Source organism: Nansenia antarctica (genome assembly GCF_963989245.1).
Source record: "Nansenia antarctica genome assembly, chromosome: 14".
Classification (NCBI taxonomy): domain Eukaryota; kingdom Metazoa; phylum Chordata; class Actinopteri; order Argentiniformes; family Microstomatidae; genus Nansenia; species Nansenia antarctica.
Window position 1 is genome coordinate 16,158,680 of NC_137684.1, and position 62,500 is coordinate 16,221,179.

The window sequence follows — 62,500 nt, forward strand, 5'->3', positions numbered from 1 at the left end:
CTACTGTGATCTAATGTTTCAAATGTGTTTTTGATGTGTTTATTATCATCTTCACAGGCTCTGTGCCCCGCCTCTCTGTGCCCCGCCTCTCTCTCCTGGAATGCAGAAGTGTGATTCAAAACATTAGCATACACTAAACTGTGATGCCAGTGCCTGATGAAGTTGTCATGATTATGATCATTGTTATTATTGTTATTATTGTTATTGCTCAATGTTCAAGCATTTTCATGTGATAAAAGTAAGAGATCTCCTTCTGTGGCCCACGAGCTTCAGGGGTGCACTTTCATATCCTGGCCACAAGAGGGAGGCAGAGCTAAAGTAGGGTTCTGTCTCTAATAGGGAAGCATACCGTGAGCAGTGTTGCCAGATTGGGCATATTCCCGCCCAATTTGGCTACGTTTGATCACACTGGAAGGGAAAAAAAGCATTTGCTGGTTAACAATCAAGTAAATCTTCAGACTGAGAAATGTGTGTCAGAGTTTTTCTTTTTTGTTTGCATGCCTGTTTTAAGCCAACAGGTCATTGAATAGTCTGCATGTGTTGATCTAAATGCAAAGTTATATTATTGTTTTCTTGTCGCAAGGACGCGGGTAGAATGTTGGGCCCTATGAATATAGTATTGGGCCCCACCAAAACTAGACCTTATGATAGCATTAGAAGCTCTTCCCACACATAAATTAGCTGTTTATATGGCATTTCTTTTAAGTGGTCTTAAATGAAGACCCCAATGAAGACCCCATTATAACTTGTTATCCACTCTTGCAAAGAGTGAAGCTTGTGTGGTCTACATTAGGGTTGGATGGTTTTATGGGTAAACCGAAAACCGTGATTTTTACCAAAACCGTGATGAAACTGGACTTTTTTTTTCTTCTTCTTTTTTTTTTTACATTTAATCACAACCTCATAAATTGTTATATTTAATAAACGCCATAAAAGTGTGTGGTTGAAGATACTATGAAAGTGATTTTTGTAAACAATGTAATTTGTCAATAAATTGTCACATGACAGGTTCTCAGAACGGAGAATAAGGACAGTGTTGCCAGATTGGCGTATTCCCGCCCAATTGGGGCGTTGAGTGCGTTTCACGAGCCATTCTAAAGACTGAAAAGGTGAACAAGCTTGTTTATCTGGAGATAAATCACAGAACCTGTCAATATTATTACTACTTCTGGACCCGCAGCCAAAGCCAATCACAGAAGGCAGGTAGGCTACCTGTATGCGCAATGGATGGTATACAGCAGTGGCGGCTGGTGATAAACATGTTGGGTGGGGCACAGGTTATGGGGGCATGCTCCACGGGGAAGAATATCAACTGCTTTACCATAAAACACATTGTGCTTTAATAATATAATGCAAAAAAATATATAAAAAATCAGTGCATTAAGGCCAGGGCTGGACTTAGGGGGGTGGGGGCCCCTGGGCTTGAGTCATTGTTTGGGCTCCTACCTACACCAAAAATGATAAGCTACAACTACACCAACCAGAACCTATGACCAGAAACACACGTATCCCAATGGAGTATGTTATTGGCATAAAGCACATGAAGAAAAAGCAAGGCCGTTCTGTGAGGACAACAGAAAAAACTTAGGAGTAGGCTATACTTGAATAGCAAGTGGTCCCTCAGCAGAGAGAGAGAGAAAGAGAGAGAGAGAGAGAGAGAGAGAGAGAGAGAGAGAGAGAGAGAGAGAGAGAGAGAGAGAGAGAGAGAGAGAGAGAGAGAGAGAGAGAGAGAGAGAGAGAGAGAGAGAGAGAGAGAGAGAGAGAGAATGCCATGTCAAACCTTAATGGGTTCTTTTTTTTAGGGAAAGAAAGACTATTCATTTATTCATTTTTTCATATTCATAATATTTTTCCTTTAACATGAATCAATTAATTAAATTAAAGTAAAGTATACTGCCTTGAGCTGCTGGTCATTTTTTCTTTAACATGAACGAAAATTAAATTAAAGTGTACCTTTCTATTATCATACAATATTTCCTTGAACATGTAAACTCTATAATCATACAGTTGTCTTTCTATTAGTTGTCTCTGTCATACTGAACTGTTTGTTATCATCCTGAACTATCTCTGTTGCTCACCTCACCTCAGTTCTGTCTCTATGGCTCTCCTCTCCTGTTGTCTGTCTCTCTGTTGCTGTCCCCCATGTTCGCCTCAGTGCTGCTAGCGACACCCGACCCAGTGCTAACTGCTTCGTGGCTCTCACTCTCAACAACTTTGGTCGTCGCGGCTTTTAACTTAGCTATATAGGGCTCTCAAGTCTCACGCATTGGCCGTGAGACACACGCATTTCAACCCGTTCACACGCCGCATTTCAACCCGTGTGTCTCACGCCCAATCAGTGGCGTAGCGGACGGGCCCGCAAGCGAGGCACCGCGGGGGGGCCCCAGCCACTAGGGGGGCCCCTAACATTGTATCCAAACTTTTTTTTATTTTTTTTTTTAATATAAAACAAAGAAAATAAGTGGCCCTTCATTGTGTCAACCTTAATTTTAATATAGGCCTATATTTAAAAAGATATACATAGTTAGCCGTATCCAATAGCAACATGACTTTGACGTCACACGTAGGCAGCGAGACACAAGGAAAATGAGCAAGCGAAAATACCTCAGCGTTGCGCAAAAACAGGAACTTTCCTATAAAAAGGAACAAAATTCAGCGAAACTTAGAAAAATGTCATATTTTCTTTTACCCAATGCAGCTTCTGAGACGCGGGTAGGGATGCGATTAGCACTGGGTCAGGGACAAACGTCGTTGATGCACCTGTTGCTAGCAGCACCACTGTGGAGGCCAGTGTTACTGCAGCTGGCATGGTGCAGGCTGACCCGGCTTCGGTGCACCTTGCTGCCTGATTGTCTGTCCCTGTGTCATTCACTCTCAACATAGATACAAGTACAATAAGCATTCTTTAGGTGGTGGTAGATTCTCTATTCGGACATTATAGCCGCTATATGTGGGACTGTCGGTCCGATATTGTAAAAAAAAAACAAATTTAAAAATATGTTTACGGAAGTACATGTCTCAAGTATTATCTCGGCGGTTAGTCGAGTGAAAGAAAAACAACATAGGCCTACAGATGATAATTCACACAATATAATACCACGAAAGCGTACAGCACTAAACAATAACATTTATTAGGGCAGCATCATACTCAAACTCAGGCAGAAGGGCAGGGTCCGCCCAGGTTCACAGTCACAGACTGTCAGTGCATCATACAGGTACATCATTCAGCATGGTTATAGCTGTTTCTTTTTCTATTCTACTATTCTATTCTACTCCTGCTGTCTGCGTCTCCCTGGGTATTCCTAGACCAGATGGCAAACAGTAAAGAAATGCCACAATATACCAGGACTTAAGAAACGAGATGTCCAACAAAGGATTTGACAAACCCTGGCCAATTTTGCGCAACAAGTAGACTCTGATGCAGCGGAGACAGGGTTGCCAGATGGGCTGGGTTTTGGTGGATTTAGAAGTTTTTAGATTGGTTAGGTTGGAAATTCTCAATCCCATCTGGCAACCCTTAGCAGAGAGTCTACAGATTGTATGTTTACAGATATCGCGCTGCTGTGCACACCACACTTTGTTAAAAGAAATAAAGCTTGTACTTTTCTACTTATAATACATTCTACTGATGTAGTCTACCATTTGGTTTTAGTTATAGGCTATTGCTCTCACTTGTTTGTACCTTTTGCTAAGTCAAGCATTTAGAATGTAGAGTGCATATTGTGAAATTTCGCAACGTCAATAACGCATCGGCCTCTAAAAAACGCACGTTTCTTTTTTTTTCTTTTTTTTTACTCCATTGCGAAAGGGCCCCCGCCGCCACCTTGCGGGGGGGCCTCGGGATTTTGCGGTACGCCACTGCGCCCAATGCGTGAGAGTCGAGAGCCCACTAATGTGCGTCCGCTTCATTTTTGCAGCTTTCTCTTACGAATTTAGCCTAGGCTATGAGTAGCCTACGTCCTGCGTGACTCAGTAACGTAAACTGGTGAGATGAGATGCGCGAGATTTCTATAATTCTTTTGGTATCCAATGTTAGGTGGCCGCTGTGGCCCCCTAGTGGTAGTGGCCCTAGGCTGCAGCCTAGGTAAGCCTATGCGTTAATCCGCGCATGCTCCCGACCAGGAAATAGGAGACAGCCAATTGGAGCGCTGCTACAGCTCACGTGTTAGCGAAAACTATTAGCACTGCCATAGGATCCCATTCGGCCGGCGTCCCGACTCCCTACCCTTGTATATATATATATATATATATATATATATATATATATATATATATATATATGTATTTTCACAGTGAATTTCACACAGATACACTTTTTATTGTATTGGAGGATTTTTAATGAATGCTGATAGGCGCCGACAGAATATCAGCCGCATTTTATGAGTAAACAATGTTTATTTTTAAAAACTTTTACAAGTAGGAACTAAGAAGTGGGGGCGCGTTGGAAGGTGGGGGCGGCGCCCTCTATTGGCCAGCCGCCACTGGTATACAGTTTGCATATTGACTTATATTTATGAAACTCTAATTGTGTTGCGACTGTGCTTCCAGTGTTTTCGATATTAATGTATTCAGGGTTTGACGTTAAGGTTTTTTTCTTCTCAAATCTACTTGCCCCATCTACATTTTTACTTGCCCTGCCTACCGTTGCTGGCTGTGCAGCGCATAGATTTCTCTCATAACATACTTCTAACTAAGATCCGTTGCCTGTAAATCAGAACACACGTTTCTTAAACAGTGTTTATTAGCTATATTACATCAATCATTATATTTAATAGTAGATGAGAATTGGTTCCAACTATTAACTTATTTGTAGTATGGACGGGTAAAAGCAATGTGGCAGAAATGTAACCTGTCAATCAGTAGTCATTTCAGATCAGTGAAATGATAAGTGCTATTTCAGAGTATTCAGACAGGGCCAATTACACCCTCCGTGCCCTCTCTGTACAGGTGAGCCACATGTTTAATGCCGGGTCACAGTTCACATTAGGGGTGGGTAACTCACGATACAATAACCGTATGATATTTTGCGCCCGATACCGATGGTATCACGATATAGCCATGCGATATTCGATACATTGTAAGACAAGTCATCAACAATACATCACGATATCTGTGTTAACTGAAGAAAACAAAACATTATAAAGGCAAAAAGCAGGAATTATGTTTTTTATTCATTCACTTTGTTGTTGCTGGTTGTGAACAATGAAACAAACAATAAATTAGGCCTAGCCTACATCTTTCTTACTCGTCTCTAACATACACAAACACTGACTGCCACTTGTCCATGTGTGACGGCCATCATACAAAATAAAGTGCCAAAAGGCCGAACTGCCCAGAAAGTTGGAGTTCAAATGTTTAAGGAAGGACTATTATAGATATCTATTGTATCTATCTGAAGACTGATGTACATGTCCTATTTAGAAAAGAGGCTACAGAGCAGCCAGCAGTATCACTTTTATTCAGAAATATTTTGGGGGGGACTTTTATTCAGAAATATTTGGGGGGGACTTTTATTCAGAAATATTTTTTTCCTGACTTTTATTCTGAAATATTTTTTTGCTGACTTTTATTCTGAAATATTTGGGGGGGGGGACTTTTATTCAGAAATCATTTGGGGGGGACTTTTATTCAAAAATAAAAGAAATCATACTTTTATTCAGAAATGGTATTCTGAAATATTTTTAAATAAATTAAATTAAGTGAATATTCATTTATTAAAATATGAACATATAACAATAACTGGGGCTAGTATGACCTATGCATTTTAATCGGTCAGCAATTTCTTGCCAAACCATTTCCCTCGCCTTGTTAATTGCGGCATCTTATTTTTCGTCTTCATAAAGATCAATAAGTAGGACTGCTGCGCAATAAGTAGGACCTCTGCGCAGGGTAGTATCTTCATTTCAACAGTTCGACTCTTCGGGGCTCTTCATGTCTGCGTTAGTGGCATACCACAAAATCCCGAGGCCCACCCGCAAGGTGGCGGCGGGGGCCCTTTCGCAACAGAGGTTAACTCAAACGGATGTAGCGGTACATTTATTGTTTTTTGCACAGATTTGAGTGTGCAGATGTTGCTTTTTTGCACTCTATTTGATACTCTTCAGCTGCAGCACCCCAGCTAAGTCTGATCACGGATGAGCGGTGGTATTTTCACTATACTGGGAATGGTGAAATGCATTCTTAGACAAGGCTCCGTCGTCATGATTACAAATATGCCACTTGAAATGCATGAAATCCAAGTTTATTTGTGTCTTACACACATGTTCACCTAGTATTTGACTGCTTGTAACCCAATCACGACTGATCCTAGTATTGTAGCTTCAGACCGACAAGTTGGTTGTAGTGCTTGCCCACGATATGTTATTGCTCATATATTTATTTTAATCATGTTATTTTACCAACTGTTAAGACAACAATATAGTAAGCTAGTTACTTGAGCTAGCTAAAGATATTGGCCCCCCAAATCATTTTACAACGTGCTGTAATTATGTTACGATATTTCTGTCGAACTTCGTAAGTGAAGGTAAGCAACGTATGGTGCGTTGGTAAAATCGCTCTGAGAGCGCCGGAGCGCACACTGGGTGCAACGTCATAAAGGGACCAGGTAATTTGATTGGACAAGAGGCATTCCATGAGTGCTGATCAGATTTCCAGGGCGAATTTACGAACGCAGCTAGCGAACAGAAGACGCAAAAAATCGTCAGATCAGATATATAAACGGGTTATTTTGGTAAACTGGACACATTTTGGGAATATATGTGGTTACTTTCTCGCAACTTCATAAAATGACATGTTAACACATGTAAAGCCAAAATTACATATTTTAGCTAATGGAGGTTTAAAATGGAGGTTTAAATTCGCCTCTCCCGGCTAAATGCATTCTGGGAGGCAGTATGCATACTGTGTAAATGGTCGGCTGGTTTTCGCATAGTTATTATGAATTTAGTAGGCAGTATGCAGTATATACTCATTGAGTATGCTAGTATGCAGTATGCTAGTATACCATTCCGAACACAGCCCGTGAGTTACAGCCAATAACCATCACACAGGCTAGACAGGCAGTGTCACTGTTGCCAGATTGGGCGTATTCCCGCCCCAATTGTGCTACTTATGATCACACTGGGTGGCTTTTAGACTGTGGTTAGGCTGGAGAACAATCCCACCTGGCAACACTGGTCAGTGTACGGTGCACCAGAACACACATGACTCATCACAAATTCCCGTCAAGTCAGTTGTCTCAATACTTTTGGTGATACTCCAGAGCACGTCATCAGGGCACGTTGGAAGGAGACCAGCCCTTTCATAGTTCTGACCAACATCATGTCCAGGGCGCGAATTTGCGAAACCTAGGATGGTAGGGGGTGGCAGGGCAATACCGCTACCTGATTGGTTGGCGAAGCACTCCCTCATTGCCCCCTCATTGGCTGGCAATACCGCTACCTGATTGGTTGGCGAAGCACTCCCTCATTGCCCCCTCATTGGCTGGCGAGTCTACCATCTAAAGCCAGACTCCTTGCTATAAGCTATAGCTTGGGCTAACGTAAACGGCTAACGTAAACGCTAGCATGCGGCGTGTGAACGGGTTGAAATGCACGCCCAGAGAAGTTAGAAGTCATAAGGAAACATGTTTATTGACTGGGCAACACAGTGTAAAAATACACAGCTTCATAAAATAAACCAGAAACACTCATTCTGCAGTCTGCACGTTTTATTCTGATATTAACCACCCACAAACCATATTACTGCATAAGCAACCACACAGGGGAAATACAGTATCAAAGGAGCAGTACATTTCAGGAACATTTCAGAACTTTAGGAGTTGTTTAAACTTGAACTCTCTTAGATTATATTCAAGCCGATCTTCACACAACGTAGAAAAAGAACAGACAAATGTAAAAGTCTGTTTTTGTCTTTAATTAAACATAATACATCGATTGCAATTCAATTGTTTCTTTTATTCCTTTTACAATGTGAACCACATGTATCATACCAACACCTAAATGTTAAGTATATAGATTAGCCATTTATTACTTCTTTTTTTAAACAAATAATTATATAGGTATCAGGAAACAGTATAATAGTGTTGGCTCTAGAGAGATGGAACACCAGGAGGAGGAGAAGAAGCAGATGAATGTGTGTATAACAGGGGCCTATTCACAGGGTTCAACTCACCCCCCCCCCCACACACACACACACACCCCACACCCCACACACACACACACACAACTTGGTTGATTCTGACTTTTTAGAGGGGGACCCTCATTGATACTTAAATTCTAGTGGCAGGGCCCTGATCTGTTATGGGGGCATCTAACACCCCCCCCCCCCACACACACACTCGAACCCTGCCTATTCAGTGGAGCGATAGAACTGTAGTGTACGGAGAGAACACGCTTCCCTATTCTGCACGACCGACAGAGCACAGTGTCTGTTCTAGACAGCACATTTCTATCTGAACGTAACTTTGTTTGGCGTCCCCACTGAATAGGTCCAAGTTGTTCCAAGAACTGATCTAAGGGTGCGTTGCATTGTGACCTCCAACAGGTTTAGGTTAGTATTGGGTTGGGGGGTTAAAGGTAAAGTTCGCCGAAACCAGACCAGTACTTAGGAACAACCTCTAGGCCAGCCAGTCGAAGCTTTCCACATCAACACATTTCAGTAATGCACACCCCTTTATGAAAGGCTATAGAGTCTAGGTCCCAATGTCCAACACTCGCACACTACCGAGTACGAAGCGAGCTGGCCATGCCCACTTAATAACAGCACGCCAAGTGTGGACAGTGGGATGTAGGCTCTGGAAGAACAATTATGGGTGGAATCCTAACACGGCACACGCAGATGTAGAATTCCACCCTCTGTGAACAATTCCCTCCTAGGACAAGAGGCATTCCGCAGTGTTTCCTCTATATGCATTTATTCGTGGCGGGCCGCCACCAAAGAATTTCCTCCGCCACCATTCAGACAGTCCACTTTGATTCAGGCTGCGCAGAAAGGCAGCGAGTTATTATGACCGGAGAACAGAAAAAAAGCAGATTGAAGCTAGATTTAGGCCGCTTCCAGACCAACATTTCGTTACGATTTAGGGGTAGTTATTTACAATATGTTACAATGTTGCAATAACACTATGTGCAATATGACAACCCTAGTCGTCTTATCTGTACAGTATAGTATATAGTGTACATAGCCTTTATTTATGTAAACCAGCTCCTTTCCCTTGTTTTTAAAAAAAAAAATCTTTCCTAGCACCAGGGGAGCCACCCCTCCCAAATTTCGTTGTTTGGTACCTGTACTATAGCAATGACAATAAAGACCATTCATTCATTCATTCATCTTTAAATACCACATTCGCTCTTGGAAAATGTCACTAGTTTCTGTAATAGCTTATTAATAAAGATTCGAAAAATTATGCTGACCATCGTATTATCTTAGTTTAATGTCATTTCAATGCATCATAGAACTTTTATTTACAACAAGCATAAAACAAAAATCGCTATTGTGCACCGTCTTTGCCCGTGAATAACACCGTCTATGAAGGTGGTACAAACATAACTCCTTTGCTAACTTCACCATCGGTATACGGTCATTTTGAGCCCTTAACCACCGCGCTGACACCCCGAGAAGTTATGATTTTAACCGTAAACTCAATGAACCGGGAGTTCACCCGCTGCTGCCTGCAGCACCGCGCCTGCTGGTTGAAACTCCCTTTGACAGCGGGGGGAGAGAAACGTTTTACCAGGGAATTCGCTCCGCGCTGTGTCGACCGTGATAGCAGTGTCGTATCGACACCATTCAAATGGTTTTGGATTCCCTGTCCTCTCCCCTATCCGGACACGTTTGAATGGTTATCCTAACCCACGGTAAACGAAAGTTATTAACCCGTAAGCACCGCTTGCTGCTGGATGAAACTACTGTTGACAACGGGGGGTGGGAATAGTACCATCGGTATACGGTAATTGTGAGCCCTGAACCACCGTGGTGCCACCCCGAGAAGTGAACCGGGAGTAAACTCAATGAACCAGGAGTTCAACATGCGTCAAGTGCTTATATTCACTACGAGCAGTGTCGACATCGATCAGGCAGTAGCCATCTCATATGCTCAACATAACAATGATACTACAGTTCATAAAGCAGACAAGTGAAGGCAGTGGTTTTAAGGGTTCAAAAAACATGACTTTATTATGTGTACATAGCTTCCTCTCTCTCTCTCTCTCTTTTTCTCTCCCAAAAATCACGGTTAATAATATACCACATGCCGAGGGAAAAGTATACGATAGCTTCAAGTTCCTCCATGTTGCTATTGTTGTGGCTGTGTTGTGTCTCGTGAAAATATACGTCACCACCATGGCGCGCTTCTATGACGCGTAACTCCGCCTACTATCTCCTGCTCCTCCTACTCGTTCCTGGTCTGTTGTGTATAGTGGAAAAACGCCAATACCAGGAACTGTTCAAAAGCGTGCCGAAGCGAACTGTGCCAAGCCGTGCCGGGCCGGTCAGTGGAAAAGCGCCATTAGTCTCCAACTGGTTGGCCACCCCTGGGGCCTCATTTATAAAAACGTACTTGAACGTCATCTTTGACTTACACGTAAGCACATTTTTCTAAACGGACATAAGCATTATTTATAAAACGAGCTGCGCGTGTTTAACATTGCGTACGTGCTTCCTTCTATAAATACCAAATATACTTTAAATTGACCGCAGGTGAATAGCGGCTCAAAGAAAAGCTGCTGAATTAAGCCAAGTGCTAAAATATAGGGTAGGCTTTCGTCTGGAAGCGGGAGAGGGCAGAGAAGGGTGATTTAATGTTTGATTACTAACCAGGCAAATGCTTGTACTCAAGTTGTAAAAGAAAATCATTTCTTAACTCATTTTCTCGGCTGATAACAACATTGTTAATTTTATTACGAGCCACATTCACTTCGCATGAATTACAGTATAGGCAGTGCGGCTCACATGCCTGTAATAACTCCGCATAACCAGTAGGTAATATCCGACGTAGAGCTACGGTCGTTTCCAGAGCAGTGGTATGGTTACTCTCCTGTGTGTGTTCTCTGATGCATCTTCAGGCTTCCTCCTTCACTAAAACTCTTCCCACACTGGGAGCAGTGGTATGGTTTCTCTCCGGTGTGTAGTCTCTGATGAATCGTTAGAGTTCCTGCTTGGTTGAAACTCTTCCCACATTGGGAGCAGTGGTATGGTTTCTCTCCGGTGTGTATTCTCTGATGCCTCTTCAGGTCTCCTGCTTCACTAAAACTCTTCCCACACTGGGAGCAGTGGTATGGTTTCTCTCCGGTGTGTATTCTCTGATGCTTCTTCAGGTCTCCTGCTCCACTAAAACTCTTATCACATTGGGAGCAGTGGTATGGTTTCTCTCCCGTGTGTATTCTCTGATGCTTCTTCAGGTCTCCTGCTCCACTAAAACTCTTCCCACACTGGGAGCAGTGGTATGGTTTCTCTCCGGTGTGTATTCTCTGATGCTTCTTCAGGGCTCCTGCTTCACTAAAACTCTTCCCACACTGGGAGCAGTGGTATGGTTTCTCTCCGGTGTGTAGTCTCTGATGAATCGTTAGAGTTCCTGCTTGGTTGAAACTCTTCCCACATTGGGAGCAGTGGTATGGTTTCTCTCCGGTGTGTATTCTCTGATGCCTCTTCAGGTCTCCTGCTTCACTAAAACTCTTCCCACACTGGGAGCAGTGGTATGGTTTCTCTCCTCTGTGTATTCTCTGATGCTTCTTCAGGGCTCCTGCTTCACTAAAACTCTTCCCACACTGGGAGCATTGGTATGGTTTCTCTCCTGTGTGTGTTCTCTGATGAATCGTTAGCTGTCCTGCTTGATTGAAAGTCTTCCCACACTGGGAGCAGTGGTATGGTTTCTCTCCGGTGTGTATTCTCTGATGAATCTTTAGATGTCCTGCTTGATTGAAACTCTTATCACATTGGGAGCAGTGGTATGGTTTCTCTCCGGTGTGTATTCTCTGATGAATCTTTAGATGTCCTGCTTGATTGAAACTCTTCCCACACTGGGAGCATTGGTATGGTTTCTCTCCTGTGTGTATTCTCTGATGCTTCTTCAGGGCTCCTGCTTCACTAAAACTCTTCCCACACAGTAGGCAGCGGTAGGTCTTCTCTCCGGTGTAAGTCTGTGGGTGTGTTATAAGGTGATTCTTCCGCCTTGAGCTCCTGTGTTGTTGATGGTTTCCTGGTGTGGTGGAGCTGGGCTCGCTGTCTGAACCTGGGTTGGAGCTCTGCTGGTCTGTAAGAATAGGAACATATACAGGGTTACATAGGCAAGTTTATTTGTATAGCACATTTGATACAACAAGGGCAATTCAAAGTGCTTTACATACAGCATTAGGATATTAAGAAAAATAAATATCAACATTTAACAAGATAATAGGCAATAAATACAAATATATGAATTAAAGTGTTCTCTATCTAAGTATGTCTCTCAGAGAGATAAACCTCTGCACCTCCTACAAGCATCGTACCACCATACAGGATTACGGTCAGATTATCACGGGGAGTGGCTCCACATATGATGCAGAAGAGGTTGATTATCATTATTAAAAAATAATAGTAATAAATATGCTAATATTTGAAAATGTATATACATTATATACTGTATCATAAATACACTTTATACACATTATATACTGTATCATAAATACATTTGTATTTGTTCCATGAAAATCCGTTGAGGATTACAGACATAATCAAATGTAGGCTACTGCAAGTACTTTGCTGCGATAGCTATCGCGAGACCTACTGTACAGTTTATCATTCATAACTGTCTGTACATAGACATATAATATCCTATCACTACTGTGTATGTAACTGGGGTAAAACCTGTTATAGAAATAGCTTTATACGAGGTAGATTTAGAACATGTCAGGATACTGGGTGGTAGAACGCACTTATCTCGGAAAAGTCATGAAAGGAGGGTCCTGAAATTTGATCGACTTCAAAGGTAGAATTTATTTTTACTCACTAGGTCAAATGACCGTTCTAGTGTTAATGACCCCACCCATGGCTGTTCTAGTGTTAATGACCCCACCCATGGCTGTTCTAGTGTTAATGACCCCACCCATGGCTGTTCTAGTGTTAATGACCCCACCCATGGCTGTTCTAGTGTAAATGACCCAACCCATGGCTGTTCTGGTGTTAATGACCCCACCCATGGCTGTTCTAGTGTTAATGACCCCGCCCATGGCTGTTCGGGTGTTAATAATCTCGTTCAAAGCTCTGAATAATTGTGTGACAGTAGAGTGCAGTAGAGTGCAGTAGAGAGCAGTAGAGGGCAGTAGAGGGCAGTAGAGGGCAGTAGAGGGCAGTAAAGAGCCGTAGAGAGCAGTAGAGAGCAGTAGAGAGCAGTAGAGGGCAGTAGAGGGCAGTAGAGGGCAGTAGAGGGCAGTAGAGGGCAGTAGAGAGCAGTAGAGAGCAGTAGAGAGCAGTATGAATGAATGGTCTTTATTGTCATTGCTACAGTACAGGTACCAAACAACGGGGAGGAGAGAGCAGTAGAGGGCAGTAGAGAGCAGTAGAGGAGAGAGCAGTAGAGGGCAGTAGAGGGCAGTAGAGGGCAGTAGAGGGCAGTAGAGAGCAGTAGAGAGATGTAGAGAGTGGTAGAGGAGAGGAGAGGGCAGTAGAGAGCAGTAGAGGGCAGTAGAGTGCAGTAGAGAGCAGTAGAGGGCAGTAGAGTGCAGTAGAGGAGAGGAGAGGGCAGTAGAGGGCAGTAGAGAGCAGTAGGGGGCAGTAGAGGGCAGTAGAGAGCAGTAGAGGGCAGTAGAGGGCAGTAGAGAGCAGTAGAGGGCAGTAGAGAGCAGTAGAGGGCAGTAGAGGGCAGTAGAGAGCAGTAGAGGGCAGTAGAGGGCAGTAGAGAGCAGTAGAGTGCCGTAAAGGGCAGTAGAGGGCAGTAGAGGGCAGTAGAGTGCAGTAGAGTGCAGTAGAGTGCAGTAGAGTGCAGTAGAGTGCAGTTGCTATTCCTAAAATTGATTTTCTATCATATTTCTCTCGTCTGTTTGTATTATGTTTTATTCCCCAATTTTAAACTGATTCACTTACTTTAGACAAATGTAGTAAGTCACTTGTTTACATGTGGCTGTCCTGTAGTCCAGGACTGGGTTAGATTGGGGAACTAGCCCTGATATATCAACCCCACACAGCGGGAGAGAGCAGCACTGTCAGACGATGCAGGTACTGACTGACTCACACTGCACTGGCAGCATTGGTTTTACAACAGTGCAATGACCCTCACCAATAACAAAGACTTACCATCCATCTCACTGTCTTTCATCTCCACTCTTCCTCTGTCCTCTTGATTCACCATCACTCCCTCCTCCCGCCTTTGGTCTCCTCCATCCTCTTCTTTCACCATCACACCATTCTCCTCTCCATCCTCTTCCTCCAGCTTCACTGCCACCATCTCTGGACCCCACTGTGGGCTTTTCAGGGCTGGAGAACCACAGCCAGATCTGGGGGACTCGGTGCATTCTGGTTCATACATGGTTACCATGGTTACATGAGCTGAAGAGGACCTGCGGCTGGAAACACTGGAGGCAGAAACAACGCAGGTCGATTAGACATGACAGACAAACAGTTCACTGAACTCCCATCTAGACTGACAGGACAAGTCCTGCAAATGCAATAATAATATTACTGATGGCATTTGCTGTAATTAAAGGGTCTGGACATTAAATGGTTCCAAATGTATTTTGTGTCCAGGAAAAATGTTAACACATAATAAACTATGAAAATAATCTTCTAGTTAGGCTCTACTTCCTGGTCAGACAGTTCTGAGGCTGTGTGGGCGTGGCCTTTGCACGCTTGACTGGCAGCTCCCTTCCAAGCCAGCTTGCTGCCTTATAATACATGACATTCATCTGTTAGACGTGCTTATAGTTCTGCCCTTTAACTACCAACTGTTTAATTACCAATTTTTAAATTACCAACTGCCCTTTAACTACCTACTGTTTAATAACCAACTGTTTAATTACCAACTGCTCTTTAACTACCAACTGTTTAATTACCAACTGCCCTTTAATTATCAACTGTTTAACTACCAACTGTTTAATTACCAACTGTTTAATTACCAACTGCCCTTTAATTATCAACTGTTTAACTACCAACTGTTTAATTACCAACTGCCCTTTAATTACCAACTGTTTAATTACCAACTGCCCTTTAATTATCAACTGTTTAACTACCAACTGTTTAATTACCAACTGCCCTTTAATTACCAACTGTTTAATTACCAACTGCCCTTTAATTACCAACTGCCCTTTAACTACCAACTAGGGATGTCCCGATCCCATTTTTTCACTACCGATATCGATACCGATACCTGGGCTTCAGGTATCTGCGATACCGATACCGATCCGATATTAGTATTTATTGTTTTACTCCTGAATAATAACAAATACTTCCCCAGTATAGTCCACAACAACAGTTGGCTATTAAAGACTGCCAGCCTTTATTCAAGCAACAAAAACAGTACTCTGCAGTACTCAGTGACCAACTGGTTAAAACAATTTAAACAGCAGCATTCAGCATTGTCGGAAAAAAAAAGAGTTACTGTCTGATTTCTAGTTTTAGTGCCTTCAGGTTTGTATTCTATTTATCTTCTCTTACAAATGGCAAATCAATTATAGGACCCTTTTTAAAAGTGTAGCCCGCTGGTGAGACCAGAAACCAGTCGCAGAATCGAAGGTGTCAACAATATCTGGTTTTCGTTTTTTGTACCCGGTCCCAGTCCATATAATAAAAAACAGTTTAACCATCACTAAATACTTATAATCTGTGGATTGGATTAACTGTTCTCGTTTGTCGGAGGCTACCAGTAAGTGATAATGACTTGTAAACATACTCTCGTTTTAGGACGTGTTCAAAAGCAAGGACTGTGTGTTCATCTAGTTAAGATGGGAGTGGAGGTGAGGGAGCTGATGAACTGGGGCTGGGCTCCCAGAGAGGCAGCGCTAAACTGAAAACAGACACGCAAACGGATGCATTCAGAATGTAGTTACAGTATGTGTTTTTAGCATGTCCATGTTCTCTCAGTATGTTGTGATGATATAAAAACGCAGTTAGACGTTCCTAGCGATGTACCACTGTTAGCCGCCGCTAGCTGTTAGCCGCTAGCAGCGTTTGTTGTTGTGGTTTGGTCAGAGTCACTTTTCTCCTGTCGCATTCCCATTCGGTGCACCAACATTCAAATACTCGTGTCGTCTTGAATTTCTTTCCGATTTCAATGTCTGACGCATCATTTGAAAACTTACCATCTGTAGTTTCAGACTATGTAAATAACCGAAAAATTACTTAAGCAAATGGTTTATGATTTCACCAGCTAGCATCATGACATTGTCAGACTCATTACACACAGGTAGTCAACTCTCATGCTCGTGACCACTGACTACTACTGTTGTCATCACGTGAGTGACACGCCGGATCGCAGCCTATTTTTTTTCTGGTGCGATCTGCGATCCAGCATTCAGGACCGATATCGCGGCGATATCCGAAATCAATATCGGATCGGGACATCCCTACTACCAACTGTTTAATTACCAACTGTTTAATTACCTACTGTTTAATTACCTACTGCCCTTTAACTACCAACTGTTTAATTACCAACTGCCCTTTAATAACTGTTAAGCTGCTGTTGAAATGTGTAAATACTGAGCTAATACAATTACAAATGGACTTATGCACCTGCAGTATGATTATAGTCATGCACCTGCAGTATGACATCATATCAATTCAATGACCACCATTAGCATACTGTACACCTGGCACCCTATGGTGAATTATTGAACAGGATACTTGTGGACAGGATCCACAGCATGTGTTAGCGTTAGCAGCATGTGTTAGCGTTAGTAGCATGTGTTAGGGTTAGCAGCATGTGTTAGGCGTTAGCATCATGTGTTAGCGTTAGCATCATGTGTTAGCGTTAGCATCATGTGTTAGCGTTAGCATCATGTGTTAGCGTTAGCATCATGTGTTAGCGTTAGCATCATGTGTTAGCGTTAGCATCATGTGTTAGCGTTAGCAGCATGTGTTAGGGGTTAGCAGCATGTGTTAGGGTTAGCAGCATGTGTTAGCGTTAGCAGCATGTGTTAGGGGTTAGCAGCATGTGTTAGGGGTTAGCAGCATGTGTTAGCGTTAGCAGCATGTGTGACTTACTGATCAGTTGTAGCACAACGGTGTTGGTCTGGTCTTCTAATTCGCTGCTGTATTTTCACAATATCCGCCGTGTTTAGTTTCTTCCAACACTGGACGTAGCACTGGCGCATGTCCTCATGACCACAACTATGTTTCCTTTGCTCAGAGGTTTGCCCTGCCGCTGTCCTTCTCTGCTGCTCCTGTAATCCAATCACTGAGCTGCTCTTGTGACCACCTGACTCAGGATGTGATTGGTCAGCTCTAGCGCGGCCTGTGGTTGGCCTTTGCTGAGAGGAATTCCTACCATAGCACTCTTCGATTTTGACCTCCTGACCTCCAGTCTTGACCTCTGAACTGCCGTTACTGTCACTATCCATGTCATTACTGTCACTATCCATGTCATTCGCTGCTTCAGAGAGGTGACACCCTGACGCAGATCTGCTGAGCATCTCATCTTTGGCCTTTTGGTTTTTGATAAAGTCCCGTAGACACCTGTCCCACGGTGTGTCGTACTCTTCTTTAATGTTGGGAGAGTGATGGTCCCTGTGGGTGGGAGGTGGTGGTGGTGGCTGGAGCCTAATAAGATTGTCCTTCCGGTGGTTCTGTCCTTCTGCCTCTGCATCAGGGGACCCAAGGTGTGTCCTCTGGCTCTCTGACACTGAGTAAGCAGAAGCATCCATCTCTCTGCCCAGATGGACAGTTCACAGTGCAGGGAATCCTACCAACACAGATGATCAAAATATTAAAACAGAGTGACGAATTTTATCAAAACATTGAACATTTCTTTTTCCAGAATTGGAAAACAGTAGCCAAGCTACAGTTAGGTCCATTTGGACTCTTTGACAGAACTGTTGTTATTTTAGTTGTTTACCAAAACATATTCAAGTTATAGAATGAATATGGCCTTAAAGTGCAGACTGTCAAACACCCTCTTTAATTTGAGGGTATCCAGGTCCAAGTTGGAGGAATGGTTTAGATCAGGGGTGGGGAACCTCCGGCCTCCGGGCCGTATAAGGCCCGCAAGACCGTTTGATCCGGCCTACGAGGCAATTAATAAAAATAAACAAAAGCAACATTAGAAATACAACATAAAAAAAAATCTCCAGCGAGCGATTATTTTTCCTATAAAACACGTTTTTATAATAAAAAATAAAAATGTATGAAATAAAATACCCGTGACGTTCAGGGTCAGTGACGGACAGCTGTCTGTCTGTGTCACGTTCATGGTCACGTGCGTAACGTAATGCGTCATTGCGTCATAATCTCCTGTCATCGCTTCATTCAGAAAGTAGTCAGAATGCAAACATGTCAAGAAAAGAAAGGTAGATGCAGAATGTCGCGCTTTCCAAGACAAATGGACAAACAATTATTTATTTGTTGAGGTAAAAGGCAAGCCAGTATGCCTTGTGTGTCGGGAGGCGCTCGCGGTTATGAAAAAGGCGAACCTCGAACGTCATTACAACTCAAAACATGCTAACCTGGACAACTTGAAAGGACAAATACGCTTGGATAAAGTTAACGCTCTCCGTCTGAGTTTGGGTGCTCAACAAGCAGTCTTCACAAGACCACAATCTGACCGAGACAACGTTACGCATGCTAGTTTTGTGTTGAGTGAGCTAATCGCTAAGAAGCTGAGGCCGCATTCAGATGGAGAATTTGTGAAGGAGTTAATTATTGCCGCGGCGGAGCTGCTCGCACCGGACAAAGTAAAATTGTTCCAAAGTGTCAGTTTGTCTCGAAGAACTGTCTCAGATCGGATTGCTGACATGGCACAAGATATTGAGAAAACACTGAGGGACACCGCAAGAGATTTCCAGTTTTTCTCTCTGGCCTGCGATGAGACAACAGACATAACAAACACCGCCCAACTGGCCATTTTTGTGCGGGGGATTACAGCCGAGTTTCATACGAGGGAGGAGTTGCTGTCTTTGCAAGCCATGCATGGCACCACCAAAGGTGAGGATTTATTTGAGCAAGTTGTTTTGGCTACGAACAAATTCGAACTGCAGTTTGACAAGTTAAGTGGCCTGGCAACGGATGGAGCCCCAGCCATGGTTGGCGCGCAAAAGGGATTGACTGCATTGGTCAAAAAATAAATGAGTCGTCTCAGTCTCGATCCAAGTGAGTTAGTTGTATGCCACTGTATCATACACCAAGAGAATCTGTGTGCACAGTCCCTGAAGTTCAACAATGTGATGACAACTGTCGTTTCCACCATAAATGTCATCAAAAGCAGAGGGCTGAACAGCCGCCAGTTCAAAGAGCTACTGAGTGAACTAGAGTCAGAGTACGGAGATCTGGTTTACCACTGTGAGGTGCGCTGGCTGAGTCGCGGAAATATGCTCACACGGTTTTACTCACTCAGAGAAGAAGTGAAACAGTTCATGGAGATGAAGGGGAAACCTGTCATAGAACTCAGTGATAGCAAGTGGCTGTGTGATTTGGGCTTCATGGTGGACATTACCAAGTACCTGTCAGAGCTGAACGTCAAGCTCCAAGGTCCCAACCAGCTTCTCAGCTCTCTACAATCAAATGTGAAGTCATTTGAAGCTAAACTAAAGCTGTGGCAAGTGCAACTGGAAAGGGGAAACACTGTCCACTTTCCCACTCTGCAAGAACAAAAGCCTGCTGTGCAAGAACAAAAGCCTGCTGTGACATCTGAATATGCTGCTGCTGAGTGTGCAAAACTCCTCCAGGCATTTGGAGAGAGGTTCCAGGACGTGAAAAGTAAGCAAAGGGAACTGAACATATTTGCCACGCCATTTAATGTGGAACCAGCTGATGTGCCTGACAACCTACAACTCGAAATCATTGAGCTGCAAAGCAATGACGAGCTAAAAGCTAGGTACAACAACCTCCCTCTGCTGGAGTTCTACAAACTGTATGTACGTGCTGAGGATTTTCCCATTCTGAGGAGACATGCACTGAAGTTTGCGTCAGTGTTTGGGACCACCTACTGCTGTGAGCAGTTTTTTTCAAAACTGACTCTTGCAAAGACTCGGTTCCGCTCAAGACTGACTGACCCAAACCTGCAAAACCAGCTGCGAGTAGCATCATCATCATTACCAGCTGACACCAAACGCCTCGCTGAAGAGAAACAGTTCCAGCCATCGCATTAGGTGAGTCCGATATGTGTTCAATAATTTGTTTTAATTAATTATTTAATTAATGATAAATCTGTGGTAACCAAGACAGTCTGTTTGTTTCCTAACCAAGCAGGTAGGCTACCCGGTGGCCGTGGCTGGAGCCTAATCAGGAGGACTCGGGACAGCTGACTGAGTGTCCTGGTTACAGCTTAAAAGGCGTTCCAGTCCACAAGCTCTCTCTCTCTCTCTCTCTCTCTCTCCTCCAGCACCATTATTCTATATTACACCGTACAACACCCTCCTCGCCATACTTTCCTGCATTCACTCACTTACACTACTGATACACTGATTCTCATACCCCATTGGATTATTGTTCAGTTTGGCATACCTTAGTTCTATTAAATTCTTGTTATTCTGATTATACATGGTGTGTGTGTCCCTTTTTGTTATGGTCCAGAGCCAGGCCGTAACAATGGCCCTTGAAGGATGTTCAAAAAATGTAAATGGCCCTTGACAGGAAAAAGGTTCCCCACCCCTGGTTTAGATGTTACAGCTCTTTAATACGTGGCACCCTCCTTTTCAAGGGACCAAAAGCAACTGGCCCAATGACGTGACGTGATGTCCAAACCCCTTTATGAAGTGAAAATAAGGAAAATGTTTATAAAAAAACATTTATTGAATCTATTAATCTCTGTTTATTAAATGATATGAAAATGTTTTGAGGGTGTAGCATAGCCTAGTGTTACTGACATGCTGGACATACCCTCACTGCCTTACAAAGGTCAAGAGCTATTAGACTCTTTACTCACAACATGTCATACCGGATAACTGGCATGGGGAAATGTTAGAAATGAAATAAAACTAGGGCTGGGTATCGCCACTGATTTCCCAAAACGATTCGATTCCGATTCACAGCTCCCGATTCGATTCACGATTCGATTCGATCTAGTTACAATATACATTTTTTGCTTGAATATGAAAGAGATTCTCCGAACTAATGCTATAAATGGTTCAAGGAATATAACATGTAGCATTGTTAAACATATCAATGAATTGACTCCAAAGCAGTTACATGAATGTACTTTTTATTTACATATGACTTTGCTTTTGTCCAGCTCATCTCTATCGTCACATTTTTTAAATCCAAAATGCACCCAGACATCTGACTTTAAGCCTGGTGGTGACTTGAGTGTCCCTGCCATCGCCATGTTTTTAGATTTTAGTGTTGAGACCTCACGTTGCGTGAGATATGATAAATTCTTGTAGCGCGAGATCTGGCCACGAGATCTCGTTGCAGGTTGAAGCTGCAAGCAAAAAATAAATAAAAAATATGAAAGATCGATCTCAGGATTTATGAATCGATAATCGCTCATTTAATGAAGATCGATTCAGAATCGGGAAATCGATTTTTTGAACCCAGCCCTAAATAAAACCTAAAACCTCTCTAACCCTAACCCATATATTGAAATATAACAAACAATATGACGTCATAATAATATGATTGTTATGCTTTGAAGCATTCTGTCCTAAACAATGTCATCCGGGATAACAAGCAGTCTGGAGCAATTTGATGACATGTTATCAGACAGGACGTTACACAATGATGACATGTTCGCCTTGCGAATCAAGACAAACCAGGTTGACTTTATTTCCTTTATGGTGTTGTTACCTTGTTAACTTGTTTGGAACAGATCACGAGTAGAACCTCTGAGTTCTCAGACTATTTATCAAACAAAGGAACAGTTACAAGAGCAGCTGCTGCTGGTGGTGAGGGGCTGGCTGAGGTGAAGAGAGCCTCACCCCCTGGCTCCACTCCCCTATTTGTAAACAATGATGTGTAAATACAGTTTCAAATAATATCCCATCACCTTTACTGTAGAAAAGCCCAAGGTGCGAAAACTAGGATGATCCACATGATGTCATTTCAGGTTATAGGTCACATGATGTCACTTCAGGTTATAGGTCACATGATGTCACTTCAGGTTATAGGTCAGGGGGTAGGGCTCAGAACACAAGAAGCCATTTTGAGATGACCACATGGCTTTAACAAAGGGTCGTAAACCCTCCCCTCCCCTCCCCTAGCCCCCATAGTCAGGAGGGTCCTTATAGCAAAAGGCAAACTATACAGTTTATACGGTTTATGTGTGCATGTGTGCCAAAATCTACTACAATGGCGCTACGTGTGGACACGGGATTTCTAGACGTTATTTGCGTTGATGGCCTTCCATAGTGGAGAAGCGCCATCAGTACCTCCGTGTGCTCGTCCAGACCAGGCGACACGGACATAAACTGATAACAAGTTCCGCCAACATGATAATGGGCCGGTTTCAGAGACAAGGCTTAAGCCTAGTCCTGGACTAAATCACACTTTCAATGTAAAATCTCCATTGAAGATGCTTTTTAGTCTAGGATTAGGCTTAAGCCTTGTCTGTGAAACCGGCCCATAGTGTTATATATATAACAACATTGTATAGTGGACAGAATAGCCTATCTCTGCAGACAGAAGTGGTCAGTAGTAACATGTTAGACAGTGAGGCAGCGAGCTGAGACAAAGGCTTCTACTCACCTCCGACACTCAGAGTCTCCCGTTCTCCTTGTTGACTGTTGAGATGTTTCCCGCAGTAAATGAAACCAAATACAGAGATGTAACTATTCTAACAGTTCTGGTTCTTCTTGTTCTTTTGGGTTTAGCGGCAGCTCGCATCCCAGATGTTTAGTGATGTGTCCTTCCGTGTCGAGTAACCGAGGCACATGTGATGCGCGTATCGAGGCATTTGTTGATGACGTATATGGTAAGAGGCATGTGTTGATGACGTGTATGGTAACCTGCCGGCCGTACCACGTGACCGATTCGGGAAGTGGCTCGGATTTGGCGCGAGACTGAGAAGGGTCCAGCTGCGGACATCACGCCTATCACCCGGAAGCTTGATGGACCATATTTGGTTGGAGTGGTTGGAGCGCGTCATATGCATATTTGCATAGACAACGTCATCGCCTTACGACGGTGGAAACCACATTTTTCCAGCAATGGATTCTACAGTTAGGCCCATATATGGAATGGAATGGAATGGACTTTATTTGTCATTGCTACAGTACAGGTACCAAACAACGAAATTTAGGAGGGGAGGCTCCCCTGGTGTTTAGGAAAGGAAAAAGAAAACACATTTTAGAAAAAGCATAGATGCATAAAATCACAAGAAGGTAAGGAGCTGGTTTACATCAATAGAGGCTATGTACACAATCCACTGTACTATACTGCACAGATAGTCAACTAGGGTTGTCATATTGCACAAAAAGTATTTTTTCACATTATTTTAAAGTGTCACAGTTTGCAGGCTTGAAAATGTACATGTTTGTGCCTCAGCACTAGCTGCCATACAATCCGTCCGGACTGTCCTGGGCCCAGAACTTAGGCCTTTTCTGTGTTCAGGGCCTTGACGGCCCTGTGGTAGAAGCTGTTCTTCAGTCTGTTTGTCTTAGCGGCCGGGGTCCTGTACCTCCTGTTCGAGGGCAGCTTGACAAAGTGTTCGTGCCCAGGGTGGGTCGGGTCCTTGGAGATCTTGGAGGCCCTCCTGAGACAGCGTGTTTTGTACAGCTCCTCCAGAGAGGGGAGGGGGGCGCCGGTGATCTTCTGTGCTGTTCTCACGACTCTCTGTAGCTCGTTTCTCTCCGCTGTTGTGCAGCTGTGGAACCAGTTGGAGATGCCGAAGGTGAGGATGCTCTCCACTGCACCGTGGTAGAAGGCCACCAGTATCTCCTGCTTGTTGTGTTGTTTCCTGAGGCATCTCAGGGTGTATAGCCGCTGTTGTGCCCTCTTGATGGTGCCTTTAGTGTTGTCCTTCCAGGCCAGGTCATATATATATTTGGTCACAGACAGAATTTGTGTTATTTTAGCAGAAAACGCTTGCCTCAGGCTGATTCACCAAATGGCTACTATGAAGGTATGTTTTTTTCAAATAATTTATGCAAGAAATGTTTATACTAAGGATAGTTGATTGTTGAAGTGACTGGATGAAAAGGTAATGTTGTGGCTTACAGTGTTTCCTCCAGGATTTTTCCCATTGGTGGCAGGGTGGTCATCTTTCCCGCGCGCAGCGCGCGCGATTTTTGTTTCTCGCGTGCACGCGCATAACACGCGTGCACGCGACACCAATCGTGGTGATTTTAGAGGCAATAGATTATATACAGTATAACAGCACTTGGACCTTTAACTATGTGTATCGCTCCGCCACACAGGTGTTCTATTAAATGACCGTTAATTAGACATACAGAAACTGTCCGATGTTAATTAGACATACAGAAACTGTCCGATGCGGGAATCGAGGTGAGGGAGATCATGGCAGTGAGCGGGCATAGGTGAGATTACGATCTGAATTGTGATTTATATTCATTTATAATGAATGAGTAGCGGAGCATACACATTTAAACAAAAAACCAACAGGACAGCTACAGTGTGTGTTGACGCAACTTCAGGGGAGTGTGTTCATTTTCTGCTGTGTTGGCCACCCAGGGACACACCATCAGACACACACTGAGAGAGGGAGTGTGGTGCAGATCTTTTGGGCAGTGCACCGCTCCCCTCTTTCACTTTCCCATAGTCATGCTCCCTCCGGACTCTTTTAGGAGGCCGCCCGGTGATCAGTGCCCGTCTGCCCCCAAGTGGTGACTTCCGACGAGCCACAGCTGTAGGCTGGACTCCAATCTGCGTGCTTGTTTGCAAGCCTTTTCTTGGTCTCATTTTGATACGCTTGGCTGCAGCACCCCTTGTCTTACCGAAAGTGGACAGCGCTGAGATCAGCCCACTGTCTGTAGTAAACTTTTCGTAAGAAGAGACGAGCGATTGGATGGGGGCTTGGAACGTGTCATCCCGTCTCAGCTTGTCCTTCAGTCCGTCAAACATCATTTTGAGGCGATCTCCGAGATGCTGATTGGCTGACGCTTCTCCAGGTGCGGGGGCTTCTCCAGGTGCGGGGGCTTCTCCAGGTGCGGGGGCTTCTCCAGGTGCGGGGCCAGTTTGCTCTCGGGTGCCTATTTCGCAAGAATACACTGTGTTAATATCAGTATGTTAATGCAAGCATGGTGTTTTATGCATTTTTCCAATAGGTACACATACAGTATGTATGACGTAAGTATATCATACTGTAAGTGGGCCCACTGTTCAGTTTAATCAGCTGGCCTGAGGTGGCCTTGAATGTGATAATGTCCTGCTGAAAAATACTCACTTGCATTGAGTTGAGTTTCCTCAAAGTCTTCCTCCCTCTCAAACTCCAAACCCTTAAACCAGTTGTCTGGTACGTTGAGCTTTCCTTTTTGACAGAGGTACACAGAGTCATGAAGTAAGCAATACTGTTCATTTTTGAGAGACTGTGTGTATAATATATCAGGCGAATGGACAAGCAAGCCAAGTACTATACCTGTGGCAATCTCATAAAAGCACTTCCTTGCAGTGGATGACATCACTGGAAAGGAGTGGCTGCCTTGCACGTTGAAGGCCTGCATTACCGCATGCTGGTGCTTGCAGTTGCCATTGTTGCCAACTGGACTGCACATGCCCACAGAGACATTCACCAGGTACACAGCTTCTCCAGATTCACTGGGAACCGCATAGTTGGATTCATCTTCCTAAAATATGAAAAGAGATGAACGTTGAAGATAATATTACAAAAAAATAAACTCAGGCGTTACAAAATAAACATAAAATACTTTGTGATCAACATTTAGTCTTTATGTATACATTTTGTTGGTAAGTAGCCGTGTAAGAAGCCCAGCAAGCCCGTGTAAGAAGCCCAGCTGGTCAGTATTGAAAGATCCCTTCAGTGAGTTACAAAACCCCTCAGCTAATGCCTCTGGGTTCAAAACGCACTGTGGTAGTGACCGTTTTCGGTGTACGCCCTTACATATGCACAAAGAATACACACCTTGACGATTCTGTCAGGACACACAACGTCTTTGTACTTGGACTCCCGCTTCGCAGTACTCTTATTTGCGGCATCCAGTAGTCTCCTGACATAGTATGCCTCCAGCCTGGTGAAGATGAAGTCTACCAGTTGAGTGATGTTGTAGGCCTTCAGCCTGTAGGGAAGGGAATTGAGAACTGAATCGTATCAGAATTATACCTCTGAGAATCACGATACTATAAAGGAAAAGATAAGCATTGTAATTCATGGTGCGTGTGTGTGTGTGTGTGTGTGTGTGTGTGTGTGTGTGTGTGAGAGAGAGAGTCTTTGTGTGTGTGAGAAAGTGTCTGTGTGTGTGTGTGTGAGAGAGAGAGTGTGTATGTGTGAATGGCATTGCATCCCTACCTGTAGAAGATCCTGTCCTTCAGAACCCTCATGGCACTCTCCACAAAGTTATTTGTGTTGTTGCCCCGTGTCGGAAGGCCTGAGCGGAGACAGACAGCCCAGTCCATGCGTCGTGTGAACACTGAGGCCAGATGGTCCCTGTAGCGCTGGTGTTTCAGTACCGTCAGGTCCTGGAGAGCCTGGTGGTAGGAGGCCTCCAGGTCCTGTGGTGACACGGCGTACACCAGATGTTTAAAGATCTCTAGGAGACGATGCCGGTCCCCCTTCGGCACCTGTGATGGAAATGATTGAATGAATGAAATGTTATTTATATAGCGCATTTCATACCCAGAGGCAACACAATGTGCTTCACAAAGGAAAGGAGGGGGTGTATAGGCCCCACCCTTTCAGCACCATTTTCCAGGGGGAAGCAAAAAAACTGTTTACCCATGGGGCCAGATAAATAAGTAAGAAAATATTACTGTATCAAGCTTCTTCATATGTTACACTAGAGCCCACCTAGGCTACGGCTCGATCTATACTAAAGCCTGGTGGAGTGGCGTAACCTAACTTCCTTTGATATACCGTGGAAGTGTGATTTGCCTGACTGACTCTGCCTGACTCTGTGTGTTACCTGGCTAGGGGACCAGAAAACAGCTTTTAGAATAAAATTATATGAATTTCGATGACATACCCCATGGTGAGTGTCCCAGAGCCACCTCCACATGGCCTGCAGCATGTGAAACACGCAGAGGAGGGGAGTGGTCTGAGGGAAGGCATTTTGTAGTGCCTGTCGCAGGGCTTTGCAGTCGTCAGTCATGACGACCTGTGGGCCTAGTTCTCCTCTTCCATAAAAAGCATCCTCTGGAAGGATGGTCATCAGCAACTTGAGTCCTGCTGTGATGGTCCTTTGTGACTCAGAGGTGATGTGTGTGTTGATGACTCCAAGTGGCAGCCCACCTGCAGTCGAATGGGTCAGCAGGAGAAAGATCCTGCTATTCATGCGGTCACAGTTTCCTGACACAAACAAAAACAAACTTTATTTAGCCATGCAAGTCTTTAAATGACCACTTCCCTCATTATCAATCAGCTTTATGTCCTTCAAACCTGAAGAATCCATGAACATCAGTTCTCCACTGTGTTTCCCAAGCCTGTGGACCCTCTTCATTAATGGAGTGCACACAGCGATGATGGTTTGCCCATCTGTGGTCTCCTCCATCCTCACACAGGTCTCACCCTGCTCCATGTTGTAGGCCTCCAGACGTTGCTGGAGGTTTACTATCATAGCGTTCCCAGATGCTGCTCCATACTCCCTCTCAAAAATGGAATAGTATAATCTGTAATGGCAATAAACAACAAATATGTTTCCATCTTTTGTCCCCTGGGAGATGTTACATGCATTAATGCTTACTTGATTATTGTGACTATTTTTTAATATGCTAACGTGAAACTAACCGATAACAAAAGTAGATATCTGGGCAGATGGACCAATCTGCTGAGGCATATAGGTAAACATCACCCTTCTCCTCCTGAAGGTTGTATTTCAGTGTGTTCAGGGCTGAGGAGGGTGAGTGGCCACTCTCAAAGAGCTTCTCCAGTTTCTCCACCGTTTCTTTTGCTACATCGCGCTGCTGTAAGGCCTCGGCACAAGTAAGGCGGTGGTTGTGGGTGTTTTTTATGGTGACATGGAAAAACAACCCCTCTTGGTTGTGGCAATCAACAGATCTACAAAATATGGAACGGAAACATGAGCATGTAACCTCGATTAAACTGTATGTCATGTATATTAATCTCAAAATGATTGTTCCGTTACAGAACAAACCTGGACTTTCGGTTTCGAGAGCGAATGCTTTTTTTAAGCACAAGGTAGAGCCCAGCTGGACGGTTTGTGTTTTTCTTTGTCTGACTTGTGTGCCATGTGTTGTGTTGGCATCTTAAGTCCACCTTTGAACATAGAAATTCTTAATTAAAGGTCTTACCACTTTAACAATTATAAAAACAAGAAAAATTACTTGAATGATCTTACCCTGTAGCTGTTGCGCCGTCCAGAATCCTGAGTAGCAGGATACGTTTTGGCCACTCTCATGGACATCTGTGATGACCGTTGGAAGTCCTCCAGCCATGTCTCTACCTCCTCCCTGGTGCTGAGTTGGAGCTTTAAAGAGGCTGTGAAACCTCCCCGCTCCAGTGGAGTATATGAGCAGATATTATGGCAGTACCCCTCAGGGACAAGTTGCTGTTTAAACACATTAAATGTAAGGTTAGTAAATCAACCATCACAAACCAACAAATATCACTTTCATCATCTTCCTCTGCACATATGCAAGTCTGTCATTTAACCCAGTAGTCATTCTGTTATTTCAAATCCAGTGTAAATAAGATTCTTAGATTCTTAAATCCAGTGTATACAACAGTCTTAGATTCTTAAAAAACAAAATGTCTGTGCCCACATGCTGGCTCACTGAAATGGCTGGAACAGACATACACCCACTAAATAAACCATCTGGACCATAGTTCATTTGATCAGTTACACCTGTATTTGGACTGTAAAATGGCTGTTGATATGGGTAGAGGCTAGATCCGATCAACACAACGGACACCTAACCCTAACCATTCGATACCTGTGCCTAAACTTAACCGTCCAAACTAAGCCTAACCTCAAGATGCTCCGGTATCCCCAAGTCATCCTGCTTTCCACAAATATGACACCACTTAATGTTCATGGCTGCCTCGATCTTTTCCCTCTCTCGCTCGTCTTTTCCCTCGCTCACTTCTCCTTCAGTAGTCTACCTTAATTGATACAAAATGTAAAATGTTAGACATGTTAGAAGGGTGGGGAACAATGAGACTGTTACACTTAGAATGTGTTTTTGAGATTAGATTGCAAGTGGACAGCGAGAAACATTGCTGTTTAAACTTGTAATATGCGTCTCCAAAAAAGTGTTCCACTGACCACCTCTGTCCACTTGTGTCCAGATGTCATTGACAGTTCAGCCAAGTTCCTCAGCAAGCATCCAGCGTAGATAATAATATATATATATATATATATATACATATATTAGATAGAAAGGATAACGTACACACGACTGCTCGCATCGGTTAACATTCCGGAAAGAGGAAGATTTATTTGGCGCTCTAACATTTATAGACATGAACGTAGCGTGAGTATGCAAATGAGATCAACAGTCAACGTCAACAACGTGAACGTGACATGTTTCTTTATGACTTCTAACACTGTAGCTGATCGGCTTGAATATAATCTAAGAGAGTTCAAGTTTAAACAACTCCTAAAGTTCTGAAATGTTCCTGAAATGTACTGCTCCTTTGATACTGTATTTCCCCTGTGTGGTTGCTTATGCAGTAATATGGTTTGTGGGTGGTTAATATCAGAATAAAACGTGCAGACTGCAGAATGAGTGTTTCTGGTTTATTTTATGAAGCTGTGTATTTTTACACTGTGTTGCCCAGTCAATAAACATGTTTCCTTATGACTTCTAACTTCTCTGGGCGTGCATTTCAACCCGTTCACACGCCGCATGTTAGCGTTTACGTTAGCCGTTTACGTTAGCCCAAGCTATAGCTTATAGCAAGGAGTCTGGCTTTAGATGGTAGACTCGCCAGCCAATGAGGGGGCAATGAGGGAGTGCTTCGCCAACCAATCAGGTAGCGGTATTGCCAGCCAATGAGGGGGCAATGAGGGAGTGCTTCGCCAACCAATCAGGTAGCGGTATTGCCCTGCCACCCCCCTACCATCCTAGGTTTCGCAAATTCGCGTCCAGGGCGGGAAATAACAATTTCCCATCATGCCTCACTTCAGTGTGACTGAACCCATCTCTGTCTCTTTTCCCACAGCAACAGCAGGAAGTGGCTACGGTCCGCAAGTCGCTCCAGTCTATGCTGTTTTAGGGGATCCCTCTTATTGATGCTACTGCTTATGTTAAGTTCACCATGGTTACGCGTTGGCTTTGAATGTTTCTAAAACCAGACTTTGTTGTTTCAAGATCACGTGTTTCTTTGTGTTGTTATTCTGCCAGTTGTCTGTCTGCTGTGTGTCTGCTGTTGTTTCAGGCACAATTTTACCAAAACTGTTGTGAAAAATGTAATGGTTAAATCCCAAACTATTCATACTTAAATAAAATGGTATTATTTAAAGCTATGAGAAGTAGTACTCATTCTGTTATCTTAAATACAAGATAAAATAATACAAGATACTTTTATTTTCACACAACCAGTTGGTGGATTTAGTTTTCATGGGAGCTCCACATTCACCTCACCATGAGAGAAGACAGTCCAGCAGAGCAGGAGGGGTGGGAGCTCAGTGTGTGTGTGGCTCTGGGGGATAAGCTGTGGTTGAGGGGGTCAGCCCACCTGCCAGCGGGCAGGAGGTCAGAGAGGTGAGGTTATGAAGGTGAGGTTATGAAGGAGGTCAGAGGGGTGAGGTTATCAAATCACCTCCTAACCACAGGTGACGACAATAAACAAGTTCCTTAACCCGCCTGACAGCAGCCACTGAGGACAGCCAGCTCACCCTTTAGTGAATGATGGTTAGGGTTAGGGTCAGGGTTAGAGTTAGAGGTCAGGGTTAGAGGTCAGGGTTAGGAGGCTTGAGGAGTTCGCCTACTGGGCTAGCTCGGCTAACCGTTCGCATGCTAGCTGGCGAGTGAAAACCGAGTGGGTTTTTATGACAATATTTTCGTGACATGTCAGTTGGTGTCAAATGTAAATGTGGCTTAACTCCATGGGACAGTATTCATACCTGTTTCTGGTTATTTATGGTTTGTTAAAGTGTTGGTTAAACCAGGTAGGGTAAAGACTAGTGTCGTGTATTCTTATTGGTTATGAATCAAAGAACAGTTAGTTTAAGACAATTTAATCAGTTACAGGCAGATTTATACATTACATGCGTTCTCCATGGACCTCGGGCTGGAAGAGAACGCTCTCTCCCTCTGTCCCCGTTTCCTTTCAGAGGGGAGGGGCCAGCGTGTGTGTGTGTCTTTGCCCAACCCCCAGGTCTCTGATAGCTGGTCCAGGGGCCATCTGTTAATGATCAGTGTGTGTGTGTGTATGTGTGTGTGTTTAAAATATACTACATATTCATACATAGATCATACATACTACAGAAATATACGACACTAGCTAGCGAGCTAGCCCAGTGGCTTGCGCTAGAACGCACATCTTTCGGGTCCCCGGTTACCATGGTAACAATAGTAGCCGCAGCGTACCCGGTTACGTCGCGGCACTGTGACGTCATAAAGATTACCATCTTAATGAAACTTTGTAATAACTTAAAGTAGTCAGTGTGCTGCTTGAATAACAGTATATATTTATTGTCCATTGAAAATTACTCAGTACACAGCTGTTAATGTCTAAACAGCTGGCAACAAAAGTGAGTACTTTCATGTGCTTTCAGGGGTACCACCCAGTGACCTAAAGATGTCACCACAAAAAAATATGAAGTGTCTCAGACTTTGCAAACAATAGTTAGGGGGGGGGGGGGGGGGGTCAGAATATGCCAGCATGAAAGGCAGGCTGCCATATTCTGACCCCCTCCCTCAAAATGCTCCCTGTTCCAACTACAAACAATGCTTTCTAGCAGTGGTGTAGGTGTCTGAAGTGGGTAGTCTATATTATAAAAGCAAACATTCTGAAATTGTTTGGTTTTTACATCAGTGGTGGATAAGAAGTGCAGTGAGCAAAACATGTAGGTTAACCACAATACATGAATGAATGAATGAATGAATGGTCTTTATTGTCATTGATATAGTACAGGTACCAAACAACGAAATTTGGGAGGGGGGGCTCCCCTGGTGCTAGGAAAAAAAACTAAAAACAAGAAGGCAAAAGAGCTGGTTTACATAAATAAAGGCTATGTACACTATCCACTATACTATACTATACAAATAAAACACTGTGCTGTACTCTATGCTATGCTATACCTATTCTAACATTTCCTATCTCTGAACCTTATGTATCATGCTTATGTATATTGCACATAGTGTTATTGCACATTCATTTAAAGTGTCGCAGTTTGCAGGTTTGAAATGTTCACAGTTGTGTTTCAGTATTGCACTTGATTTCAATCTAGTAGCTGCCATCAAATTGTCTAGATTGTCCAGGGCCTAGAACCTAGGTCTTTGCTGTGTTCAGGGCCTGAATGGCCCTGGGGTAGAAGCTGAGCTTCAGTCTGTTTGTCCTTGCGAACATGGTCCTGAACCGCCTGTCCGAGGGCAGCCGAGCAAAGTGTTCGTTCCCAGGGTGGGGTGGGTCTCTGGAGATCTTGGAGGCCTTCCTGAGGCAGCGTGTGTGTGTTGTACAGCTCTTCCAGAGAGGCGAGGGGGGCGCCGGTGATCTTCTGGGCCGATCTCACGACTCTCTGTAGCGCATTCCTCTCTGCGGCTGTGCAGCTGGAGAACCACACGCAGATGCAGTAGGTGAGGATGCTCTCCACTGCGCAGCGGTAGAAGGTCACAAGCATCTCCTGACTGATGTGGTTTTTCCTGAGGACTCTCAGGAAGTAGAGCCGCTGTTGTGCCTTCTTGATGATGGCTGCTGTGTTGGTCTTCCAGGACAGGTCATCCTGTATGTGCACCCCCAGGAATCGGAGGGTTGAGACTCTCTCCACGCTCCCTCCATCGACGAGCAGGGGCTGGACCTCTGATTTTTTCCTCCTGAAGTCCACGATGATTTCCTGGGTCTTTGACTGGTTCAGCAGCAGGTTGTTAACCTTGCACAGCTTGCCCAGCTGCTCCACCTCATCCCTGTACGCCGCCTCGTCCCCCCCCAGCACGCGTCTCACTTCATGCTCTGTGAGGGTGAGGCTGCTGAGAGCTGGAGAGAGTGGTGTTTGTGTTGTGGTTACCTCCGTTCGCCCCTCGTCGAACCGGGCGTAGAAGGAGTTCAGCTCTTCCGCCAGCAGGGGGTCGCCCTCAGCGGCTGTGAGCCTGTTGGCTCTGAAGTTTGTCATGTGCTGAACCCCCTGCCTCACCCGCCTGGAGTCGTTGCTCAGGAAGCATTCCTCAATCTTCTCTCTGTGGTCTGCCTTGGCCTCCCGGATGCCACGGTTTAGGTTAGCCCTGGTGGTGTTGTACAGCAGTTTGTCCTTCGCTGAGAAGGCGTTGTTCCTCTCCTTGAGCAGTTGTCGGACCTTCTCAGTCATCCATGGCTTCGTGTTGGGGTAGACCCAGACACGTTTGTCCACGGTGGCTGAGTTGGTGCAGTTCACTATGTGGTTCAGAACCGACGACGTGAACTGTTCCAGGTCCTCATGCTCATATTCATTCAGGCAGATCTGCAGTGGAGCGGACCCTGCTGGCCAGATTCTGACAGTCTTAGTGGTGATGGGAGCACTTTTCCTCATGGGAGTGGGCTGGGAGGCTGGGATCAGGAGGATGGACACGTGGTCAGACATGCCTAGATGAGCTAGCGGTCTAGCTTTGTAGGCAAGCTTGATGTTGGTGTATACTTTGTCCAGTGTGTTATCTCCTCTTGTTGCACATTTAACATGCTGATAAAACTTGGGTAGTACTACCTTCAGGTCAGCATGATTAAAGTCCCCCGCGATTATATTATGTACTGCTTGAGGATCTGTGCTCTGTCCACCACTGATGACGTCATGTAGCCAGGCTAATGCTAAGCTAGCATCCACGCTTGGTGCAATGTAAACAGCTGTTATGTACACTGCGTTGAATTCCCTCGGGAGGTATGTGGGTCGGCATTTAACAGTCAAATATTCCAGGTCTGGGGAGCAGTGGCTACTCACAGTTTTTGTGTTTAAGCACCAGCTGTCCTTCGTAGATATAACGAGGCCGCCTCCGCGCTTCTTCTCGCTGAGTTCTGCCCTGTCTGCCCGGTGTAGCGAACGGCCCTGTAAGCCGACCGCGGAATCAACAATGGAAGCGCTGAGCCAGGTTTCTGTGAGAATGATCACACAGCTGTCCCCCACGGTGTTGTTGGTGGCTGTGATCGTGCAATGTCGGTGATCGTGCAATGCCGGTGATCGTGCAATGTCGTCCGGAATCCTTTGTTGTTTCAGAAACTCCGCTGTAACTGTTCTCCCGTTTTGCGCACCAACTTCTAGTAAGTCGTGCCTGCTGTAGGTACTATTTGCACAACTGTTCCTGTAGTACTGAAATAAAAATGTACATACAAATGTACTTAAAAGCCCTAAAAATTTCATACATTCATACACAACTATATATTATTTTAGCCCCCCCAGTGAGTGTAGTCACGCTAGTATGGGACCTGCACCTGTGGTACACGCTACCAGGGGCGGACTGGGATCAAAAAATAGCCCTGGCATTTGCGACACAACAGCCCTATTTCCAAACGCAACACACAACACGGATTGTTAACATAAAAAGTCAGAGGACAGATGCCAAACTACCGACATGTTTGCTGTAATTATATGTATTATCAGTAGGCAGTCATCAGTCAATATCTCTTTCAATAGCCTTTTCACACCGAATGTACTTTTTTGTGCTATTTTCGGCCCAATACATGCGAATTTCGGTGCATTCCTACTTCCAACTACACTTGCTCCCTGCATCCAGTTGTTGCACATTAACTGCATCGCTCTCATCAAATTCCCCCATTCTGAAAATGAAAGCAGTGTAACGTTAACTGCTGTTATAAACGGAATGATGACATGAGGTGCGTGTCCACTGGCGATATAGAGCTGACTACGATAGTTATGGAGATATACTCCAGTTCTATGAGTGGAGCTCCGCCCCATAGGGGAGCTCTGCTCCTATTGGTTTACCCCGCTACCTAAAGCTCTGCTCCTATTGGTTTACCCCACTACCTAAAGCTCTGCTCCTATTGGTTTAGGGCCCTGGGCATCCGCGATGCAGAACTGCGTGGATGGCCCGGCCGATATAAAATGTTTTGGGCCGCGGTCTGCTGAAATAAGTTATTTTCAATGAAAATCACCAGAGACAAAATTACAAATATATATATATTTTTTATATAATACATTCTGAGCGGCCCAGAGTCTCGCGGCCCTCCTGGCATTTGCCAGGCTTGCCCGGTGGCCAGTCCGCCACTGCACGCTACCCCACCCGCAATGTACTGCCCTCTCACTTGGTTGCAAGGTATTTCAACCGGGGCCTGGTTACCCCTTAATATCCAGGACAATCGTCCCTTCCTGGGGCCTGGTTAACCCCTTAATATCCTTTTTTCCTTAATATGTTTTAATACAAATTCCCAACACTTCCGGACCTAACTGTAAATAACCCAAAAAACATAAAATAAACATTAATCATGAAATATAAATATAACTCAAAATCATTAAACACAAATCATCCAAAATAAAAGCCTAAAGTAAAAAATGGCCATAACACATGATACACTGTTTGATGTGAGAGCATGCACCACGGGTGTGTTATAGGCTATAACGTCTGTTAAGATGACTCGATCGAGTCACAGTCAGCCTGCCAGTGACAAACGCTCTGTCTAAACTAGACTGGGAGACATCGCCAATGTTCTGGGTTAGTGTAGTAAGGCTCCCCTGAGGTCCGGCTGGTTCCGTCGGCATGGACAGGAGGATGGAAGGTGGACCGTGCTGGCTGCTGGTTTCACTTTCCGAGTAAGAACTGGTAGAGCTGGTACAGCTAAAGACCGAGATGGACGGGGTCCTTCCGGAGTAATCGGACACACTCTTCATGAAGGCGCTCTGGGTGTTATAATCCTTTCTGAAGAGGATGCAGTAGCACTTGGGGAGGAACTGGCAGCTCAGGATGCCGTAGTTGGAGATGAGGACGACGACCATCTCCACCGCCGGTATATACTTCCCGGACGTGGTGCTGTAGACGGGTATGAAGATCAACCAGGAGATGAGGTAGAGGAGCATCCCGAAGGAGATGAACCTGGCCTCGTTGTACTTGTCCGGAAGCTTCCGCCCCTTGAAGGCTAAGACGAAACACACCAGGGCCAGGAGGGCGATGTACCCCAGCATCACCCCGAACGCCGCGTAGGAGCCCATGCAGCATTCCAGCCGCAGGACGGTGGGGAGTACGGTGACCTTTGCCCGAGGGCTCTTGAGGACCAGCCAGAGGGTACAGAGGATGGCCTGCAGCACTACGCAGGCAGAGATGATGGTGAACGGCTGGTACAGCCTCCGCAGCTTGGGCTGGAGCACTGGGTTGAACTGGAACGCGAACAGGATCTTCAGAGACTTCACCAGGATGCAGGAGACACACAGGGTGAAGCTGAGACCATACAGCACATGTCGCACCTGGAGCAAACCAACAAACCAACCAATGAATGAATGAATGAATTAACTTGTTTGATCCAATAGCAATGACAGTCAGCCGTGAGCTAAAGTGGATGCGTAAGCACCCAGCACAGCATGGCTCAACTCTTTCTGGTCTATACCCCTATACTTTCTTTTTTTGTTTCTTTTTATTTTACTACTCGATCTTTTCAGCTTGTAAAGCGACTTTGAGTGTCTAGAAAATTACCCTGTTAATAATAATAATAATAATAATACATTAGACTTATATAAAGTCTAATGTATTATTATTATTATTATTATTATTATTATTATTATTATTATTATTATTATAACCTACCTGACAGTGGATGTTCCTGGGGCGGCCCACGAACAACGGCACGCTGGCAAAGCTTCCCGCCAGTGAGACCAGGATGACGTGGCAGAGCCAGCCGCCGCCTGCCCTCACCACGGGGGTGTTGCGCGCGTGCAGGAACAGCGACCCCACGAAGACCACCAGGACTATGCCCAGGGCGGAGAGGGTAATCAGGACCACCAAGGCAGTGTCGTTCCAGTCCAAGAACTCCAGTGTCTTGGTGAGGCAGATGGAGCTCCCTGCTGAAGACCACTCTCTCTCTGGGTCACAGCTCTGACACTGGTCCATGTCTTAGGACACACACAGACAGACACAGTCAATACTCTTGGACAGAATGCTAACTTGATGCTGCATGGGGAAGCATAGGAAGAGTGCTTTGGCCATAGCGTAACATTACAATCTAGTTAGATATCCCACGGTGGGTCAGAACATTTGAAACAAAAATGGCAATGTCATGCCTCATATTGTCATGATGGAGTAATGGCAGCTGTATTGAAATGATCGACCTCCCCTGGCAGTCAGAGTGAATAGAAAGACAAGATCAGTCTAACCTGTGTTGTTGGAGTAGTGGTTCTCAGGACAGTTGATGCACTCGTAGCAGCAGGTGTGTTGACCCTCAGCCGTCTTCTTCACCTGTCCAGGAAGGCAGCTGTCTGAGCACTTGGACACCACATGCTGAGGGATCAGAATCAGAATCAGAATGGCTTTTCTCAGTACAAGTACACAAAGAACATTCTTTGTCTTTGGTTCCACAATTGACATTCACAGTCAGATTGTACTGTATCATAATAAATAATGTTCATTTATTATTATGATTATTATGATTTATTATATACTCATACAAACTCAACTGACTGAGGAGCATGCAGATTATGGTATTCCAACATCTACCCGATCTGGAGAATGCATATGTGACAGCAGCTGGTGAAAGGGGGAGCAAGTCGGCAACGACCAAATGTTCAGACTTTTATTCTGAAAAATGTAAATAAATGTCAACGTTGTTGGAAATCAATGACACGCTCACTAGTCAAGCCACAATATTGCAATGCAATGCTTTTACTAACAATGTAAAGTCGTTTTATATTGAACTAGGTGGTAGTGGGGGTTCCCACCAAATCCATTGCATTGCAATATTTTGGCTTCACTCAGTCATTTTTAAAAATAAAAGTCTGAACATTTGGATTGGTTGCCGACTTGTTGTTCCCCATTTCACCAGCTACCGTCACATATTGTATTAAAAGTATACACACCTTAAATATGTTTTGTTGTGTTGAGTTTATAGTTTGGTTTCATCTGGTAATTTGACAGTATGTGTTAAAAAGAAAAGATTATATTCACGTGCGTGTGTGCAATGGTAGGATGGCCTTTATCTAACTCGGCGTCTATATCTAACTCGGCGTCTACCAACCACTGCCTTGACCCAGCGTGCCTCCCATGAATGTGGTTAGATTGTCAATGTGGGTTATTGTGAATTTGAACAACCTCATTTATGTGACAGCAGAAACAGAACACTACAGTCAAGAGAGTTTACCCGCAGGTCCCAGAGTTTCTTCTTGGTTTGGCCGTTGGTGTAAGTGAAGCTGTTGTTGTTTGGGTGGTACTCAGCCATGACTTCATTGACATCGACGGCCCCCTTGTCAGACCTCCACAGTGTGACGTCATAGGCCACGTTGATGTCCCCGTTCTTGTCAAAGTTGTAGCTTTTCCCCTCCTGCTCAAACTGTATTTTCTTTAGAGCTCCCAGAACCTAAGAGAAATGCACATACTGTAAGCCACGTGATATGTTTTCAAATGGGTGCCAAGAAAAAGTCTCTAAAGAAAGTCAATGACAGCGCAGTACCTCCCAGGGTTGGACTGAGTCCGGTCTCTTGCAGTCTCTGGTCCTGCAGATATCAGCTACCGCATGGGCGACTGCACTCACAGCGACCTTCACGTTGAGGATCAAGTGTGAGAACATGTTGGAAACGGTCATTAACTCCAACACCCTATTGGCGTCTCCCTCACTATCCAGCAGGCTGTAAAACTTATTCAGGAAAGTGTTCCTTTCTGTGACATTATCACTTATTATCAGACTCTTTAAGTAGTCCTGCAACTGGGTCAGGTTGCTCCTCTTAAAGGTGAACCCTATCACGTGTCCTACATCTGCCAGGTTCTGCTTTCCCAGAACATCGGCAACGGTGGACCAGCCTTCACTGGCCACCCACACCCTCTCCTCTGACTTGTTTGACCCTGACCCCCTCCCCTGGTCCCACAGCTCCTGGAACAGGAGCGTCATGTGGGGGCCCTTAGCAAACGACACCACCACATTCACATTGGTGTTACGACAGAGGGTGCTGGCCACCCGTTTGAGTGCAGGGCCAATCCCAGGGCTGGTCAGGGAGCTTGGCAGGATCTCCGTAAAGGCCACACAGAGGCCAGCTTCTCTGGCCTGCAACACAAAGTTGTCCATGGCCGAACGTCCGTAGTCACAGTCAGTGGTGACCATGGCCACCCAGATCCAGTCTCTCTCAAGCAGGAGCTTGACCATGGCTCGCGTCTGGTACAGGTCGTTAGGAACTGTCCTCATGAACGTAGGGAAGCGAGTCTTGTCGCTCAGCACGACAGAAGTAGATATGTAGCTGATCTGCAATAAAAACCTGCTTGTCAATCTGTTCAATTTATTACATGCATGCAAGGTATGTTGGTCAGTCATCAACCCTTTCATGACACTAGAACTATACGGTTCTATCTGACTTTTTTTGTTGGTAACATACACACATACTGGTTTGGTGTTACAAGGTTCTATCAGCAAACATTTCACCACCCTGATTGAATGCAGAGGGACTATCAAAATCCACCTTTTAGCCACATCCTGTAAGGCAGCCAATTAGCTGCTGCTAGTGGGCAGAAATAATGGTGCGCGAAGTACCAGAAATGATTAAAAACCATAAAGAGAATGACATTCTCTTCATTGTTTAATGATGATAGTAGTAGTGATGGCTAAGTGTGGATTTGTTACAGCAACGGTAGTGATGATAGTCTGTACCTAGTCTGTTTCTGTTCCCTTCACAAAATGGCTTATGAATGGTATCGATCATTTCACTGATTACCTGTGGAATCATCCCCAGGTCCAGTTGCCTGGCAACGCCGATGGAAACTTCAGAAAACGCTGCCCCAATGACAGCCACTGTAGTTGGGCTAGAGTTGTTTGCCCCGCCCACACAGCCCGTTGGCTTCTGGGTGAAGTCTGCACAGGCCCTGATTGCAGTGCTCACGTCAGAACAGGTGTCGTGGATGTGGTAGCCCAGGCTGATCCCCAGCTGGTCCAGGAGAGGAGATCTGTTGGCCGCCTCTACAGCCTGGATCATAGCCAGGGCCAGAGTGAAACCACCTGTGAAGAACCTGTGACAGCAGACAAACAAAGCATGAACCTGTCAGAGCAGAGCCAAGTCACAAATGATCTCTCTCTTTCCCTCTATCTTACACACACTCACACATGAGCACAATGAATCACACATACTGTAGGCTATGCACATACAGTTAGGTGGATATTTGGACACAGACAGAATTGTTGTTATTTTAGCTGTTTACCAAAACATCTTCAAGTTACAGTTATAGAATGAATATGGGCTTAAAGTGCAGACTCTCAGCTTTAAGGTAAGGGTATTCACATTCAAATTGAATTACAGGAATTACAGCTCTTTAATATGTAGCTCCCTCTTTTTCAAGGGACCAAAAGTAATTGGACAATTGACTCAAAAGCTGTTTCATGGGCCAGTGTGGGCTATTCCTTCATTATTTCTTTATCAATTAAGCAGGTAAAATGTCTGAGTTGATTCCAAGTGTGGCATTTGCATTTGGAAGCTGTTGCTCTATACGCACAACATGCAGTCAACGGAGCTCTCAATGCAAGTGAAACAGGCCATCCTTAGGCTGCAAAAACAAACAAAAAATCCATCAGAGAGATAGCGGGAACATTAGTAGTGGCCAAATAAACTGTTTGGTACATTCTGGGGAAAAAAGAATGCACTGGTGAGCTCGGCACCACAACGTGGACATCCATGGAAGACAACTGGTGGATGATCACAGGATCCTTTACATGGTAAAGAAAAACCCCTTCACATCCAGCCAAGTGAAGAACAGTCTCCAGGAGGTAGGCATATCATTATCCAAGTGTACCATAAAGGGAAGACTTCACCCGAACAAATACAGAGGGTTCACCACAAGGTGCAAGCCATTCATAAACCTCAAGAATAGAAAGGCCAGATTAGACTTTGACAAAAAACATCTAAAAAAGCCAGCCCTGTTCTGCAACAGCATTCTTTCGACAGATTAAACTAAGATCAACCTGTATCAGAATGATGGGAAGAAAAAAGTATGGAGAAGGCTTGGAACGGCTCATGATCCGACGCTTACTACATCATCTGTATAAAACGGTTGAGGCAGTGTGATAACATGGACATGCATGGCTTCTAATTGCACTGGGTCACTAGTGTTTATTGATGATGTGACAGAAGACAGAAGCAGACGGATGTATTCTGTCTGCTCAGATTCAGACAAATTCTGCAAAGTTGATTGGATGGCATTTCACAATACAGATGGACTGATTTTTTAGGTAAAGAAGTGGAATATTCTGTAATGGCCGAGTCAATCACCTGATCTCAACCTGATCGAGCATGCATTTCACTTGCTCAAGACAAGACTAAAAGGCAGAAACACCCACGAACAAGCAACAACTGAAGACTGCTGCAGTAAAGGCCTGGCAAAGCATCACAAAGGAGGAAACCCAGCATTTGGTGATGTCCATGGGTTCCAGACTTCAGGCAGTCATTGCCTGCAAAGGATTCTCGACAAAGTATTAAAAATGAAAATGTTATTTATGATTGTTAATTTGTCCAATTACTTTTGAGCTCCTGAAAATAGGGGACTGTATAAAAATGGTTGCAATTCCTGAACGTTTCATAAAATATGTTTGTTCAACCTGTTGAATTAAAGCTGAAAGTCTGCACTTCAATTACATCTCCATTGTTTCATTTCAAATCCATTGTAGTGACACACAGAGCCAAAATGATAGAAATTGTGTCACTGTCCAAATATTTACGGACCTAACTGTATGTACACACACACACACACACGGCAGTTAACCATATTTGAGAAAATATCACAATAGTTAGTCTCAGAGCAAGAGGATGTGGAAAAAGCGAGGGACCTCCTGTCCTGTATCTGGACACTCACCCGACACAGCGTCTCTCATGGACACCTGTGTAGTTGGTGTATTTCTCCACCCCACCGTGAATAGGGAAGAGCCCCCCAATGATGACGTCTCCTGGAGCTGTGACTGCTGATGGTCTGAACCCCTGCACAGAGGCCTGTCCTCCCTCCATCTCCAACATGATGACGAACAGGAACACCACATCAGAAATGCGTGCCATTTGTGCCATTCTTCCTCTCAGATTCTCTGTTTCTCTTTCTCTATTTCCCCTGGTTCTCTCACTAACTTCTTCTTTCCAACCCTGCCTCCTCTGTCCCTGTCTTTGCCTGTCTGTCTCTCTCTCTGTAAAATCAGGCTTGATTGACTAGTTTCAGAAACTCAGACACCAGTTTCAGAAACTCAGAAACCAGTTCATCCTGTTGGTCTTCATCTGTTGGTCAGTGGCAGATATAGGACATTGGGCTGAGCAGATTGATAGATGAATCGAACAGTTTAACCAATTAATACATTTTCATTTAGCAGAGGATATCTGAGGCAAACTAGGAGATGATTGGGTGTCTTTCTGTGTCTATGCGACATAGGCGTAAGCAATACTATTTCATATTTTCCAAATCAGTTTTTGTTGCCAAAAGTGTAGGCTATTTACTTTTGGTATAATGATGAAAAAGACACTGAAATCAGCAAATGTCATTGATTTAAATCACATTAAAGAGTTGTTGTGTTTTTTATGTTTTGCTCCCATGTTTTGCCAAAAAAACAATTATTGTGTATTTTGTGTTTTCAATTTACCTTTTTAATGCTATACATTTTTTTCATTATTACCTCAATGGGAGTGTCTGTTGTATATTTTTACATACTACTATATTTATTTTTTTACTATTTTTGCAGCATCATAACTTGATAACTCAAATCTAGAGTGTATGTATTTCTGTAGGGAGCCCATTTAGTCATTACCGTCACTCTGTTGCCGGATGTAAATCCACTTCACTTACTGTAGCTCGACAACCAAAAGAGATATTTTCAAACTCAATATATTATAAGATAACTAAAAAAAAGCAGAGATAAAGGAAGGGTCATTCCATTATAGAACTTGCGCAGTTCATAAAGTAAATGTTTTATTTTATTATTTTTTTAAGTAGTCCTTGTGCATAGAGTTGTATAGTTTGTTAAAGTTCTAGGGCTTTATTTGACGTATATTTGAAAATGAAAATGAGTACCAGGGTCGTTCTGTTACAGTGGAATTGCCCATATTTGGTTGAGATATATTTGGTTGAACTTAAAGGCTCACTTCATGGCTTTAGCTGATACTGTAAATGACATCCTGGGCTTCACAATGGTATTGCACAATGATTTAAGTCAGACATTACCATTCAAACTATGGCGATGGGGGGGGGGGACTGGGCTGGGCTGGCTGGGGGGGTGGGACTGGGCTGGGCTGGCTGGGGGGGTGGGACTGGGCTGGGCTGGCTGGGGGGGTGGGACTGGACTGGGCTGGCTGGGGGGGTGGGACTGGACTGGGCTGGCTGGGGGGGTGGGACTGGGCTGGGCTGGCTGGGGGGGTGGGACTGGACTGGACTGGGCTGGCTGGGGGGGTGGGACTGGACTGGGCTGGCTGGGGGGGTGGGTGGCGGCCCTAGGGCGGGATGCCTGGGGCTCTGGTGGGGGAGGGGGGAATCCTTCCTAAAACAGGCCTGGAGACGGCACCGAATGTGCAGTGGGATGAGATTAGGAACAGGGATGTAACTACCATTGACAAGATAGTACAGGTGTGCGCTGCCTTGGTCAACAGGTCAGGGGCCGATTCCTAGAAGCCTGATTATCTTCTAATCGGCGATAATTTCATTTTGCGTTCGGTTCCATCAATGTGGCTCAAATAATTCGCTGCAACCAATCCTTCTGAGTAATTCTGAGTAATTCTGGTCGCGAGTAGACTTACAGGCTGGTTTAGGTAATGCGTGCGTCAAAAATGTCTAACAGGCGGAAACTACATCCCAAACGACAGTTCCTCAAGTGTCTTTTAGGAAATATTAGTTCCCACTTTTTACGAGATAGATAGATAGATAGTTTGACTGTGTGATATAGATAGATGATTTGATATTTTGAAAGTGTGATCGATCGATAGATACAGATAGTTTGATATATGGAGAGAGTGAGATATATATATATATATATACATATATATATATATATATATATATATATATATATGGAGAGAGAGAGAGAGAGTGAGATATATATATATGGAGAGAGAGAGAGTGAGATATATACAGTATATATATATATATATATATATATATATATATATATATATATATATGGAGAGAGAGAGTACAGTGTTAGGGTGGTACAGGATGTCTGGGAGGATGTTGTTTATGTCCCAGAGTTCAGACATGTGGTGGTTCATTCCTAGTTGCATGTCTGTTAGCATGCCTGTTAGCATGTCTGTTAGCACGTCTGTGCAGTAAGATGGTGTTTAGTTACGATAGATGGAGACACTGAACACTAGCAGGCTTCTGACCCTCACAGGAGAACCAATCAGCAGCCCTCTCACACAGCAGAACCAATCAGCAGCCCTCTCACACAGCAGAACCAATCAGCAGCCCCCTCACACAGCAGAACCAATCAGCAGCCCCGTCAAACCCAGCCAGAAGCCCACCAATGCAAGCAACTGTAAATGCCAGTAAATGCACTTTTTTCCATTTAACATCAACGTAGTAGTGTGTAGTTGTGTGTAGTAGTGTGTAGTTGTCAGATTAAAATACACAGAATACTAAACTTTGTAACCAGGAGACTGAGGGCCGGTTTCAGAGACAAGGCTTAAGCCTAGTCCTGGACTAAATCACACTTTCAGGGCCAGTTTCAGAGACAAGGCTTAAGCCTAGTCCTGGACTAAATCACACTTTCAATGTAAAATCTCCATTGAAGATGTTTTTTAGTCTAGGATTAGGCTTAAGCCTTGTCTGTGAAACCGGCCCTCAATGTAAAATCTCCATTGAAGATGTTTTTTAGTCTAGGATTAGGCTTAAGCCTTGTCTGTGAAACCGGCCCTGTGACTTAGAAAATCATTAAGAGTATTTATTTAGTTCTTGCAAGAAGGAGCGATTGTCCGACCAACAAAAATGGGCTTCTCAGTACAATGTCTCACTGGGGCCGTCCCAGCTGATCACATTTATAGGTTTACAACATCAGTGGGCGGTTTGTCCTGGGGTTGGCCATGGTAGGTTCAACAGTTGGTCAAAGTAGACATAACTGTCCCAGAGTGAGAAGGAACAGCGCTTCTTCTCTCTGCTTATCAGTAGTGGTAAAACCTTTGTTTATCACATGAGAGTATCCTGCTCTGCATTCTGCTCATCCACACAGTCTTCAGTAAACATAGTCACATTGTTATTGTATTAAAGACAGTTTTTCCCACAACATCCAACCCAAAAGAGTCCTTCAAAGGGTTCTAAAGGGTTCTAAAGCGTTCCCCTATGGACCATTAGACCTGCTGCTATAGGAGCTCAGAGGGCGGTGCTGTCTAACGTGGATATCCCAGCAGCCTTTGCCATGGCGTAGAAGTGACCCTGCTTCTTGAAGAGCATGCTGGGAGAGTCAAACTCCACGATCCTGCCAGCATTCAGCACCATCACCCTGACAACAGAACAATAAAATAAAACAACAACAATGTAATAAACAACAACAATGTAATAAACAACACTATATACGCAGAAATAGTTTAAAAAGACAATGACAGAAAAGGGAAGTAGAACACTAATTATGTAGGCTGTAAACTAGAGAATGTAAAACTAATATAGATTACATTGTATGTGTGTGCGCGTGTGTATATGTGTGACAGCAGCTGCCTCTGACCCACACTGACCACCAGGAGGCATTAGTGTCACACCCTCTACCTCCAGGCACAGCAGCTGCCTCTGACCAACTCTGACCACCAGGAGGCGTTAGGGTCACACCCTCTACCTCCAGGCACAGCAGCTGCCTCTGACCAACTCTGACCACCAGGAGGCGTTAGGGTCACACCCTCGACCTCCAGGCACAGCAGCTGCCTCTGACCAACTCTGACCACCAGGAGGCGCTAGGGTCACACACTCGACCTCCAGTTCCCTCAGTAAATATACCCAGGCTTGGGTTCACCTGTCTGACCCTCACAGTTAGGGTGGGTCTATGTATAAACAGTAAATAGTTGTGGTTTCTAAATCATGAAGCCAATATGTACACAAATACCATCAAATAAAACAAAAGAAGGAAAGTGTTCAGAGGCACATATCAATGCTTCTCTGCAATAGGAGAGAAATCTCTTTAAATCATATGTATTAGGTGTCTTGGGTGTGTTAGGGTTAGGGTAACTCTAATTCTGCTAGGTCCTCAACATCAACTGAACTGGCAACTCTGCATTTAGGAACTCAGCATCAACTTATAACACCTATATATATAACACAACTTATTACACTTATATATATATATATATATGTTACGGTACATGTGGGATAACAGTACATGTGGGAAAACTAGGGTTAGGGTTAGGTGCTAGGGTGCTACGGTTAAGGTTAGGGTTAGGGTTAGGGGTAGGGTTAGGGTTAGGGTTAGGATTAGGGTTAGACATGCCAGCATGTACCAAGTTGACGTAGCACCTAACCCTAACCCTAGTTTTCCCACATGTACTGTATTCCCACATGTACCGTAACATATATAACACAACTTATAACACTCCCCCTCCTCCTTATGGGAAACGGCTGTGTTATCACAAAAAGGGTTTAAACAGAACAACATCAAAGTGTCTTCAGGTACTGTAAATATAGGCAAGTCAGACCCCGTAACTTCAATGTAAATAATATCTGTATTTAAAAATGTTTAGGGTTTCAACCACACAATAAAGAGTTTTACAGGCCCTATCTTGGTTCAAAACCAACAGCAAAACATTTATTTCTGACCGGGACTGTTTGTGATACAAGTCTCTTCACCTAGGCCAGAGCTGACAGGTCATTTAAAGAGACAGTCCCCCAGAACAGGAAGACATTATGCATCACAACACTAGGAAAATAATAACAGAAAAACAGTTCATGGCTTTCTCATTTTTCATACCAGTCATGGCTCATATTAACCAGGATTAGGGTTATGGCTCATATTAGCAGCATGGGGCAAACACTGATAGATAAAAGACTAATAAACCTCCACGTTTAGGGCTATTAGTGTCCAACACTTCATGTGTTTTCTTCCTCAACACAGTACATCAATGTGGCTTTGTCACAAACTGAACAAACTTGGTTTGACCCACCTCAGGTTCTCCCCCCCCCTCTGAGAGCTCATGGTTCAGTCCGTCCTGCAGCCCCCCCACGTACCCCCCCAGGTGGGCCAGCTGCAGCGCGCGCCAGACGTCCTGGTCGCTGCACCGCCGGGACGGGTCCACGTTCATCCTCACAGTCCCAGAGAACAGAACCGGGTCCTGACATGAGGACATGATTGACATGATGGACATGATGACATGAGGACATGATAGACATGAGGACATGATAGACATGATGACATGATGACATGAGGACATGAGGACATGAGGACATGATGGACATGAGGACATGAGGACGTGATGGACATGAGGACATGAGGACGTGAGGACGTGATGGACATGAGGACATGAGGACGTGATGGACATGAGGACATGATGACATGATGACATGATAACATGAGGACATGATGGACATGCATGAGGGTGTGTGTGTGTGTGTGTGTGTGTGTGTGGTACCTGGGGTATGATAGTGTGTGTGTGTGTGTGTGTGTGTGTGTGTGGTACCTAGGGTATGACAGTGTGTGTGTGTGTGTGTGTGTGTGTGTGTGTGTGTATGTGTGTGTGTGTGTGTGTGTGGTACCTGGGATATGACAGTGAGTCTGCTCCTCAGGTCGTGCAGGCCCATGCAGGCGATGTCTGTGCCGTCTATGAGGACCCGCCCCCCCGCCGCCTCCACCAGTCTGAACAGGCAGCAGGTCAGGCTGGACTTCCCTGAGCCGATCCGGCCCACGATACCAATCTGAGGAGAGGAAACAATCACCGTGGAAACAATCACCGTGGAAACAATCACCGTGTTAGGACCACAACACCACCAAGTCTCTCACACACACACACACACATTTAATATCTTTATTTGCGTTCACATTTTACAATAAAATTCTTGAACACAAACAGTATTAGTTGCACCAGCATAGGACACTCGATAATTCAAGCTTTAAATCTGTCTATGGGTACAGGTAGCAGCGTCTCCTCCATATGTGGCGGCTGCCAATTATTGCTGATATTGAGCAGAATTTTGCCACGGCCTTTGCTTTAGGCTTGGGAATTCCTGCCATCTGCAACCCCCTGACGACTAGTCTGTGGACATTACCAAGGCTTCCAAATATAAACACTAATAGTTTACATTTGTACCCAAGCTGTACATTGGCATCTTTGAGTGGATGGTACTTCACAACTTTGGTAAGAAAGGCCTCTTCTAGGCTATAGTCAAACGCGCAACCCACTTCCAAAATGATGACCTCTCTACTGTCCTCATCGACAACAACAACATCTGGTGTATTGGCTGCAACATTTGAAAAATAGTCATATTCACACACACACACACACACACACACACACACACACACACATATATATATTTTTGGCATTTAGCAGACGCCTTATTCCAAAGTGACTTACAATCGATACATTTGACTAAGCAAGTGAATCATCAATCCACCAGTCGTAGCAGGAAGAGGACAGAGCCCTGAGGGACCCCAGTGGTATAGAGGGAGAACAGTAAGGGCCCTAGGACAGAGCCCTGGGGTACCCCAGTGGTGAGGGTTCGTGGAGAAGACAACAATTCTCTCCAAGTCACCTGGTAGGAGCAACCCGCCAGGTAGGAAGCAAACCAGGAGTGTGCGGTGCCAGAGATGCCCATTTCTGAGAGGATGGAGAGAAGGATCTGGTGGTTGACTGTGTGGAAGGCAGCACACACACACACACACACACACACACACACACACCTTCTCTGTGCTTTCTATATGGCAGGAGATCCCATGTACTACCAGGTCCAGTTCCGGTCGGTAGCGAACCTTTAAGTTCTGGAACGTCAGCCTCCCAGCCTCAGGCCAGTCCTCTGGAGGCCTGCTGTCACTCACCCACTCAGCCTACACACACACACACACACACACACACACACACACACACACACACACACACACACACACACACACACATTTACATTTCAACCATTTAACCATAGAGTGCAAAATAACAGCATCCACACACTCAAACACTACAAAAAAAACTAAGCAATTAGAGATCACAGGGACAGTCTCCCTGGAGTAACTGAGAGCTAAGTACTCAAGGACACACTAGTGGTGGTGTTCCCAGGTCTTACCCAAGGACACACTAGTGGTGGTGTTCCCAGGTCTTACTCAAGGACACACTAGTGGTGGTGTTCCCAGGTCTTACCCAAGGACACACTAGTGGTGGTGTTCCCAGGTCTTACTCAAGGACACACTAGTGGTGGTGTTCCCAGGTCTTACCCAAGGACACACTAGTGGTGGTGTTCCCAGGTCTTACCCAAGGACACACTAGTGGTGGTGTTCCCAGGTCTTACCCAAGGACACACTAGTGGTGGTGTTCCCAGGTCTTACTCAGGGACACACTAGTGGTGGTGTTCCCAGGTCTTACCCAAGGACACACTAGTGGTGGTGTTCCCAGGTCTTACCCAAGGACACACTAGTGGTGGTGTTCCCAGGTCTTACTCAAGGACACACTAGTGGTGGTGTTCCCAGGTCTTACCCAAGGACACACTAGTGGTGGTGTTCCCAGGTCTTACCCAAGGACACACTAGTGGTGGTGTTCCCAGGTCTTACTCAAGGACACACTAGTGGTGGTGTTCCCAGGTCTTACCCAAGGACACACTAGTGGTGGTGTTCCCAGGTCTTACTCAAGGACACACTAGTGGTGGTGTTCCCAGGTCTTACCCAAGGACACACTAGTGGTGGTGTTCCCAGGTCTTACCCAAGGACACACTAGTGGTGGTGTTCCCAGGTCTTACCCAAGGACACACTAGTGGTGGTGTTCCCAGGTCTTACTCAGGGACACACTAGTGGTGGTGTTCCCAGGTCTTACCCAAGGACACACTAGTGGTGGTGTTCCCAGGTCTTACCCAAGGACACACTAGTGGTGGTGTTCCCAGGTCTTACCCAAGGACACACTAGTGGTGGTGTTCCCAGGTCTTACTCAAGGACACACTAGTGGTGGTGTTCCCAGGTCTTACTCAAGGACACACTAGTGGTGGTGTTCCCAGGTCTTACTCAAGGACACACTAGTGGTGGTGTTCCCAGGTCTTACCCAAGCACACACTCACTCACACACCTCGTTCTCCAGCTCTGCGTACTCGCTGACCCTCTCCACCGCCACCATGTTGGTCTCCAGCTCCGAGGTCATCCTGACCAGCCAGTTCAGCGTCTGGGTCACCTACAGGGTCACGGCACAGGGGTCAGAGGTCACGATGGCGGCATCATCATCATCATCATCATCGTGTGGTGACGTATGAAATGATTAGGGCCAAATCGTGTGTTTAGGAATTGTGGGGTCAGCGACATGGGGGGGTCAGGGGTCATGGGGGGGTCAGGGGTGACTCACGTTGAGGGCGTAGGATATGGACAGGGGGGTGAGGGGTCAGGGGTCATGGGGGGTCAGGGGTGACTCACGTTGAGGGCGTAGGACAGGGGTCGGCAATAGGCGGCCCGTGGGCCATTGCTGGCCCATCACCAATAATATTTGGCCCAGCAGATTATTTTGAGAATCCACTTTTTTTTAATTTTACAATATCGGACCGACAGTCCCACATATAGCGCCTATAATGTCCGAATAGAGAATCTACCTCCACCTGAATAATGCTTATTGTACTTTTATCCATGTTGAGAGTGAATGACAGAGGGACAGACAATCAGGCAGCGGGGTGCACCGAAGCGCACTGACCCTGAACCCCTCATAGTGAATCATAAGTAGGTGGACAACGCGTGGTACTGAAATAGCCGACATGCTGTGTGTGGTTTGAAAAAAATAACACCAGCTCAGTAAATCATTCTAACGTAATGTGTACGTATATGTGACTGCAACACACATATGAACAGTCACAAAGCAAATTCAGTTTAATTTTCTGAAAAACATTGACAACAAAATCGGCGCAAACCCCCCCCCCGCAGAATCCGCTTGATCATGGTGGTGCATTGATTGATTGATTGAAAACTTTATTAGAAGATTTGCAGAAGTAGGTACATGAAAGAACCTATTACATACAAGGTCAACTAACAGGATAAAAACCCAAGAAAGCCACTGGCTTATTTCAATTGGGGTCCTTGATTCTCAATTCATCGTTACATGTAAGACAGACAAAAAAACTAGTACTATCTACAAGATAATACAGACAAATAACTATTACTATCTACAAGATAAACATACATCCATCATGGGAAGAACAATACAACAAAACATAAGGTATGTACAGCGGGTAGGACAGGTGGGGACATACACCACAGGTGGGGGCGGGGGACAAAACACAAAGTATGTACAGTGGGTAGTTCGGGTCTTTTAATCAGATTTTTGATTTAGAGGGTCCAGTTACGGATTGCAGCCTCCTGTAAATGTTTTTTGAGAGTGGTTTTGAAGGTGGGCAGTGTTTTGCACTCCTTTAAGATTATAGGAAGGGCGTTCCACATTTTTACTGCATAGTTTGCAAACGAGTTTAACCCCTTGTTTGTGGTGCAACGCGGTTGAACGTGGTTCGTGGAGCTTCCTCTGGTATTGTATGTGTGGACGTTGTTCACTTTTTGGAAGTATGTTGACAGGTACTTGGGTGTCTTTGTGGTGTAGCGTATCTTGAAGACCAGGCCCAGTGCAAGCTGCTGCACTCTGTCAACTACTCGTAGCCAATCAAGGCTCAAAAAATGAGCAGCGGTTAGATGTGTCCTAGGGTTGAGGCCTAGCAGAAGCCTAACCAGTTTATTTTGGGCTGTCTGGAGTCTTGTTTTATGGGCCTTTGTGGTTCTATAGTACCATGATGTTACGGCATAGTCGAAGTGACATTGAATGAGAGCTCCTGATAGGGTCCTCAGTGTGTTTTTACTGACAAGTGAGGATATCCTGTACAAGAATCTAGTTCTATGGTTCACTTTTTTGATTACTTTTGCTGCCATTTTATCTCCGGAAAGATTTGCCTCTAAGATGGAGCCCAGGTATGTAATATCCTCTTTTCTTGTGATATTAATGTTACCCACTTTTATTTTAAAATGTTCAGCCTTTCTGAGTTTAGATGGGGATCCGTATAGGATGGTTTCAGTTTTACCTAGGTGTATTGATAGTTTATTGTCAGCTAGCCAGATGCAGATTCTACTCAGTTCAGTGCTTAGCGCTTTTTCCACCTGCAATATGTCCCTGTCAGAGACCAGCAGAGCCGAGTCATCCGCGAACAGGAACAAATTGCAATCACATGCTGATGACATGTCATTCACATATATTAGGAACAGTAAAGGTCCCAATATGCTTCCTTGTGGAACGCCGCAGGTCACCGGGAGGGGGTGGACAGTGTTCCGTTCACACTAACCACCTGTTCCCTCCCCTCTAAGTAGGATTGCATCCAGCTCACCGATGTTCTATCGAACCCAATTGCTTTCAGTTTATCTAACAATAGGTGATCTACTGTGTCGAAGGCCTTCTGGAGGTCCAGCATGACCATGCCGCAGTACTTGCCCGAGTCCACCTCATGGTTGATGTGGTCGTTCAAATAGAGAAGGCATGTGTCAGTGGAATGGGATGTTCTGAATCCTGATTGAAATTCATACATCAGATTTTTTTCGGTAAGGTACCTATCAACCTGTTCATAAACTATTTTTTCCATAAGTTTCGAGATGGAATTAAGAATAGAAACAGGTCGGTAGTTGCCTGGGTCTAATTTGCTTCCTTTTTTATACAGTGGGGTTACCCTTGCTATTTTAAAGTCAAGGGGGACGTGTCCCTGTTTGATGGAGAGGTTTATTATGTGGGTGATGATTGGGGTAATGGAGGCAGCTGAGTCTTTTAGAAATCTGGCTGGAATATTGTCATGGCCCGTGGCCTTTTCTGAGTGTAGAGCGCCCAGCTTTTTAAACACCTCATCGTTTGACACCATGGAGAGTTTAAAATCATCTTTGCGTACACCCAGTTTATTGTAGAACGCACGGATGTGCTCTACACCATAACGCCCTGAGTGGGGTGGTAGATTGTTAACTAATTTAGTGGCTATGATTGTAAAGAAAGTGTTTAAGCACTTAGCCACATCCAGCTTGTCTGTAAAGAGAGAATCTCCAGATTTTATGCTGATGTTTGTAGACCTGGTTTTGAGTTTTTGACTGCAACCTAGTTGGCTATTAAGTAGCTTCCAAAGGTCACGTGGTTTGTTTAAGTTTTCTTCGATTTTGTTATCGAGGTATTTTTTCTTAGCAGATTTGGTCATGGTAATTACCTGATTGCATAGTTTGTTGCATTGTTTTTTAATTTTCTCAAAGTGGGTTTTGAGATCTTCGTTTAAGTGTTTCACTAATTTTGATTTGCATTTTTGAACTTCAGAGCATTTTAGGTCTCTGACTTTCATAGCATTTAGAATGTCCGAATTCATCCATGGTTCCGATCAGGCTTTAACCCTGGTGGTTCTCATGGGGGCTATACTGTCAATAATATTTAGGAATTTGGTTTTGAAACCTAGCCATGCCTCCTCAACCTGTGTGCTTTTTAGTTCATCTAACCAGTCTTGATTCTCCAGTTTATGGTTTAAGGCCTCACTAGAATAGGATTTAAGGGATCTAGTGGTTACAGTTTTATGACCGCCAGCCTTGGGTTTATGTTTTTTACGAGTGCAAAAGATCATGTAATGATCACTTAGCCCACATACAATAACCCCACTCTTGGAGATTTTGGACTCATCCGATGTTAGAATGAGATCTATGGTGGTTTGAGTAGAAATACACACCCTAGTGGGTTTGGTAATTTGTTGGCGGAGTCCGTGTAATTCAGAAAACCTAGTGAAGGATTTGAAGACGGATGCTTCATTTCTGAGCATGTGCATAGACCTATGCTCCTGAAACGACAGAGCAAACACGCTATTACTAATAGTATTAGGGATAATAATTACAATGAGCCATTCATTCATTCAAAATATACAAAATACAATTAGGTTATTAAATACAATAACGACAGGCTTGGTACTCACTTAATGTGAAAAGTGGCATCTCTCCCATCGGTCACTATTTGCTCCGCAGGCAGTTCTCAAGGTTTTTAATGCATCAATCGATTCCTCTCGTGCGTCTTTATCGCATTCATTGACGAAACGGACGACTCGCATGTATAGAAAGGGAACATTGTGAGCACGTAAAATGTGAGTCTCATAACGACTTTGCATTGATGAAACGAGGTAGGATGAACGTATAGTTCGCTGTCCATTCCTGTTTGCCCTGTTTTCACCGTCAACTTTCGCCTTTAGACCTTTGGAGAGTGACATTATGTTTCTCTTGCTAGCAGGTTAAATGTTTAGCTAACTTCACCCGGCACGCAAACAACCAATCCAATAATAATGTGACCTTGTCTGGGAGGAGGGGGGATTAATTATCAGAATAAAACGATGTTAAATAATTATTAGAATAAGTTAGGCTGCGCTACATCGTCAGTCCACACATAAAAAATATGGAAAAGGGTGAAACTACGTTTCAACGTTGTTGAGAATCACAACACAAACTCGCTAGTCACGCCAAAATACTGCAACGCAATGGATTGGACTGCTAACTAGTTAACTATAACACTACTTTACATTGTTAGCAGGCTCACAAAACAAGCTGTGTTAGTTGACTAGCGATGTGTACATTTTTCGAAAGAAGAAGGGTTAGGGTTAGAAGAAGTCAAAGCATTAGAACGTGTCACATTTTTTAACAATCAATTACTTAAATTAGCCTTTGATTATGCTCGGGCCCGCCATCTAGTGGCATCATTTTTTTGGGCCCGAGGCCAAACTTAATTGCCGACCCCTGGCGTAGGAGATGGACAGGCCGACCAGGCCGCTGGTGAGCGTTGCCCTGGAGACGACAGCGAACAGCGCGGAGAAGAAAACCACCAGGTTCCCCAGGAACTCCAGCCGGATGGCCAGCCACCTGCAGGACAGCCCCTGAACTGGCAACTCTGCATCCAGGCCCTCTACTACAGCCCCTGAACTGGCAACTCTGCATTAAGTCATCATCAACTAAACTGGCAACTCTGAATTTCTATAAAATTGAAATGACTTTGCTGAGACAGGGGGACCTATAGAGCTGTGTGTGTGTGCGTCAGTGGCGGCTGGCCGATAGAGGGCGCTGGGGCGCCGCCCCCACCTTCACTTCCTGGTTGCGATTTGTAAAAGTTTTTTTTTTAAATAAACATTGTTTATTCACAAAATGCGGCTGATATTCTGTCGGCGCCTATCAGCATTCATTAAAAATCCTCCAATACAATAAACATTTTTATCTGTGTGTGTGTGTGTGTGTGTGTGTGTAAAACTCACTGTTAAAATACATAGGGAGAGAACGCGGGGCGCCGTGTCAATGCAAGTCTATGCCAGGACGAATACTTTTGGCTTACACGTGAGCTGTAGCAGCGCTCCAATTGGCTGTCTCTATTTCTTGGCCAGGGCGCACATTTGTGCGCCCTGGCCAAGAAATCTCCGGTTGTATTGCAGACAATGCATTATGCTGAGGACTCCCGACTTCCGGTTTTCCGGACTTCGGGCTTCCGGAGTATTTTAAATGAAGATTCGTAATGTCTGTCTCTGATGTTCATGGTCAATTAAATCAGCCTATTTTGTGCAACTAATAATGTTCCCGCTAATGGGTTAACCAAGCAGCCTTGCACCTAACGTGCAAGCACCTATCTTCGAATTATTCATAGCAATATGCGCGGGGCAAGGCGGAGGTACGGGTAAACACGGCTCATGTTCTGTCATCAAAGGTAAGAGTTGGTTTTCTTTAACTCAGCTGATGCATTGTTGTGTTTCTGACATGGTCTGGTTGTGTTTCTGACATGGTCTGGTTGTGTTTCTGACATGGTCTGGTTGTGATACATCATTGAATGTGTTGACCTGCTGTGATGTGTTGACCACCATCACTCTCCATCATCATCCATCATGTGTCTATGAAATAGATAGTTACTGTACTACTGACTGCAGCATTCATCTCTGCTCATTGATGTAGCCATGTCACACAGACACATAGTACACATATTCATCTGCTACCTTTATTAACCTGAGTGTAGCTGTGAGGCCTGTACTAGCCTTGTTGACTAGACTTCCTCCTTGTCTGACACTGGGTATTGGACCGTACCGACGTCCATAGACCGGTCACTCTTCCACCTCAGTGTCTGTAGTTGACAGGGTAACTTCTCCATGGCCCACACGGTCATTTTAAGGGTGAAAGTTGAAATTATACAGTGGTTGTAATGCCAGTGCGTGTTTTATGCGCGTGCACGCGAAAAAAATTCGTGCACGCACGCAAAAATTCGCGCGCGCTACGCGCGCGAAAGAGGACCCCCCCGCCACACTGCTGTGCCCCACCCAACATTTTGGGCACCAGCCGCCACTGGTGTGCGTGTGTGTATGTGTGTGTGTGTGTGTGTGTGTGTGTGTGCGTTCATGCATATGTGTATGTGTATGTGCATGCATGCATGTGTGAATGCGTGTGCGTGTGTGTGTGTGTGCTGCATGTATGTGTGTGTATGCGTGTGTGTGTGTGCTGCATGCATGTGTGTGTATCAGTGTGCTGCATGCATGTGTGTATGCGTGTGTGTGTGTGCTGCATGCATGTGTGTGTGTATGTGCTGCATGCATGTGTGTGTATGCGTGTGTGTGTGTGTGTGCTGCATGCATGTGTGTGTGTATGAGTGTGCTGCATGCATATTTGTATGTGCATGCATGTGTGTATGCGTGTGTGTGTGCTGCATGCATGCGTGTGTGTGTGTGTGTGCGTGTGTCTGTGTATGTGTGTGCTGCATGCATGTGTTTGTGTGTATGCGTGTGTGTGTGTGTGTGTGTGTGCTGCATGCATGCGTGTGTGTTTGTGTGTGTGTGTGTGTGTGCTGCATGCATATGTGTATGCATGCGTGTATGCATGTGTGTGCTGCATGTATGTGTGTGTGTATGCGTGTGTGTGTGTGTGTGTGTGTGTGTGCTGCATGCATGCGTGTGTGTGTGCTGCATGCATGCGTGTGTGTATGCATGTGTGTGTGAGTGAGTGTGTGTGTGTGTGTGTGTGCTGCATGCATGTGTGTGTGCATGCGCGCATTTCTGACCTGTGGGAGGTGATCCCGGGGTAGACGGTCCGGAGGTTCTGGTGGAGGAGGTGGAGGTGCTGCTGGAGGAAGCGGGCCTGGTGGCCGTAGGTGCGGATCACCTGCAGCCCCGCCGGCGTCTCCCTGAGGAGGGACAGGGGGGGGAGCGAGACACAGAGTCCAGACGACGCAGCTGTCTGGAGGTCGCCACGTAGAACCGCTGGGGGGGGGGGGGGGGGGGGGGAGAGGGGGGAATGAAACAGAGGAGGACAGAGAGAGAGAGAACAAGAGAGAGAGAGAGAGGGGGGGTGGGGATGGAAGGATGAAACAGAGGAGGGCAGAGAGAGAGAGACAAGGAGAGAGAGAGAGGATGGAGGTATGAAACAGATGACAAAGTGCTGATTTGATCAACCTTCCTCTCCGCAGTCCCTATCTCTCCCTCACTCTCTTCCCCATCCCTCCCCTCTCTGTCTCCCCCCCTCTTCTCTCTCTCCCAACCTCTCCCCCTCTCCCCCAACCTCTCCTCTCTCTCTCCCCTCTCTCTCTCCTCCTTTCTCTCTCTCACTTGCATTCTGTCCTTTACCCTCTCCCATCTCTATCTTGTATTCTGTTCTTTACCCTATACCACCCCCCCTCCTCTCTCTCTCTCTCCCACCCCTCCATCTCTAGCTCTCGCTTCATCTGTCTTCCTCTCTTTTCTCTCCCTTTCTTTCTTTCTTTCTTTCTTTCGCTCTCCCTCACTCAAACACACACACACACACACACACACCTGTGCAAAGAAGTAGACCGATGATGACAGCAGTGAATGTGGGCGTGGCCAGACTGATGACTGACAGCGTTGCCAGAACTCCCAGCATGCTCAGCAGGCTCGACCGCAACGACTGCCGGAGCTCGTCCACCGTGAGCATGTCCTACAGGAAACAGGATATGACATGTTACATGTCCTACAGGAAACAGTTACTCCAGCCCTCAGTTACTCCTGGGAGACGGTCCCTGTAATTCGTAATTGTAAATCGCTTTGGATTAAAAGTGTCTGTGGATTTATAACCCTGTAATCCTCAAGTGGCTACAGCACAGTGGCAAGAAACAGTTAGTAAGTGAACCCCTTTGGAAACAAACAGCATTTATGTATACATTTGTGAGTTATTAAGCTTAAGCACATTGTGTTTGTCTATACTTGTGACTTAGATGAAGACAGAAGACAGAAAACCAGGTAATTCCAAAGGGTTCACATACTTTTTTCTTGCCACTGTATGCTCGTGTTCCAGCGAGTGTGCCAGCCAGACAGAGAGATGAGACACACAGAGACACACAGAGAAACAGAGAGATGAGACACACAGAGACACACAGAGACACAGATAGATGAGAGACACAGAGAGACACACAGAGACACAGAGAGATGAGACACACAGAGACATACAAAGAGACACAGAGAGACACACAGAGATGCGACACAGAGAAACAGAGAGATGAGACACACAGAGACACACAGAGAGACACACAGAGACACAGAGAGATGCGACACACAGAGACACAGAGAGATGCGACACACAGAGACACAGAGAGATGCGACAGAGAGAAGAGACACCGATACACTGAGAGATGAGATACAGCCTCCTACAGTACCTTGGCGAAGCGGTTGACCACCCTGCCCGAGGGCGTAGTGTCAAAGAACAGCATGGGGACACGGAGGATGTTAGCCAGCAGCCGGGAGTGCAGGGTACGAGACGCACGGATGGACCCATTGGCTAGAACATCGTTTCTCAACGGGGGCGGTACCGCCCCCCAGGGGGCGTTCAGACAACATCGGGGGGCGCTGAAGCAAATATTTTTTAAAGGGGGGCGTTGAGGTGTTCTTGGGGGGCGTTCACACATAAAGTATTTTTCTCATGGAAAAACAGCAGTGTTATTACTTGTACATTCGTAAATGCACGAACGGTCAGTTCGCTCGGACAAACCGTCTTTTCAGTCAGAGCACCCATCTCTGAGCGCTCTGAACTTGGCCGGGGTCTGTGACGCAGACACATGTAGCGCAGCGCCCCTAAAAAATAAAAGTGAGAGTGTCATCAAGAAGATGGAGAAGCTAAAAACTCAGCTAGCAAAGGCAGAGCTTTTGATAGTTTCCAATGTGTCTGGGTAAGCTGCATTGTAGAAGAATCTTGACAGTTCATGTACAGTGCAGAAATTGCAATACTATGCTACGATAGAAAGAACCCCGGTTCATCCCATCTGTAACGTCATGTTGACCATGGATGCACCATAGCTAATGCTAGCACAAGCCAACTTTCAATGCCCAACTTCTATGAGTGTTTTCCTTGTAGGCTATGCTTGAGTGACATATGTTTCAGTTTGTGGGCTCATTGTAATTGTTGGCTATAAGCGAAACATTTCTTATTTTAGTTTTGATACTCAGTCCATGTCCCCGCCAGTGACGTAAGCCTGTCGTGCCAAATACTCACTCCCCGCGTATACACACTACCCTCTGCGCTTATGCGTTCGCTTCGTTTGCTTATTTAATTTAGTTAAAATGAGTGCTAATACCATACCACAGGTGTCCCCAAACTACGGCCCGCGGGCCGAACACGGCCCACCCCCAGTGGTGTAGTCTAGTTTTTTCTAGTGGGTATACTGTGATTTTGCCCTCCCAGTCAGAGTGACACCTGTCCCGTAGCGACACCCCATAAGCACCACCACACTCACTTATGCATACAGTATGCATCTACACCGGTGTTTGCTGCCTTGGGGGGGGGGGGGGGGGGGGGGGGGTGGCATGGACTGTACTTGTACCAGGGTTTCCGTTAACCGGTAATTACCGGTCTTTGTCCGGTAAAATTAGTAGAAGTCCGACAAATTGAAAACTCGTCGGACATAAATGTCCGGTGAAAATAATTCCCTCTAACCATTTTCAGCTGAGCACCAAACACACACACACACACAACACTGCCCGAGAGAGAAGGACCCGCCCCCTTTAGTTAGCCTATAGGCTATAGGCTAACTAAAGGGGGCGGGTCCTTCTCTCTCGGGCAGTATTGTGTGTGTTTGGTGCTCAGCTGAAAATGGTGTCCCGAAGCGGAGCGCTTTAACTTTATCGCACAATAACAAGGATAACAAACGAAACGGACAACATTTACACTACGATGGAGACAAACTTCAGCGATATGATCTAACAGCCGGTCTTCAGGACGACATACAGACCCGTATGAGCTTACAGGGCTATCCCCTATCTATCTGAGAAAAGGCATAGCCTAGGCTGTAACATCGAACGGAAATTAGCCTATACGCATTGCAAGTTAATTTAAAGCCTATTTATTTTCAAAGAGTTTTATTCTACTTTATTTTATCTGATAAAAGGCATATGAACGGAAATTAGGCTAGCCGTGTCACGCCAGAAGCCTACATGCTTGCACTGTTACTGTTCAATAAAATGTTATACATCTAGACATTGTGGTATTTCTTTATATACGTATCCCAGACTGCCTATCAATTGTTTCTCAATAAACAGTTATGTTCTCCCCATTGTCATACTCCCGAGCTAAACGAAATACCTTCCCAACCAGCGAGACCTGGTTATAGAAATGACGTTGTTTTATTGATTTAAAAAAAAGGGTAAAACTGGAAAGAGAAAATAGAAAACTCACATTAATCCCAAACAATTTAACAAACTTCAGTTAATGTAATGTGGAGTCCGTTCATTGATCGATGCTGTCTGTTCAGTTCCCAGTGAGGCGCCCGTTCAGCGCTGGACCCGTTCAGCGCTGGATTTGACGCATGGCATAGCGCGCATGCATCAAATCATGTTATATTATTATATATTATATAGCTCGCATCTAATCGTATCGGATGAGAAATAGACATTAAATGACATATATAGGCCGCTACACAACAGTAATCACCGCGACAAACAGCTATATTAGATTTGAAGAAAAAAAAAGATGATTTAGAAAAACATTTTTTTATTATATTTTAATATGAAGACCGGAATATATCACGTTTGTCCGGTAAATCGAATTCTTCCCGGACACGATGTCCGACGGCAAATTTTTCTAACGGAAACCCTGACATCAAGCTGCCTCACGCTACAGAAACAGGAGATAGGCTCCTGCCCCCTAAGGGCCGTTAGGCTCGAGAACCATCGGTTCTCAAGGCTACTTATGTGGTCTTGACTACATGTCCACTTTCTCACCTGGTTCTTGCTGTCTCTCTGGTGTGCCGACACCATCCTGCTCTCTCTCCTTCTCTCCCTCTCTATCCTCCTATCTCCCTCTTTTGCTGTCAACCAAAAGGCAAATATAACAACCAGAGTATTTATAATTTAATAAGAGGTATACATTGAATTCATATCAAATCATAACATCATTCTAATTGAATATTGGGTTGCTGTGGGCAATGCAGTCAGATACTGTCTTTACTTACTCTCTCACCTGTAAGAAAATCGTATGTCCAACTACAAAAAACTGACATTTCCAATGAGTGAGGGTTTGTTCCAATGCTTCAATCCACTGTCCATGTACTGTAAATATACCATTATGGTATTACCATAAAGCCCAATTCTAGCAGAATAAGAAAGATTGTATATCTACTTTAAGTAAAATAATAAAGTGCCTCCAGTTAGCTCTTTAGCTGGCATGTGTGCAGCAGACTAGCTCATCTAATCACCTCTGAGCTAGCTAGCTTGCTAGTTCTTTGACACTATTATTCACACCATGAAACTATAATCAGACACTTTCTAATCACAATAATAACGACTAATTTGAACCAACTTTCTCTGTCAGAACACAGTAATTATATTTGCTAACGTTTCAACTTGCTTACTTTCTTCTACAGAGCTTTCACCCTGCAAAAACTTTCTCGCGTCGCACGCGCACACAAAACAAAACCAAAAGCATTCTCCAGCG

The 62,500-nt window shown here is 44.8% G+C and overlaps 1 protein-coding gene across 1 annotated transcript; it reads right to left on the reverse strand.

The window, feature by feature from the left end:
* Positions 1 to 25,133: 25,133 nt before the first annotated feature.
* On the reverse strand, positions 25,134 to 42,509 carry LOC308169902 (G-protein coupled receptor family C group 6 member A-like; the record flags this gene model as incomplete). Its single annotated transcript, XM_080544635.1, has 12 exons — positions 25,134 to 25,262; positions 25,461 to 25,540; positions 25,649 to 25,856; positions 26,153 to 26,306; positions 26,537 to 26,739; positions 36,132 to 36,746; positions 37,084 to 37,388; positions 37,650 to 37,773; positions 38,630 to 38,845; positions 38,939 to 39,721; positions 40,188 to 40,479; positions 42,313 to 42,509. The coding sequence occupies 12 exons, from the start codon at positions 42,507 to 42,509 to the stop codon at positions 25,134 to 25,136; spliced, it is 3,306 nt and encodes a 1,101-aa protein (XP_080400761.1).
* Between the last annotated feature and the right edge of the window lie 19,991 nt (positions 42,510 to 62,500).